The 64,195-nt window shown below is 30.8% G+C and overlaps 4 protein-coding genes and 1 pseudogene across 4 annotated transcripts; 2 read left to right on the top strand and 3 right to left on the bottom strand.

Moving 5' to 3' along the window:
* The first annotated feature begins 167 nt into the window (after positions 1-167).
* On the top strand, positions 168-2,018 carry LOC118045460 (putative disease resistance protein At1g58400). The gene has a single exon (XM_073411732.1). The coding sequence runs from the start codon at positions 372-374 to the stop codon at positions 2,016-2,018; it is 1,647 nt and encodes a 548-aa protein (XP_073267833.1). The 5' UTR covers positions 168-371.
* A 9,683-nt stretch (positions 2,019-11,701) lies between these two features.
* Positions 11,702-12,978, top strand: LOC118045461 (probable disease resistance RPP8-like protein 4; annotated as a pseudogene).
* A 3,028-nt stretch (positions 12,979-16,006) lies between these two features.
* On the bottom strand, positions 16,007-19,193 carry LOC118045457 (L-tryptophan--pyruvate aminotransferase 1). Its single transcript, XM_035054104.2, has 5 exons — positions 19,033-19,193; positions 18,517-18,820; positions 16,895-17,175; positions 16,443-16,735; positions 16,007-16,326 (listed from the first exon to the last, which is right to left on the bottom strand). The coding sequence occupies exons 1-5, from the start codon at positions 19,137-19,139 to the stop codon at positions 16,121-16,123; spliced, it is 1,191 nt and encodes a 396-aa protein (XP_034909995.1). The 5' UTR covers positions 19,140-19,193; the 3' UTR covers positions 16,007-16,120.
* A 6,761-nt stretch (positions 19,194-25,954) lies between these two features.
* Positions 25,955-29,496, bottom strand: LOC118045456 (uncharacterized). Its single transcript, XM_035054103.2, has 8 exons — positions 28,902-29,496; positions 28,694-28,788; positions 28,482-28,585; positions 28,246-28,346; positions 28,053-28,156; positions 27,316-27,753; positions 26,799-26,930; positions 25,955-26,337 (listed from the first exon to the last, which is right to left on the bottom strand). Exons 1-8 carry the CDS (start codon positions 29,169-29,171, stop codon positions 26,178-26,180), a joined length of 1,404 nt encoding a protein of 467 aa, XP_034909994.1. The 5' UTR covers positions 29,172-29,496; the 3' UTR covers positions 25,955-26,177.
* Positions 29,497-51,830: 22,334 nt separating this feature from the next.
* Positions 51,831-56,158, bottom strand: LOC118045455 (protein neprosin). The gene is made up of 7 exons (XM_035054102.2): positions 55,379-56,158; positions 55,177-55,263; positions 54,858-55,070; positions 53,856-54,020; positions 53,515-53,568; positions 53,251-53,397; positions 51,831-52,480 (listed from the first exon to the last, which is right to left on the bottom strand). The coding sequence occupies exons 1-7, from the start codon at positions 55,763-55,765 to the stop codon at positions 52,103-52,105; spliced, it is 1,431 nt and encodes a 476-aa protein (XP_034909993.1). The 5' UTR covers positions 55,766-56,158; the 3' UTR covers positions 51,831-52,102.
* Positions 56,159-64,195: the final 8,037 nt, after the last annotated feature.

Raw genomic sequence — 64,195 nt, 5'->3', positions numbered from 1 at the left:
TCATATAGTCATGTAAAAATTACCAAAGCATTTGTTTGTTTATTTACTATATCTTGTTTTTCAAATCTATAGGCAACTAGATAAGCAAATTAAAATCTACAGCAACCATCCTTTGACAAATGTTATGAATTTAGGCTATGGGGTAGGTGGGAGGGTCGGATTTTTTAATAACCAGGCATTATATACCTTATCTTTGGCCTCCCCACAAACACAGGAAGCACCTCGGCTGGTTCGTTGCCATCGCTGACGTTGACTTCAAATATTACTAGATACAAAATAAATAATCTTACAATATAAATTCTGTTCTGAGATGCACAGCAGATGCAAATCAGGACTTCATTAGGGTTTGTTTGAGCTTGTAATATCCAACCATGCCTTATTTCAACTTCACTCAAGAGATAGGCGAACCTGACTTGGTTACCAGGGAAATTCGGGGGATTAAATCTGAAGCTAGGTTTTTTCTAAGCACATCAGCAGCAGAAGGATTACGCTCATCAAGAGTCGCTGACATCACAGGTGAGAGTTCTTCTTCAGAATCTTTCAAATTCAAGTATGCAAAGCTTCCTGAGTACCTTAAGTCATGCCTAGACTACTCTGCCATTGTTTGTGAGAGATATCCTGTAGAGATAGGAAAACTAGTTCGGCTTTTGTTGGCTGAAGGTCTTATAGAAGACAGACCAGGGGATATCATGGAGGATGTAGCAGGAAATGTTCTCAAGGAATTGATTGACCTAGGAATGCTTCAAAAAGAAGAACAAGGGACTCAAGTAAAAGTCCCTGCATCGTATCTCCGGTTATGTATTCTTAAATTGGAGAAACAAGATTTTGTTTCTAAACCTGCAAACTCACCTGTGCGTTTAGGGATCAGAGATGATGGAAGGGATATCTATCCTAACGTTGAAGGCCTTCTAATTCAATCTCTATTTATTTTCGGTGTATACCGCCGTCATTATTCTATTGATTCTTACCGAGGCCTTTCACGGGCCTATATGAGAAATGTTTGTGGTATGCACTTTCTGTTGGTGTTGGATTTGCGTGGCGAGATAGAGTGCTTACCTGATGAATTGGGAGACTTGATTCACCTGAGGTACTTAGGCTTGTTTACCTCAAATCTAGATGAGCTTCCAGGGACTTTAGGGAATCTTAAAAGACTGCAAACTTTGGATATAAGGTGGTGTCGACAACTACGCAAACTACCAAAACAAATTCTGCATATCCAGCAGTTGAGACACCTTCTAATGTCCGACAGCATTTTTTATCGTGAAATTAGAGTTCCGAAGGGCATTGGAACATTGGTAAATCTTCACACTTTGTCTGGTATTTATGGTGGAGATGATATTGCCATGGAATTGATTGCCTTAAACCAGCTACGAGAGCTCGGCGTTAAGCGTGTGCGTGCCGATCATGCCAGTGAGCTGTTTGCAGCTATAAAGAAGATGGAAAACCTCACATCCCTATGGCTAGAAGCAGAGGGAGACTACTTTGAAGATCCACGTTTCTCTATTTTTCCTGAATTGGATGCGTTTTCTCCCCCGCCACGTCTTCAAGAGTTTTTATTAGATGGGGTATTAATTGAGATGCCCGTTTGGTTTGCCTCCATGGAAAACCTCACCAGCCTATCATTAATCAATTCTTATCTATCCGAGAATCCAACTTCAGTCCTTCAGTTTCTTCCCAAATTGAAGCATCTTAAACTCTGCCATGCCTACAAGGCAAGGCACATTGGTAAGGAATTTTGCGATGCAGGTGGTTTCCCTGTGCTGGAAACTCTCACAATTGCTTCTGAGTTCCTGGCGGAATGGACTGAAATTGAAACTGGAGCTTTTCCACGTTTGAGATATCTTTGTTTTCATGACTGTCGAAACTTGATTTTTCTTCCTGAAGGGTTGCAGAACATTTCCACACTTCAAGATCTGCGTTTCCGCCGCTGGAATCCAGACCTTAGAAGGCGATTGATGGGTGAAGAGAATTACAAGATCAAGCATGTCCCAAATATTTGCCCGAGTTGGGATTGTTGATTTTCCAACCAAGAAATGGAAAAACATTAACCACGATAGTTTCCACAGGAAGTCTTTCAAGGATGAAATGCTTTTGCTTTACTCCTCAAATATCATCTCCTGCTTTCTGTTCATTTACTTCAATATTCCTCAAACATTAACCACGATAGTGTGCTATCCTCTACTGTCTTGTATACCTAAATGTGTGCAATCTCCAGCGGAGAAACCAGTGTACTAGACTCCAAAAAATCTATCTTGATGATGAACGATGTGTTTATCTATTTGCATTTCGTTAATATCTGGATTATTATCTAATTATTCTATAGAATTGCTCTTCTTGTAGATTTCTCTCTAAGGATTGAATCATTAGAAAATCGAGGAGACAGTTATATTGTTGGTTTTTTATTCTTGATTTTTTTCGCTTGGAAGTGGACTTGCTAGATAAGAAACACGTCTATTATATTGGCAACAGTTCATATAAATTATTAAAAAACTCTAAAACGCGTGGGATATTTCTTATAGCAGTTTTCTTATTTTGTTTTTTTTTTTTTTTTTGTTTCCTCTCTCTTTTTTTTTTTTTTTTTCTGTGGCAGGTTTTTTTTTCTTTTGTTTTTTTTTTCCATTTTGTTTCTTCTTTTTTTTTACATGTTTTTTTGTCCTTTTTTTTTTTTTACCAAAATTGAATTCTCTTCTTGTTTTTTTTTTAGTTTTTTTTAATTTTTTTTTTCAAAATTATCTTTGCTTATTTTTTAAAATATTGAGCTGGTTGAAAATTTAACTACGTAGTCTTTTTATTTAAAATATTATGGATTGCTATAATATTTTCATACATTCTTTTTTTTTTCTTTTTATGATTTATTTATTTTTTCAATAATATTAACACTTATTTTATAAATAATTATGTACAAAAACTCAAATTATTTAATTTTTTATACCATTACATAAAAAATAAGATATTAATTTCTCATTACAAGCCATGATCAGGTTTTATACGAAGAAACAAGCTTCTAATAAAAAAAAAAGCGTTGTTCAAAAAAATAAAAAAGAAATGAATGAATAACAAAAAGGGATTTGTCTAAAGAAATAATTTTTTTTCTCCTAAAATTTAAATCATTTCAATTATTAGGAATTTTTATTGAATCTCTTTAAGTTTGTATTGAAAAAACCATGTTGTTGATAAAAACAAATCATGGCAATGTCAAATTATTGAAATGATTTCAAGCATTTATTTTAATAGTCATAAAATAAAATAAAAGCAGGTTTTAAAATGACCCTGCAACATCTTGTGGATGAAAAACTAGTAAAATAAACTAAAAGATTTTTGTAGATACTAGTCGTTCCCTAGACATAAGACAACCGTGAATTGCACTATAGGATAGCGATGCATTTTTTGTTTTTATATTGTTCAACAAGAACAAAAAAGTTTATTTTGGTACCTAAATTTTTGAAGTTTTACATATTTTGTCTGGTAATGCATTTTTTACATACTTTAGGTGCACCCGGGCTTTATTTTTTATGCCCATTACCTTTTTCTTCTCTTTTCAATCAATTTTTTGTCTTAAAAAAACAGAATAAAATTATATTCTAAATAAAATTATTGAGATGATATTAAAACCATTATCATGTTGTGATATAATTTTTAAATAAAATTATAGCTTTTATGGTAATATTAATAATTATTTTATAAATGATAGACATCAATAACTGCGAATTAAATTAATTTTGCCTTAACAACAAATTTTTAAAACTCATAAAATTGTAGCTAATGGAGTGATTGTTGGAGAGGTTTATATTTTTCATTACAAAACTAATAAATCTAGAAAAGATGAATTATTTTGTGTAAGAATTTTTAGGCCTATAAAAAAGGGATTTGTGCTTGTGATAATTATCTAGTATTGGAGATGAAAAGAAATAACCAAAATTTTAAAGGAATAAATATAATGATAATTTGATTGTCAGTGCGGTAATAAATAGGAGCAACATGGGATCATTCCTTTCAAAACCAGAAAGAAGAATTTATTAAAGGGGAAATAAGAAATATTTTGTTATTCCTAAGAGGGGATTCTTTCTAATTGTTGGTGTTCCTATGATTTCTTATATTTAGATGTGATTTGTTAACAATAATAAATAAAAATAATAAAAAATAGAAAGAAATTCATGTCTGGATCAGTGTTTTAAAACTTGGACCAGTCCGGCGGGTCGACCCGAGACCCGGCCGACCCAGGCATGGGACCGGTCCGGGTGGAGGCCAAAACCCGCTTGGGAATTGGCCCGGTCAGACCTGGTCGACCCGGGATCCGGTCCACCCGGCCAGATCCGGGTGAAACCCGGTGAACTTTTTTTTTGTTTTCCCTGTCATTAAACGACGTAGTTTAATGACATCTGAAGACTAAAATCCTAAAACCAGTGCTAAGAGATGACAATACCAATAACCAAACACGACACATTGAACACAAACTCCAAAAGATTCCTGCAACAACAGTACACTTTTGTCATACGTGTGGGCTTTTAATTATATCATATCATCTTCTCTACTTTTATTATTTCTATGCCTGTCCTGTTTTTCTATGTGTGTGTCCTTTCCTGTTATCAAGAGAGAGATAATTTGTTTTTATATTTTAAAAATAATTAATTTTTTTTATTTTTTTTAATGTTTTTACATATACTAATATTAAGAATAATTTTATAAAAATAAATATATATATTATTTTAATATATTTTTAAATAAAAAATAATTTAAAAAAACAATCACTCCTATTTTTTCATTACATCTAAAGGCCCTGCGAGTAAAATAGCAAGAGGAGAGGGTAAGAAAAGAAGCAGAACTTTGTACTTCTGTTTTTTAACAGTAAAAGGTATTTTCCAACCAGTTTTTAAACGTTATTGTAATTTTCTTTTATTGCATCGGTTTTGTTTAGTTCATCAGTGGGGTGAGTTACCGTCTAAAAATTACGTTGTTTTAAAAAATATTTTTAAAAAAAATTGAATTGAAATTCGATAAGATCATGGGTTTATTTATTGAATTGACTGGATGACAAGAAAATAATTTTTACATAATTTAATTTAAAATATAATTAAAACAGTGTTTTCTAAATATTTAAAATATTATTTTATCTTGTTTAGTAGGATTATTAATACTTATATTGTGTTTACCTTCACTTTTAATATGTAGGAATTATTGGAAAGGATGAAATTATAATCCAATTAATGTTGAGACAATTTTTGACATTGAAAATTGGATGGTCGAAGATGACCCATCAATCTTGACAACGAAAGAAGTAGAGAGTTTTCACCAAGCTCTATCAACTATGACCTTACAAGATACTTTAGATGATGGTAATTAATGATTAATTATTTAATGATAAATATTATTTAAAATAAAGTTTTGTTTAACACATAATATTTATGTCTTAATTATGTTTGAAATGTAGATGTCATAAATGTTAATGATATTGAAGATGATTGTGACGATGAAGTTTCAAAGGAGCATGCTGATGATTGATTAGGTGTTGACGAGATTGGCTCCATTCTATCGACATTTGATCCAAATTTTTCTTCCATGAAGACAAAAGAACCTAATCATTAGTGAATGTGTTAATTCAACATAAGTGAATGTGTTGTTGTTTTAAATATTTTAGAATTTATGTTGTTGGATGTTTTGTTTTAAATATTTTAGAATTTATGTGGTTGGATGTTTTGTTTTAAATATTTTATAATTAATATTTGGTTTATGTTGTTGGTTTATAATTTATATTTGGTTTGTGTTTTGGATATTGAATTAAATTTATGTTGTTGGTTTATAATTTAAATTTGGCTTATGTAAGTGTTGCATTGTAATTAGTTATGTGTTTTTTTTTATATAGTTTTTTTGGGTTGACCCGGGTCAACCCATCTGACCCGTGACCCGTTCACTTAACCGGGTTAATGACCAGGTCGGATTTCAAAACTATGGTCCGGATCGTATATCAGCATCCAATTATAAAAAAAAATGAAAAAAGAAAAGGTTCCATCATAACTCATATAGATACAAATAGTAGAAGCAAGAATATCTGAAATATTTCATTTCTGAGCAGAAACTTGATTTTTCTTCCTGAAGGGTTGTAGAACATTTCCACACTTCAAGATCTGTGTTTCTGCCCCTGGAATCCAGAACTTAAAAGGAGATTGATGGGTGAAGAGAATTACAAGATCAAGCTGTTAAACTAATTGAGATCAAACACAAAGCGGAGGCTAGAATTCTGAATAATGTGTTTATTATGAATGCTTAGCCTTAACCTAAATACAAATAAAGTATATATAGGTTAAACTGAAAGTACTATTCTACCCTTAATAAATAAGACAACATAAATATTATTTAACATCTCCCCTCAAACTCATGATGCGGCAGCTACAAGCATCGAGAGTTTGCCAACTAGAAAACGAAAACGAGATATGGAATGCGCCTTGGTAAAGAAATCTGCAATCTGCAATGAAGAAGGAACAAAAGGCAAAGTAATGGTTCCATGCTTGAGATGATGACGAGTAAGATGACAATCGATTTCAATGTGCTTAGTCCACTCATGAAAAACCGAGTTGTGAGCAATCTGAATAGAACTCTGGTTGTCACAATACATAGGAGTAGGATGAGAAAAGGAAACTCCCATATCAGCAAGTAACCAACGTAACCAAATAATCTCTTTGGTAGTAGATGTCATGGCACGATATTCTGCTTCGGTGGATGATTGAGAAACAATAGATTGTTTCTTGCTCTTCCAAGAAATAAGAGAATCACCTAAAAAGATACAAAACCCGGTAACAGACTTGCGATCTGTGGGATCACTACCATGATCAGCATCAGAGTATGCACGCAACTCCAAGGAAGAGGTGGATGAAAGTAAAAGACTTTGAAAAACTGTACCCCGAAGATATCGTAAAATACGAAGAACAGCTGCCCAGTGAACAGTAGTAGGAGAAGCAACAAACTGACTAACAACATGAACAACATATGCAATATCTGGACGAGTAATGGTGAGATATACCAAACTCCCAACAATAGTGCGGTATAAAGTAAGATCTATCAAAGGTAAACCATCAGAAGAAGAGTACCTTGCGTTAACCTCAATAGGAGTATCCACAGTCTTGTTATCAGTAAGTCTAACCCGCTCAAGAATATCTGCAACATATTTCGACTGAGAAAGAAGGTAACCTCTAGGTGAGTATGCTACCTCAATACCCAGGAAATATCTAAGATAACCCAAATCCTTCATCTCAAATCGTCTAGCCAATTTTGTCTTTAAAACTGAAATACCATCAATGTCATCACCAGTAATAATCATGTCATCAACATATAAAGACAGAATGATACGACCTGCATCAGTGCACTTAATAAAAAGAGCAGAATCATGACTGCTAGAAACAAAGCCAAGTGACGAGATCATAATAGAGAATTTCTCAAACCAAGCACGGGGTGCTTGTTTGAGACCATATAATGCTTTCTTAAGCTTACAAACATATCCAGAGTCAACTGAAATACCAGGAGGAGGTGCCATATAAACTTCTTCTTGAAGATCTCCATTCAAGAAGGCATTTTTAACATCAAGTTGAGAAATATGCCATTGACGAATCGAAGCTACAGCAATAAGAGTACGAATAGTAGTCATTTTTGCAACCGAAGCAAATGTCTCCTTATAGTCCATATCATACTGTTGAGAGTATCCTTTGGCAACCAACCGAGCTTTATATCGCTCAATAGACCCATCAGAATTAGTCTTGATCTTATACACCCAACGACAACCAACAACACTCTTACCAGGAGGTAGAGGAACCAAATCCCAAGTATCTGTCTTATGCAAAGCAGAAAGTTCCTCATCCATAGCTTGCTGCCAAAGCGGATCAAGAATTGCCTCTTTATAGGAAGAGGGCTCAACAAGACAATGAATAGAGGCTAAAAAGGAAGTAAATGATGAAGAATAACAAGAATAAGCAAAATCTGGTAGTTTTGTGGACTTACGAATACGGATGGACTGACGTGGAGGTGGATCCACAATCTCAGATGAAGTTTGAGGGGCTGTAGATGAGAATGGAGCTTCAGGTGTGCCAGAGAGTAAAGTACCAGTACCTGCAGAGTTATGAGTACAAATTGATCGAACATGGGGAGAGCTATCATCACCAGAATCCTCAGAAAATGGATCTATACTAATAAGATCAGATTTAGTCAGGCTATGAGTAGTGGATGGAATAGAAAAGAAAGGTATATGCTCAAGGAAGACAACATGACGAGACATATAAAGTTTCTGAGTTATTGGATCAAAACAACGATAACCCTTTTTACCTTCACCATAGCCCAAAAAGACACAAATAGCGGATCGAGAGGATAGCTTACTTCGTTCTACATGAGGACGAAGAACGAAACAAGTACAACCAAAGACTCTAAATGAGGAATAATCAGGGACATACCCATATAACTTTTCAAAAGGAGATAGACCCGAACTATGAGAAGATGGAATTGTATTAATCAAGCTTACAGCAATAAGAACAGCTTCTCCCCAAAACTCACTAGGAACAAAAGCAGACAACAAGAGAGAACGAGCAGTTTCGACAATGTGCCTATGTTTTCTTTCAGCAACACCATTTTGCTCAGGAGTATCTGTACATGAAGTTTGGTGGATGGTTCCATCTAGGGCAAGCAATTGGCAAAATTTATTAGAAGTGTATTCCCCACCCAAATCACACTTAAAGCATTTGATCACAGTAGAATATTGAGTTTAAATAAGAGCTCGAAAAGCTGCATATATCTCAAAGAATTCAAAACGATTTTTCATTAAAGAACACACACACACACACATATATATAAATCCTTCCCACAACAAAGTACAAGTGAAATAGCTATTAAAAACTAGCCAGTGTAGGTTTGATAGAGAGGATATTGGGCTGGTATATCATATTATTAATGTTATCAACTATTGCCACTATATACTAAAAAATAACAACAGTGCATTATTGTGCTCAATTTGGATGGGACTTTTCAAGAATAATGTTGTTTTCTTTTATTTTGGTCATCGATGATGATGATGATGATGCATATTCTTGCAAGTTAAATTTGAATTTGCTTCTCTTTGTATGTTGATTGTTCTAAAGATAAAGAATTTGAATTTATAATTAAAAAAAATTAAAAAAACAAGGACCAAAATAAATAATAAAAATATTATCTATTGTCCGAAAGACACGTAAAAATCTAGTTTCATCCTTAAAGTTTAATTTATGCATATTTGATCTCTATAGTCTTAGAATTATATGTTTCAATCTTGAACTTCTTTTTTTATTTATTTATTTTAGTCTTTGAGTGTTGAGAGATGTTAGAAAAAAAGAAAAGAAAAGAAAAGGTCGGCCAGTTAGTCACATTCTTGTTATGAAAAAAATCAATTTTGATATTAATAAGTTTGTCTTATAAAAATAAGTTCTATGAAGATGATTTAGAACTTTTATCTAATCGAAAACACAGATTGAGGCTTAGAAAGTTTATTTATTTATTTATTTGGTTTGATTTTAGATGTTTAAATAGATTTGAGGGTGTTTTGGGGTTAAAATGAGTTTGATGAGGTTCTTAAAATGTTTTCAAGTAAAAATAAATTAAAAAATAGTTTTTGAAGTTGTAAAACTCATACTTTAAATTCAAATCATCATAGATGGTCAAAATTCAAACTAGAATGTGGTGCCTATTGTTTCTTAATAAAAAACAATTATTAGAAAAAATAAAGCATGGAATAAAAGATTTTTTATGGTAAAATGAACCATTACTTTGTGAATTATGATATAAGAAGGTAATATGCAATTTTTTTTCAAATGTTCATAAATATTAAATGAGAATAAAACTATTTGTTATTTTTTATTATATATACTTTTTTACATAATTTTGATGATTAATTATTCTTTTATGTTTTTCTTCTATTGTGTACAAATTATTGATTCATGATTTTTATATTTTTTTAATGAAAATTTCTTTTCAAAATCATAATAAATCTTTATTTAAAAAAACAATACTTCTATTAAAAAACATGTTTTCTGGAAACAAAAAAGAAATGCATGAATAATAAAAGCAATTTTTAATTGAAAATGATACATTTTTTTTTCTTTTATAATTCAAATCATTAATATTTTTATGAATATTTATTTTAATTATTTTTAGTTTTTATTCAAAAACATGCTACCAATTAAAAAAAAAACATGTTCTTTGTCAAACAAAAATACATGAATAAAAAATGAAAAACTCACCTAACAAAATATTTTTTTTTCTGTTAGTTTTGGTCTTCAAATTTCATTTTTATAATATTTCATACCCTATTAAGAGAGGAGAGAAAAAAAATTCTCACTAATTCATATTTATTGCACAAAACAATCAATGAGTTCGTCTTCTTAGAGAGAAAATGTGAAATGAAGGTGACTTTTCTCTTTAACTATACTAAAAAGTAGATCAAAACATTGTATTATAGCTTTGGTATTGTTCAAGCATTGATAAAACCTATGAAATCTCTATTGTTCGGTAAGAAACAAAACACTATTCATTTCATACTTTGATCATTGTAGTTTTTAAATTTTTTTTCATCATATTCAATCCATGTAATTTTTGTTTTGTTTATTTTAGTTTTCAAACTTTATTTTCACACATTTTTATTATAATTTCAAAATATTTTTGTTCCTAAATTTTAAGAGAGGAGAAAGAAAGTTGTTGAAAAAAAAAAAGATAGATATTTTAGCTAGCCATGAAAGAGACTAATCTTGGTGTTAAAAACTTCATTTCAATTATAATTTCAATTATTAGAAATTTTTATTGAATTTCTTTAAGTTTTTATTGAAAAAAACCATGTTGTTGATAAAAAAAAAATCATGGCTATGTAAAATTATTGAAATTATTTCAAGTATTTATTTTAATAGTCATAAAATCAAATAAAAGTAGGTCTTAAAATGACCTTACGACATCATGTGGATAACAAACTAGTAAACTAAACTAAAATTGAGAATAAAATTGTATTTTCATCGCATTTTATTTGCGTGTTACTTTTTTTCTTCTTTTCAATCAGTTTTTTGTCTTAAAAGATAGAGAATAAAATTGTATTCTAAATAAAATTATTGAGATGATATTAAAAACATTATCATGCCGTGCTACAATTTTTAAATAAAATTATAGTTTTTTATAGTAATATTAATAGTTGTTTTATAAATGATAAACATCAACAACTGCAAATTAAATTAATTTTTTTTTTAATGATAATTTTTTAAATTCATAAAATCAAAGCTGATGAAGTGATTGTTGGAGAGGTTTCAAAACTCTATACTTTTTATTACAAAACTAATAAATCTAAAAAAGATGAATTATTTTATGTAAGAATTTTTAGGCCTATAAAAATAGGATTTGTGCTTCTATAATTATTTTGTATTGGAGATGAAAAGAAAGAACCAAAAATTTTTTAAAAAATAAAAATAATGGTAATTTGATTTCCAGCGTGGTAATAAATAGGAGCAACATGGGATCACTCCTTTTAAAACCAAAAAGAAGAATTTATTGAAGGGGAAATAAGAAATATTTTGTTATTCCTAAGAGTGGATTTTTTTTTTTTTAATTGTTGGTGGTCCTATAATTTTTTATATTTAGACGTGATTTGTTAATAATGATAAATAAAGATAATAAGGAATAGAAAAAAATTAATCACCTGGATTTTTAATAAGGAATGCTTCAAGAAGAAGAACAAGGGACTAGAGTAGAAGTCCCTGCCTCGTATCTCCAGTTATGTATTCTTAAATTGGAGAAACAAGAATTTGTTTCTAAAACTGCAAACTCACCTGTGCGTTTAGGGATCAGAGATGATGGAAGGGATATCTATCCTAACGTTGAAGGCCTTTCACGGGCCTATATGAGAAATGTTTGTGCTATGCTCTGCTCCAATGATAGAGTGCTTACCTGATGAATTGGGAGACTTGATTCACCTGAGGTACTAAGGCTTGGTTGGCTCAAATCTAAATGAGCTTTCAGGGACTTTAGGGAATCTTAAAAGACTGCAAACTTTGGATATAAGGTGGTGTCGACAACTACGCAAACTACCAATAGAAATTCTGCATATCCAACAGTTGAGACACCTTCTAATGTCCGACAGAGTTTTTGGTGGTGAAATTAGAGTTCCGAAGGGCATTGGAACATTGGTAAATCTTCACACTTTGTCTGGTATTTATGGTGGAGATGATATTGCCATGGAATTGATTGCCTTAACCCAGCTACGAGAGCTCGGCGTTAAGCGTGTGAGTGCCGATCATGCCAGTGAGCTGTTTGCAGCTATAAAGAAGATGGAGAACCTCACATCCCTATCGCTAGAAGCAGAGGAAAACTACTTTGATTAATTGAGATGCTTCCCAAATTGAAGCATCTTAAACTCTGCCATGCCTACAAGGCAAGGCACATTGGTAAAGAATTTTGCAATGCAGGTGGTTTCCCTGTGCTGGAAACTCTCACAATTGCTTCTGAGTTCCTGGCGGAATGGACTGAAATTGAAACCGGAGCTTTTCCACGTTTAAGATTTCTTTGTTTTCGTTGTAGAAACTTGATTTTTCTTCCTGAAGGGTTGCAGAACATTTCCACACTTCAAGATCTGCGTTTCCGCCCCTGGAATCCAGACCTTAGAAGGCGATTGATGGGTGAAGAGAATTACAAGATCAAGCATGTCCCAAATATTTGCCCGAGTTGGGATTGTTGATTTTCCAACCAAGAAATGGAAAAACATTAACCACGATAGTTTCCACAGGAAGTCTTTCAAGGATGAAATGCTTTTGCTTTACTCCTCAAATATCATCTCCTGCTTTCTGTTCATTTACTTCAATATTCCTCAAACATTAACCACGATAGTGTGCTATCCTCTACTGTCTTGTATACCTAAATGTGTGCAATCTCCAGCGGAGAAACCAGTGTACTAGACTCCAAAAAATCTATCTTGATGATGAACGATGTGTTTATCTATTTGCATTTCGTTAATATCTGGATTATTATCTAATTATTCTATAGAATTGCTCTTCTTGTAGATTTCTCTCTAAGGATTGAATCATTAGAAAATCGAGGAGACAGTTATATTGTTGGTTTTTTATTCTTGATTTTTTTCGCTTGGAAGTGGACTTGCTAGATAAGAAACACGTCTATTATATTGGCAACAGTTCATATAAATTATACATCCCATTCCGTGTTTACATAGAATCAAAGGCGTAGCAAATATTGTTTTTGCTTTTTATTTTATTCAATTAATTAATTTTACCTATAAGAAGGTAATATGCAATTTTAAAAAAAAAAAATGTTCATAAATATTAAATGAGAATGAAACTATTTTGTTATTTTATATTGTATAATTTTTACAGAATTTTGATGATTAATTATTCTTTTATGTTTTTCTTCTGTTGTGTACAAATTATTGATTCATGATTTTTATATTTATTTAATTAAATTTTCTTTTCAAAACATGATACATCTTTATTTAAAAAACAATACTTCTATTAAAAAACATGTTTTTTTGGAAACAATAAAGAAATACATGAATAATAAAAGCGATTTTTCATTCAAAAAGATACATTTTTACTTCATTTAATTCAAATCATTAATATTTTTATGTATATTTATTTTAATTTTTTTTAGTATTTATTCAAAAACATGCTACTAATTAAAAAAAAAACCTGTTCTTTTCAAACAAAAATGCATGAATAAGAAATGAAATACTCACCTAACAAAATATTTTTTTCTCCACAGTATAAGTCATTGTATTTTTTTTATATATAAATATCAATTTTAATTACCAAAAAACTAAATGGAAAAAGATTTTGAAAACCGCCACACAATGGAAAAAATTAGTAAATATATTAAAAGAGCTAGATTTTTTATTGCAACTCTGATATTGTTCAAATAGAAATAAAACATTGTAGATTACACGGTAAAAAAACAATGTAATCTTTATTGTTCACCTACAAATAAAACAATATTGATTGTATGCTCTAGTCTCTAAAGTTTTTAATTTTTGATCCGTTTAGTTTAAAATGATAGTTTTGGTCTTCAAACTTCATTTTTATGATATATAAGTCGTTATGTTTCGAGAGAAAGGAAAAAAAAACATTAAAAAAATAAAAAGGAGAGAGAAAGTCCTCACTCATTTATTTTTATCCCACAAAAAAAATTACTATTAATGTTAATGAGTTTGTCTTAAAAAAAAAAAGATTAATGAATATGCTTTTAGCTTTTAATTATCCCAAAAAGTAGATCAAAGCATTTTATTATAATTTTGGTATTGTTCAAGCACCGATATAACATGCGAAATCTCTATTGTTTATGAAACAAAACATTGTTTATTTTACACTTTGATTATAGGAGTTTTCAATTATTTTTTCTTATTCAATTCATGTAGTTCATTTTAGTCTTTTCATCACATTTTTGTTCCTAGATTCCGAGAGAGGAGAAAAATGTATTTTAAAGAGAAAATTCAATAAAGGTTGTATTTTTCCTCTATCTATGATGGAAAATGAAGATTGAGGCATGCAAAGCTTTTTTTTTAGGCTTGATTTATGATTTTTTTAAGTGATCAAAGAATATTTAGAATTGTAAATGAAGTTATTGAGGTTCCTAATATATTTTTTTAAGTAAAAAAAGTTAAGGTTTTGATTTTAGGAGTCCAAAAAACTCAAACTCTTCTAGTACTTGGAAATTATACTAAGGCTCCATTTGTTTGCAGGAAAGTGATTTCCTTTTGGAAAGTGAATTCCGAGGAAAGTGAATTCCAGGAAAGTATTTTCCAATGTTTGGCAGTGTTATGAAAAATGAACTGAAAAATAATTTATCAATGAATTAATTTTTTTTTCATGTTTATCTAATATATATATATATAATATTTAATATAAAATATTTAATCACTTACAATAAAAAAAATGATATCTAAAAATTATTTATAATGATGAATTTTTTTTTATTATATCCTATATTCATACATAGCTTATTAAAATAATGAGGAACAAATCTTACAAATTAAAAAGTTGAATGAGAATGAAATTGAAAAAAAATATATATAATTTCATAAATTATCTCAAATAAAAATAAATAATAATCAAAATAATAGAGATCAAATCTAAATTTTTTTAAAAAAAATGAAAGAGGAAGAAATTAAAATAATAATAATCAACATTTCATAAATTATTTCAAATAAAATAAGTAACAATCAAAAGAATGAGGACCAAATTTGATAGATAAAATTTTTTAATAAAAATATGATAAGGAAAAAGCAAATAGCAATTATAAAAATAAGGACCAAAGTTAATATAAAAATAAAATTTTAAGAGATGAAATTGAAAAATAAATATTCAAAACAAAATATATATACCAATCAAAAGTTTGAGGATTAAATTTAATATAATCAGCAAATAATGACATTTCTAAATTTTTCACAACTTCCAGAAAGTATTTTCCCCCTAAATTTTTCAGGAAAACACTTTCCTGAAAACCAAGCCAAATTTTCCTTTTACTGGAAAGTGTTTTCCATTGACTAACTTTCCTACTTGCAAACAAACACAAGAAAGTTTGGAAAGTGATTTCCCGAAAACCACTTTTTGGAAAACAAACACAGCTAAAGGGAAAACACTTTCATGAAAATCAAGTCAAATTTTTCTTTGTTTGAAATTGACTGGAAAGTGTTTTCCGTTGACCGGGAAGTATTTTCCGTTGACTAGAAAGTGTTTTCCGTTGACCGAAAAGTGTTTTCCGTTGACCAACTTTCCTAATGACAAACAAACACAGGAAAGTTTGGAAAATGATTTCCCGGAAACTACTTTCCGGAAAACAAACATGGCCTAATAGATAATATGTAGTATGTCTAAGCAGATAATGTGTTGTTTATTTATTTGATAGATTATATGTTTAAATTATACATCCCATTCCGTGTTTACATAGAATCAAAGACGTAGCAGATATTGTGTCTACATCGCATTAAAATTTGAATAAACCATCGGATGTACGAGTATGAACTACCCTGTATCCCTAGTTAGCCTAGATCCTACTGTGTCCTCTTAATGTTCTCTAATACAGGCGTGATAAGAACATTTTATTTGATGATAGAGCTTTCTTCTCGTCCCATGTATCAAGTCACTACATTTCCATTGGTATTGTCGATGATTGCTGATAACCTCTCCAAGAAAAGGTTAAAGGCTTCTGGTGGACTGAACATGCTTATTCTGACATGCTTTGGACTAGCCCCAAACCGCTCCCCACTTCTTGCTATTATCTGATGCTCTCTTAAACGACTCTCCCAGTCTATATCCTCCTTGCTGTGCAACCATGCAAAAGCTGTTTGCAGAAAAGCAAAATATGTTAGAAGAGCTTTTCAAATGAGCCTGCAATAAAGTTGGGGTGTCCTATTTCAAAAGTAACAAAAATAATATTGATCTAATTATGAGCATTACCAGGATTTGAATCCATGTACTTTCCGGTGAAGTTGCAGTAATCTCGTGGGTACTTTGGCAGACTGAAGACCCTGCTGTTCTTGACAACATTTCGCAATCTCTCCCACCTTTCTTTCAGAATGCTATGGCTATACTCAAAGAAGTTCTCTGAATCAGCAGTCCTACAACCTTCGCCAAGCACTCCAAGAATCTTCGCAGCTCGAATCTGAGATTCTTTAGATACACCGATGGAACTGATCTGCATGTATTCAGTCATCTTTCTAGCTACCTCTTTATCCTTAACAAGTGCCCAGCTTCAATTTGGAAACAAAATAATTAGCAGAAAGGAACAAGAATGAACTACAAATTAAACACAGGCAAAGAAGAATGATATATTGTTGCGATCTTCTTATTCCAACAACAAGTCATGCATTGCGACATTAATCTCTTTAACTAAAGAATGTCCTGCTCACCCAATCCGGGAACCAGCATGTCCGGTGCATTTGGAAAATGTGAACAGCATAATATCATGATCCAAGGGTTGAGTAATAGGCGTGTATTGTGGCCAGTAGTAGGCAAGGTCATAGACAAGCTTCCCTTCCCCACGGTTCACCACAGCTTCTCGGACAGCACCGTCAGGATTATTCGGCGAGGTTACGACCTCAATATAAGGTCCATCCTTATCAAAGGTGTGCGCATCTCCCTCCCATTTATAGAGTCCTGAACGCAGGAATTCTGCCTGATCTTTATATCCCTGCAGGCAATGAATATCACAGGCACATAAATGAATTAATCTTCCACGACGAATGAAGGGCGCCGGAGAATTGACCTGTCCTCTTTTTTTTCTTTTTTCTTTTCACCATAGACGCACCATGAGGTAAGAAACCAATACATGTCTTGAATTAGTATTTTGTCGGTCAAGTAACATGAACAGGAAATTAAGAAAACTTGCAATCACATTATGGATTAATTAATCACATATGCGTAAATAAATGCATGTGAATAAGCATGCAAGCAGTCAAGCATTTGCAACTCTGTTGATGCCCAATTGCATATGATATAATTAAATAAACTCAAGAACTTAGTGTTATAATATTAAGCAAGTGCACGAGGTTCTGCAGCAAAGTTTGTGGAAAATGTGGGTAACATGCAAAGTTGTCTGCTCCAAGGACCGCAACAGGGAGATGGATTTGCTATTTTCTAAGATGAAACATCTTTGTTCCTGCTCGCGTAGCAAACGCCAGGCGCAAGTTCTCCCAAGTTTTGACACAAACTAGACATGGTCATGTTACCTAAATCTTAGTTTCTCTTTAAGAAACATGTTTGTCGCCATGTCTTTTGTTACAAACAGCACTCCTTTTTATTTATTGATTAATGAGTTATTTTATTTGTAAGAAATACCATTAACGTGATGTTCTTATTAAATTAAGCACTTTCTTTTTCAGAAATAATCTTAATGATCTCGTACGTACGACTTTTTCACTCATGGCTGCCGGCCAAGCTTAATTTCCTTAACCAGGCAAAGATGGTTCTCTAAATAAATAAATACATGAGAAATTAAAAAAAAAAACTAAATTTAAGCAGTTCTGTTTTATGCAAGACAAATAAACAAAAAAAAAAAATTATATTAGATACTCTTGTTGGTTTGACTTTGACTTATCAAAACTGTCTTGGCTGGTTTCAGATCTCCTAGGTATACATCCTTAGAGAATCTGACTCCTCTAATGTCAGAGGTGACCCGCCTCATCATGTCAAAAAACTAAAATTAGAACGTTGATTTTGAAATTTATAATTTGAATTTTCTCAAATAAAAAAATAACTATTAATTTTAAAAATAAAAAAAGTTCTGCCCACCAAGTAAAATAAATCTCAAATACTGTGATTTAGATTAATATATAGATTTTCTTAATATAACGGATCATGCTATCCCTAACTTAAAGGGAGAGCTCATTCCAATCGTTTGAAGATCGTCATCGAGTTATTAAGCCAGTATTGAGTCTGGTTTTACGCCGTCAGATCAAGTGAAAGCATGTAAAGACTTGCACCGAATTATGTAAACTGAAAGAAGTTTGATGAGGAAGGGAGCGGTGGCTACCGAGTAAAAAGGAGCGGCAGCTACAAGACTGACGGGGTGGCGATCAGCCGGAGAAGAGAGAGCATACAGAGCAGCCATTAAGAGCTGTGTTGAACCTGTCCCAACCACGATGTGGCGATCCTCTGTTACTGCGTTTCCAACAACACGATGCAGTCGCTTTATGGCATCACCAAGTTGTGGCTGCAAAAACCAGCAAATGTTGCTAATATCACTGAAATAGCTCATCAAATCACACCCTTCAATCACCAACGTACACTTGTCTCCCATTTTCCTCCAGTATGGCTCGAACAACGTTGGATCTCCCCTGCATTTCCGCATAACACATCACTTCCTCGTACGTTAAGAAAAACTCTATCCCAGATAACAACACTACGTGATAATTATATCAAACTAAAACTGTTAAACCGTAAATGACTATAGCCAGGCCATTGCACCGGCGCAATGTAGCCACAACGAGGTGGTGTATGCTTTTAATTTCCGATAGAAAACAAAAGAATTTAATAAACGTGAACTTACTGATCTAGATTGATCATGGAATCCGGTGAGAGACTTGTCTTTGTGGGCTTAGTTGTCGTCGGAGAAGAGTTTTGGTTATTGGTTGCTCCATTCTCTAAACCTCCCATTTTTCTCTTCTCTTTTCTTCTCTTCTTTTGGTTTCCTCAACTACAGTCAGTGCTCGTGGTTTCTCGTATACGTGCTTTGATGGGCTATGCAAATACCTGTATTTATACTAAATTAATGAAGCGTCAGAAACTCTTTTTTTTTTTTTTTATTTCAATTCTGTATATGAGAGTACATGTTATATTATACGTGGGAGTGTTTTTATTCTTGCTTTGCTTTGCTTTTTTATTTTTATTATGTTACCAAGCATCTAGACTTTTGTAGTTATATTATTCTATATTTTCTCAAGAAAAGTTGCAAGATTATCTGTCAAATGCAATTTTGCTTGTTTCCATTCCATAATTATTCCTAACCCATATTAACATATTATCATTGATGGAAAGATACAATGAATTCAAAACATCATATGTGTTGTCTTAAAAAATTAGTTTGTTGTCAAAAATATTTTTTTAAAAAAATATTATTTTAATATATTTATAAGTAAAAAGCATTTTAAAAACAAAAATAACTATATTCTCAAACAGACCCTAAATTGTGATGATAACATTTAAGAATTTATTAGTTTTTTTTAACATACTAAACCGATATAAGGGGCGTATTTTTAATTTATCTAGAAAAAAAAATTCAATCTCAATACCCTCATTGTTGAAAAAAAAAAACTAACAACATATATAACGTTATTCACGGGCTCCAAAACCTGTCAAAACAGAATCTGATCACACACACATATACACACATGATATTTAAAATACACATAGCATAAATCATGAGAGATATTGTAGAAAATGAAGTTCCTAAATGAGAAATAAATGAGAAACAGGCAATATATCAACCAATGAATTCAGAGTGTATTTAAGAATGTGATCGAATCTTGCTTCTAATTAAGGGTTTTTAAAATTTTTATGTTTTTTAATTATTTTAATGTGTTGATATAAAAAATAAATTAAAAAAATTTATTTTAGAAAAGTTCAATTCCCAATCAATTTAATATTGAAGGATAAAATCATAAAAAATAATCAATTTAGAAAATAAGCCAAATAAAATTCAAGAAAGAACGGAAAAAAAAAAAAAAAAAAAAAAAACCTCGAGATAACCAAGGATATTTTTAAAATCAGTGAAAAATCAACAAAAAAAATAAATAAAAATAATAGAGCCTAGTTTCCAATTGAATAAATGATGAAGGACAAAATTAAAAAGAAAAATCAAGTAAACACAGACGAACCTTTTATATTTGGGTTGAACTCTAAATTCACAACCTTTAAAATCCTGGATATAGACTCAATATAGAAGCTAAATCCCTGACCAATTTAATATTGAAGGGTGAATCCAAAAGAAACTTGGGTATTTATTACTTGGACCATATTCGTGATTTATTTCCATACTTTAACAAATAAGAATTGGAAGGTTTAAATTCTCCAATTGTCACTTTTATCAGTTTTCTTAAATAGGAAAAACAAAACAGTTTAAAACACTTGTCAAAGTAAAAAAAAAAAAAAAAAAACAATAACAGTCAAAAGAATTAGAATCAAATTTTATAGGAAAAAGAGTTAAGGAAGATGAAATTATAAAAAAGTTAATTTAAAAAAACCATTTCAAACAAATCAAATAGAAATCAAAAGAATGAAAATCAAATTTCAAAGATTTAAAAAGTAAAAGGGGATGAAATTAAAAAAGAATTCTGATTTTATAAATTATTCAAAAAACATTATTACAAATATTGAAGGATGAATAAAAAAAATAACAATTTTAAAACTCACCCAAAGAAAATTCAACAAAGAACAAAAAAAAAAAAAAAACTTGAGATAAGTTGAGTCATTTAAAAAATAAGTGAAAAACTCTATAGAAAGCTAATAAATAACAGAGCTTAGTCTCCAATTGAATAACTATTAAATGATAAAATTAAAAAAACATGAGCTTAAAGAAATAATAAAAAAAACAAGCAAACATGAGTGAACCACTTAAAGTCAAGCTAATATCTAAAACTTGCAACCTATTTGATCCTAAACCCGAACACAATCAAGAAACTTAATTCATAACTAATTTGATATTGAAGGAAGAAATCGAAAAAAAATACAAATTTAAAAACTTTTTCAAAGTAAGAAAAATAGCAATCAAAAGAATGATAATTAAATTTGATAGGAAAATAAACTTAAGGAGAATGAAATAGTAAAAAAAATATTAAAAATAATCTCAAATAAAACAAATAGCAATCAATAAAATGAGATTCAAATTTGAAAGATAAAAAAAGTGGAAGAGGGGGATGAGACTGAAAAGGAATTCTAATTTTTATTATTATTCAAAATAAAATAAATAATAATTAAAAGGACAATGACCAAATGTTAAGAGAAAAAATTAAAGGGATTGGTCTGAAATTTTGAATAATTTGACTCAAAATTTGAGGTGGAGAGAGGAGGAGGAAAAACAAGAAATGGTTGTTAGTATCAAATACGAGGTGTGTTTAATGCATGTGTCATCCCGTCGTTGAGAGGATGCGAAGACCTTTTTAAAGCGTCATTAAATGTCGTGTTTGGTGACCAGACAAATTAGCAAGCACCAATTGAAAGGTATTGGGATCGTCCACTTGCTTGTGAGTGCCATACACGTGCTTAAAGGTTTTTTTAAAAATAATATTTAATAATAATCATATATAAAAAATGCCATGATTCTCCTTGATATTGAAAAACAAAAATGCCACAATAAAAGGACCAAAAGGCTCCTAAAAGAGAGTTTAGTGGAATATGTCATTTAACTATTTTTTAAAAAAATAAAAAAGACTAAAATGACCCTAAATATATATTAAATTTTTTTTAATTTGAGGGATAACTATATAATTTTATTGTGCATAAATAATAAGAAGATTAATACGCCCTTACATAATTAAAAATAAACAATTGTACCATGGTGAAAACATTACATTGCCCCTAATGTCTAAGATAAAGGTTTTATTGTTTAAGAAATTTTTTGATATTATGTTATTATAATAAACAGTGTTTAGATTCTTGATTTTAATTTTTTAAATTTAATTTGTTAGACTTTCCCTTTATTAATATTCAATATAAGTGTGCGTTTAGATTAGTATTATTAAGACAATTGATCTTTTTATTATTTTCATGCAGTTGATTCTCTCAATTTTACCTAAATTATTTTTTAAAATATTTTTTTTCTATTGCGTATGTTTTTTTCATTAGAAAAAGGCGTATAGCACATTCGAAAGTCCACCAACACATGATTTGCTTTGTGCAAGAAAACAGAAATCCATGACTGATGGTCGGTCGGCTTGAATATCATGTGCCATCAATGATGATGATGCATGTGCTATTCAATGATAAAACATGGGGCTTTTCAAACTTTCTTTGTATTTAGACTTGTTATTGTTAACAAAACAATTAAAAAATAAATAAATTAAAATATTGTTTCGGTCTCACGAGTGAGATGAAAGTTAAACAGCTGGCTTTCTTTTTTTCATTTTCATTTTTATTTTATTTTATCATACCTTTTTATATAGCCTATTTAGAAAACAATTAGGCTTGGAATTATAATAAAAATATAAAATTTAAAGATAAGAGATTAACAAGTAAAATATAAATAAAATATATAGCTAACCACACAATAGAAAAGTTCTATTTCATTTGTAATTATAAATTCAATACAATATTGATTAAGACTGTGTTTGTTTTTCACCTACTTTTGTGTTTGTAGTGAAATAAATATAGTAAGATATTTGATAACAAATTAAATTGTGTTTTGTAATGCGGGACCCACTAAAAAATTGAGTTTGAAAGGTAGTATTTATAAAGTAGTTTTTACATTTTTTTTTAACTGAGTTTCATAAAACCCTGTTTGTTTTTGCGTTTCAAAAGTGTTTTTTTTTAATTATTATTTATTTATTTTTTATTTGCTTCAAATTGATATATTTTTTGTGTTTTTAGATCATTTTAAAGTATTGATATCAAAAATAATTTTTTAAAAATAAAACATTAATTATTTTGATACATTTTCAAATAAAAAGCACTTTGAAAAACAACTGCAATCACATTTCTACCAAACATTTTATACATGTTTTTTACTACACATAAAATTCAACCATAATTTTTACTAAACACGTATCTAAATCTAACTAACCACAGCAAACTGTATTTTTTTTAAACAAACACTAGAATATGTTTGTTTTTGGTAGACCGTAAAATAAATAGTAAAAGTGAAAAAAGAAAAACATTTTCTTTTTCTATTTGATGAAAAATGGTATCTTTAAGTTAGCTTACATGTAAATTAAAACTAAGTCTATTCTTGAACAATTTAAAAAATTAATGTACTATTTCTTTTAAAATAAAATTTCCTTAGTGTTGATTTTAAGGTTTGAGTTTAGGAAGCACATAAGTGGAGCTAGTTTCCTAACCACTAAGTACATTTATTGCAATTATTATTTTCATAACTATGTGAACATTATAAAATCATTAAAATTAATTTTAACGATACTAAAATACAAATTAAATATATGAAATTGAATTATATTTTAGTATTAAAATGTTAGTGGCTAGTATATAGTTATTTGACCTACACTTTGCCACGGGTTGAATAATTTTTTTAAGAAAAATAAATAAATATTCAAGCTTTTCAAATGTCTTTTTTTTAATTGTAATTATAAATAAAAAATTCTATGTATGCATTTAATTAAATATATCAAGAACCATCGGTGCTAATAAATACAAAAAAATAAAGTATTAGTGTGTCTATTCAACTCATCTCGCTATAAGTTGAATATTTTTTTTTCTAACGCAAAATAATTGATGTGTAGGTGTTATTAGTATATTTTTTTAATCAGGTAAAAAATATAACTATAAACCAAAAGGTCGATACATATATATAATAAAATATAGTTAAGATTTTATGTGTTAATAAAAAAATATAAAATCTCAAGCTAATTTTTAATATGGCAGAAGAATAGAACAATGTTGCAATTACTATAATGAAACATCGTTTTTTTAATTTTTATATACTAATTTTTCAAAAAACTAAGTGTAAAGATCATTTATTAATACCCCTATATGTTCAAAATGATATCAAAAACTTATTAAATTTCCAAATATATCGATATTATTCATCCTAGTATCCTTAAGCTCTCTATAATCCCAGTAATGTTGATACCAATATAATCCCACTAATATTATTAGCCTCCATAACTTGAAATAGTTAATCATACTATAGTTAAATGAAAAGGTAGAAAAAGGAAAAACTAAAAAAATATTATAAAAAAAATGAAGATAAGAAAACAAAATTGTGATAAATAGGCTAAATATAGAAACAATATATATAAGAAAAGTTGTTTTCTAAAAAAAACCCATAAAATTACAACTTTTCCACCGCTGTAGAAAAAAATCACAAAATTTACAATTATGCCATTTCTACAAGAAACACACCATTTATTTAAAGAATTAATATGTTGGTGTTATTAACATATTTGTTTTTTAACATCAAGTAAAAAAAATAATCATGAATCAAAATTTATTAAAGATTATATACGTTAATAAAAAAAATAAAAAATCTAAAGCTATTTTTTAACGTAGTAGATGATTGGAACAATGTTGCAATTGATATAATAAAATACTGTTTTCTTGGTCTTTGTATACTATTTTTTCAAAAACAAAAGTGTAAAGAAATTTTTTTAAAAAATACAAAAGAATAAAGATAAGAACAAAAATAATTATATAAATAGACCAAGTGCAGAGTGATAAATATTCAAAGCTTAAAAAATAAAAAATAATAATATTTTTTTCCAAAAACAATTGTAAAGAAAAAAAGGAAAATCTAAAAAGATATTATAGAAAAATGAAGATAAGAAAACAATAATGATAAATAGACCAAGTGAAAAATAATAAAAATATAAAATATAAAACAAAAAAAAAAAAAATATATATATATATATAAGAAAAACTTGTTTCGTAAAAATACATAAAAATTATAATTTTTTCATCGCTACAATACTATTATAGTAAAAACAATTAGCAAAATTTATAATTATGTCTTTTCTACTGGAGAACACCATATGTATAATGTTTTATGAAATCTCTTAGAAATAGTAATTGTTAAGAAATTTTACTAATTTATTTAAAAGTAATTAGAACTCGAAATCATATTTTTGGCATCATGATATTGTAAGAAAGCTCAACCGCTTTCTTTAACAAATAAAATAATTTAATTCCTTATTATAAATATTATATTTACATTTTAATTTTAAAATTTAAGTTAATTTTATTGTATGATTTATCAAATATTAAAATTTGATATACTGAATCGTTTTAATCATTAAAAAATAAATTTGATATGGTGGAAGTTATATAGATGATCATATGACTATAGCACCGGTAAATATTATAAGTATATTATTAAAAAAATATATCACAGTAAAGGAATTATGAGTTATAAGTTGATGTCATAAAAAAACACCATTATTATTTAATAAAAATAAAAAAATACAAGATCATCACTCCCTATAACGATTTTAATTATTTTGTTAGTTTTTTATATATTATTTTTTTTTAATTATTTTGTTAGTTTTTTATATTATTCTTTTTTAATTTGTGGCCGTCATGGTTTTGGATGGTTGCGTGGGTCAGCACGTGCTTTTGGGGTCAGGATGTCCTGAGTTTGGATGGATGGACTCTGTTCATCATCTAATTTGCGGCGAAAGGTGTCACTCCTTTTGTTTTTGTTTTTTTTGTTTTTTTTTTATGAGTCTATTCAACTTTTCAAATGAATTTTTTTAAAGTATATTTAGATCCAATGGCTACATTCGATTCTCAGAGAATGTGGGATGGAATTCACATAAAAATCATTTTTGAAAATGGATTTACTGATGATAAATTCCTGATACAACCAAAAAAGCCAGATATACATATATATCGCTCAACCAGCTTTAACATTGCTGAAGATGGCAACTCCTTGCAGAAACGTGCATTTACAGAGACAAGAGAGGGAGGGAGGCAAAGAATTGTCCTATGATAGGTTTTGTTTCCTAGTTGTGTAGAGTAACAGACAACGAACTATTGCTGGATTTCGTATGGTAAAGTTTGCTGACTCTTCCTAAAGACGTGTTTTCTACAACGCTCGAAAATACTGTCATATATCATATCAAATTGAACTCCTGCTCTATCCCTATTCACAATGAACAATATGTGATCGCCTTCAACAATCTTGTAGTACCTGCATTAAACCAGATGCACCTCCATGTTAGCTCAGGAAGGGGCAAGAATGATGCTGAAAGAGAATTCAACTTCTTAATAGAAACTACAAGGCGACTCAACTTATGACTTCAATTCAATAGATTTCAGATATCTAGTAATTACTACTATTCAAATGCTTTTATGAAAGTTCCCCAATAAACTGCGTGTAAGCTGCCTTAACAAAATATCAATTTTTTTCTCTTTTCTTGAAACAAGCAGCAAAAAGTTGAAGTGCAGAGGTTGACACACCAAGTAATTTGTAATAAGATGGCTTGGTTGTTCCTAAAAGGTAGCATTTGTTGTGTGTTTTGATAGAAGACTATGGAAAAAATGCCTGGCATTATTAAACACAATTAAAATTTGTCCTCAATGCATGTGACTGACTATGTTGGAAGAGGAGGCTCTATCCAAGACAAAGAGATTGAAAGTGTTATAACTAACCATATTCCCGGTTGCAAGGGTTGACACTCCGAATCACGTCCAACAAATTGGCTTGGGTGTTCGACTGGAATGTGAGGGTGGGTCATAGATATGGTGTTGAGTGCTCCATCATTGTCCTGCCAATCCTCATCCCTGTTCACACATTCACTAAAGGTATAAGCAATCATACAAATTAATTATGCTTCAATTGAGGTTTCATTACGATTGAAAATCAGTACAATGTTCCTTGTACTGAATTCTGGGTGGAATCCAAGCATATCACAGAGGACAATTGAGATTTTGGAATTCTACAATCTAAAGACTTAAGTGAAATAGCCTTCACAAGATAAATAATGTTACAGGTAAAATTTAATTAACTAAAAATATTTCTCATTGATGATATGAAAATCTGAAAAATGAAGTCAAAGTCATTAAAATGACCATAATATGAAAAGATTGAGCAATTACAGGAAAGCGTTTGCATTATCCTATTCTAAATCAGCTCAACTGCACATGATATGTTGATAAAAGAACACACCTGTATCCCTTATAAGGGGGAGAGACATCTGGAGGATGACGCCACTGGCTCATCTGCAACACTCTTATAAAAAGCAATGGGTGGATTCCAAAGATGCTTGAAGGAACATTGATACCGCAGATTCTCCTAGTACGTTTGGTAGCATAACTGAAATAATATGTATCAGGAAAGGTTTGTAGATGGCAGTTTAGTTGCATAGACCCTTGAATTGTAAGATCAGGAAGTATCCAATCTCCAGAAGCAAAGGGTCCTGCATTCCCCAACAGGCAGTGAATAAGACCAAAAATCCCAATTTTTTTCCAGGACATGTTGAAGTGATCAAATCCAAAATTGTAGTAAGCCTTCAGCCAATGAATGTCAAGCCAGTCATAAATTATTGTTCCTATGCGACAGAACTGAAGCAGACATATTGGTTTCATGTTTCTCCAATCTTCTGGCCTGGATATTGAAAATGCAGTTCCAAATTTAGATGCAAATATACAGAGTTCTATTCCAGAGTAACTAATAATGAAAAAGGAGAGTTAACTAAATACAAAGCAGCATTTTGCTAAAAAAAAAGGAAAGAAAAATCTTTAAACAAGGAAGTGAATATCAGTATTTGATTATTTTCATACTGAGTGCCAAAGAAAAAAAATTAAGATAAATTTCAAATTACGATCATTATTGAGTCTGATATCTAGATGCAATTTATAGAGTGAAGTTTCGAATAGCAGAACAAGTTTGGAAAGAACACTCACTGCATCCCATCTAAGTAGGTCCTTGTAGTCCCATTGAATGCTCCAGAGAGGGAAGTGATACTTAACACCCATTTATCAGAAGTGCTCTCATACCCATTAAATGCCTACAAAATCATCACGAACAAGCATTCAATCTAAACATCAAATTTTAAGAGATTATTTGCTGACTTTTTATACAATAAACTAGACTAACCTTATCAGCAAGCATTTGCTGCAACACCCGAACAACCTGCGCTCCAGCAGAATGCCCAACAAAGTGAATAGGGTGATCCTCATCCCATTCAGGATAATGCCCTACATTCCAATCACAACAAACAAGGACATTTCAAACTTAAACACAGATAATAACCAAATAGAAAAAACAAAAATAGAGATATGGCTCAAAAATCCGAACTTTAAAAATAAAAACAGAAGGGAAGATCTTCTGACCTTGTTCATAAGTCCGTCCAAATTGCGAGTGGCCATAAGCATTGCTGTGTTCTTCTCCATAATCAACTTGCCCACCTTTCAAATAATAAAATAACTCGCGTGCCCTGAAACCCAGAAAGAAGAACTCAAATTCAAACCAAATCAAAGAGATTATATTGCCAAAATGAAACCTTTAACAACCCCTAAATCACAAGCATTTGGTAACTAATTACCTATCATATATGCTAGTTAGAGACCCCAAATCGGGCACCAGGACCCTCTCATCTTTCTCCTCTGCTCCTGCAAAGTACGATAAACCTCCCAATTTCTGGAACCAAATAGAACATCAAAACAAGAACGATATTGATTTTGAGGCACAAAATGCAGTTTAAAACCCATTTAAGGTATTATGACAGTAAAAGAAAAGAGGAAACACGTTACCCCTTTGCCAAATCCAAAGATTCCATGAACCAACACAATAGGAGGCAAGTCATCAACGCTGGTTTCTGTTGCTGTTGTTGTTAATATCTCTTTGGTCTCCTCCTCTTTAACAACACCATTCACATTAGCCTTGAAAAACCATTCATTCATTACCTGTGAAAGATCACCAGCCAAAGCTGTGCTAAATATGTAAAGCCCATATAGCAAATGCACTACCGTGCTTACAAACAGCTCTGTTAATTGCAGAGCAGATGTCCACCACCTTATCATTGTTTTCCTTTCCAGCCTACAAAAATGAAGAAAAGTAATTCAAAGCAGAAAGAGCCTTCTTCAAAGGAGTAAAAAAAACCCTCCACACACACACAAAAGAAGGCCCCTCCTCCTCCTCCTCTTTCAAGATCAAAACTCTCTCATCAAACCCTTCTTTGATTCATAAAAAAACCATAGAAAGAAAGAAGTTGATGTTGTTGTCTTGTATTTGGAAATATGACAAGTACTAGTTTCCCACAATTTTCTCATTTCCTACCTCACCAACAAAAAGTCTAAACCTATCCCACAACTTTACCCCTCACACATCCATAAACATTTAAAAACTTTGGTTTGGGTTGGTGCCATGTGTCTTGGTCATAACATCCACCACAAAAACACACCAAATCTAGGGTAGGTCCCACTTTATATGGCACGAAAGTAATTCCAAAAATTTAGCCTCTGTGTTAGTGCTAACACTCTTTTGTTATTGGCGATGAAGCTCTGAAACGGGGATTTCAGGGGATACTTTATTATTATAATTATCATCTTGTTTTATTGAGGATTTGATGTGTATTTTTCTAGGGCTGTTGCTGTGCTGTATCAGAGCTGGAAGGTTCCCTATGAAAAGAAATAAAAAATACTTAAAAAAAAAAAAACCAACCCATACTTATATCTTAACCTTATCCTTGCTTGTGTTCCAAATTATTTTTAATATATTGATATTAAAAATAAAAAAATATTATTTTAATATATTTTTTAAATAAAAAATTTTAAAAAATAATTATTACCGTATTATTTTATGAAATACAATGCTAGTATTATACTATTTCATAGCGTTTGGATAGGTTTTTGTCACATGGGAACATATGGTTGGTGAAAGGCACATTCACAGCGCTTTTCTGATGATTTCAAATCACCCTTGCCTTGCCTTGCCTGCCCGTCCTTGGGTGTTTGTTCAAATACTACTTGACTGTTTTCCCTAAGAAAAAGATACGTGAGTGGTTCATCAACTTCTTTAATTTCTGTTTGATTTGGTTTGGTTGGGAGCATCGATCTTTGATAGAAGTTTGATGTCTTGTAACTAGCAATACGATTGTGCCTCTTGAAACGACGTCGTGATAGTGATTGCCGAGGATTTGCTCGGGTGCCATCTCCTAATCTCATTTCACCTCCCTTCAATAATTCTTATTTTAAGCATTAATTTATTGATATTATACTCTAAATTATTTTAGAGAACGTTTGGGTTCAAATTTTGTTTTTTTGCTAATTTTTTTATTTGTTTTGATGGACTGATTTTAAACATATTTTTTTAAAAATAAAAAAAAAATATCATTTTAATTCATTTCAATATGAAAATCATTTTAAAAAACAATCAAAACTACATTTTCAAATATACTCTTATGCATTAGAGCTTGTTTGATAGTGTAGTTGTGATTGTCTTTTAAATAATTTTTAGTGTCAAAACGCATGCCAATAATATTTTTTTTATTTTTTAAAAAATTATTGTTAACATTAGCATATCAAAATGGTTTGAAAACACTAAAAATATATTAATTTAAAATTAATAAAAATATTCAGATTTAAAAAAAAATTAAATACAAAAATAATTCATCTACAAAAAGCATCATTAGAATTTTAAGTTCCTTCCTTTCTTTTCTAATAATAATTGTGTCCACCTCGAGAAGAACATAAAGTAAAAAGGAAAAAAAAGTAAAGTCATCGATTGGTCTCTCAAGTTCTGCACTTTCGGTAATGACAGCCCTCAGATCATAGTGGCGTGTGGTCTTTGTACAAATTATGTTCCCTAGATGTTGGCCACGTGTTACCTTCTTGTAACATCTAAAGTGGATGGACTGGCCGCATATGAGCCACAAATTGAAATTATGAGGGTTGGAATGTACAAACTTAAAAATATATGTGCTGATTTGACTAATTCTCAAAACTTAGGGACCATGCTAATGACAGGGACAAAAGTCTTGATTTAACTAGACATGATGTTTCAAATTCAAAGTCTAAATGCCGCGTTTGAAAAAAAAAAATCAACATACGACATCAGCCAATGGAATGAAAGCAAATTTTAGTACGCTGGAAGTTTCTGGACAGTAATAAAAAGATAAAGATACTGTTTAGTCTCGTGATATGGCGGTTGTTTCTGGACAGTTATAAAAAAGATAAAGATAATGGAAGTTTCTAGAATAAAATATTTTTTTTATTTAGAAATTTATTAAAATCATACATATATATATATATATATATATATATATCATTACATAAAAAAAAAATCTTAAAATACAAAAAAAAAATTAATTAAAAAAAATTAATTTTTTTTGTAAATACTTTGCAAAAAACAAAAAACTCTAAATAAAAATATTCCATCATCATTCAAAGTTTTAGGGCAAACCACGTGATTTAAGTTGGCATTACACAATTAAGTTGGCATTACATGATTTAGTAATGCCACTAGAAAATTCCACACAGAAGAAACATGTTTTAAATACAAACTGTTAATTTTTTAAAAATACTCCAATGATAAAAAAAAATGTTTTATTCTTTAATTTCTTGAGATCAAATCTGAGAGTTAGGATATAATCTATGTTGTTATATAAATTAATAAAAAATATCGTTTCATTGAAAAAAATTCACAAATTGCTAGTACTAAATGTTGTGGTATTGTTATGTTCTAGCCAAGGGAAATTGTTAGTATCTCATGCCCTTAAACCAATTTTTCCCTTAAAATGGATTGTACATACCTTTTTTTTTATATTATTATTTTGCTCCCTTTTTTAAGCATGTAGATATCAGTGTTATAAGACCTGATACAAACGTTTACTTCGTGAGTGTTTAGTGTTGCGGTTGCAACTGCAAGCAAACATTATGAAAAAGTGTTTGATTGAATATTAACTACATTTTTATTTCATGTGCGTCCCACCCGAAACTAAGGATAGACCTCAGTTTGTGAAAAGCAATTTCAAATTGCTTTTCTCGTGGCCGTGTTCTCATCTCTCTCACCGATACTATAATTAATTAACATTGCAAAACTTTCACAACCCCAGAGCTCGTCTCCATTGATATGGAAAAATCCTGTCATTTCCCTCTGTTCCCTTCTCTCGTCTCTTGCCAAAAGACAACGAAACCATTGCAAAAATTTTCAAAAACAACCTGAGAGGCTCCATTGTTCACATCTGTAAAAATCCTGCCTTTATTTCCCAAAGTTAGACGCCAGAGAGAGTGTACATCCTTGTTCCCCTTTGTTCCCTTCTCTCTTCTCCTTGTAAACGACAACAAAAAAAGGTGTCTTCTTTCAAGCAATTGTCATTTGCCCTGCTCCCCTCTGTCCCTTCTTCTTTCAAACAAAGATCTGTCACCTTGACCGATATAAATTGTGCCAAGAGGTCTCCATTGTTTCGGTTTATAGAAAAAAGCAATAAATTCGTGCTGAGAAAACTTACACAAGAGAGAGAATCGTAAGTTCCTGTCTTATCTCCATCTTTATTTTTTTTTATTTAACACTAAATTTAATTTATGTGTTGCTTCATAAATCTATTTACTATGCATAATTATATGTTGTTCTGCATTGAAATTGGTTTCCTAGTTGTTCGTCTACTACTTTACACTACTGCTGCTTGATTTTTTATTTGTTTACTGGAAACAATGTGATTCATCCATGCTGATTATTGTTGAATCAGCTAAACGGTAGAGTTCTTTACAAGCATTTTTTTATAAATTTTTTTTATCCTAGTAGTTGTGTGATTAACTGAGAGGAAAAGTTATTTCATTTGTGCTTTGCTTGACCCGTTTACGTTAATGAGTAAAGTAGTATCTATCATCCTTTGTTTGCGCAAAAATCCCCATGCAATGCTGAACTTTAGATTTACAGTATCACTTCTTACAACCATTTTCAACATAAAATGTTTCGATTTTTGCCTTGCCATAAGCTTCCCTGGGAAATTTTAATTCTAGATAACTATAGTTTACTTCGATCTGCGATGCAAGGATAAAATATTGCAATAAAATTAATTGTGACCTATTTCAATTTTGTTGCCTTATAAGCCTTTTTGTTTGTCCTGCAAAAGCTTTTTTATGTATTTGTTGCCTTGAATTAAAAAGCAAAGAATATATGTTTCATGTGCTTCGGTTTCTGTTGTTAGAGATGAACTCAATCTCACTTGTTTAAGATAACCATAATAAGATAAAAAAAGATATTACATTGAATATGGATTTGAACTACAAAATTGAAATACATCTTCCAAAACATAAAGCTTAAACTGACAGATATGTCTAAAATAATTATTAACTTGAGCAATTTCACCTAAAAAGAGGAATCACCAACAAGCAAGCATGATGAAAAAAAAAATATAGATTATTTTGTTGTATTGGTTAAATCCACAGTTATATTTGTCCCTCCAAGTAATTGATATCATTGATTGTTTTCTTTTGTTAAATGTTTTAAAAGATACCATAAAAGGTCTTGAATCTTTGGATAAGGTTGCTTGGATAAAGGAAATGTTGCATATATTTTTTGATATATGCATTAAGGCCATTGATATAAGAATGAGACCTAATACTCATTTCGATAAAACATGGTGGAAATTTCATATAACATCATTAAAAGAACAAACTGGTCATGCATTCATTAAAACACAACAGAAAAACAAATGGGATGGATGCAAAAAGGATTGGAGGATATGGACAAAACTGATTTCTAAAACTAGTGTCGGCTAGAGTAGAGAATTGGCAACAATTTCAGCTAGTGATGAGTAGTGGAAAGCAAAAAATTCAGGTCAATTCCTCATCATCCTAACAATTTCATTTCTTGTTGTCAAATTTCAAAAACATGTTTATTTCATGATCCTTCATTAGTTGTACTTATTATATGTAGGAAATTAGAAGAGCCAAAAAATTCAGACAAAACGGTAATGAATCATCTTTGAAGATTAAATTTGACAGAATGTATTCTAACATTGTCACAACTGGAGAGTTTGCATGGGCTCCTTCATCAGGAGCACTTGGTGGCAATGATATGAATCCTGGCACAAACAAAGCCAACATTGATGGTGCTGATTTCAAAAAAGAAAGCGGTGATCAGAGGAGGACGAGATTCCAAATTTGGACATTGACATGTCTTGAATGGTTGGTGGGGTGAATATGTTAAGCATCAACGACACAAAGACCAGTGGTAAAAAAAAAGAACGAGATCCTTCCGAGGTTTGAGGTAGAAAAAAAAACGTCTTGAATTGGTGTTAAGCTACTGTCAATGTGGAATCAACTACTTGAGAGTATGTCGACTAAGAGTGATTTAACTTCTTTGAATATGGATCGAGAAGGCTGTAGTATTCCTAAGGTGATTGCCAAGCTCCACTTAATTCTTGGAGTTTCAATTAATGATGATTTTCACAACTTTGCTTCGGAGTATCTTAGTTTAAGAAGTAAAAGAGAAATGTGGTATAATATGGGTGATCTTGAACAGAAGTTGAAATGGTATGATTTCATTTTACTTCGTGCAGCGAATGCATGCACGAAGTAAACGTGCTTAGCTGACATGATATGATTTCATTTTTTTAAAATGTTAATCAATTAACTATAGTCAAGTGCTAGCTAAATGTATTGTATGATGTTATTTGACATGATCAATAATTTATTTATCATGTTTATTTTATTTTTATAGAAAAATGTGATGACAGTTTTGAAAAGAGTAGTTTCCAGTTGCCAAAGTTTGTTTGAGTCATTGTATTGTTTCACATTTCGTGTTGAGAGATATGACATATCCATTGCAGTTAGTTTTTTACTGTTGTTGTATTTATGGACTTTTTACGTGAGATATCAGATTGTTGAGTTGTGTGTATTTTTTTTATTCAAATTCATATTTCAGAGATTAGTTGTTGTATTTTTGGACTTTTTATGTTAGGTGTCGGACTGTTGAGTTGCATGTATTTTGTTCGAATTCATATTTCAGAGATTAGTAGTTGTTTCAAAACCTAACATTTTTTTTATTTTATGTATGTGTTATTGCATTGATTAGCTCGATGTTATTTAAGTCAATGTAAACAGGTAATATTAATTGAGAGTATAACTATTTACGATAGAAGAAAATAAATGGTACAAAAGTTAAAGATAAAGCTGCAAATGAAAATGATGCATGTGATGGTTTCAAAGTACATAAATTCAAAACATAATAGGACAAAAATGTAGAGTAATGGAAACAAAACAGTAGGGTGAAAGCATCTTGAATAATTGAAGGAGGAAAATAATTTTATTGGATTCACGTGAAAGTATCAGCATTCTGCCTATAAAATCTATATGTTCATTTTACAGCTCATACATGTCAGAACACAATTATTTTAAAAGTAAAATATTTCAAAATATTTTAAATTTTCTATATAAGGAGGGATGTGTGTTTCATGTTTTCCAATGACATAACTTCCTTCAGAACAAACCTCTCAATTGCATTTGATACAAGCAAGTGGAACACCTTCTTTTCTGGCTTTATAGGTATATAATAAATGATTGCTCACCAACTCTTTGATTATTTTTTTTAACTTAATGATATTTAATTACTTATAATATTTTATTAACAACATGCCAATTTTATTTTTTTTACATGTAATTGAAGATGTGGATAATCCACGGTTTAATGCCATATTTAACGAAGATTTTGATGACGATTATGATAATGTAATGAACCACATTGTAGACCATATTAATTATCCTAGTTGTGAAGGTAGTGGTGCCTCAGTTACTAATACTGGAGATGATAGTGATGGACAACAGTAATGATGATGACGATGATGACGACGACGACAATAACGACGATGATAAAAGTAATGATATGATGAATTTATTTTAAAAAGGTAGTTTGATATGAATAAATTAATTATATGCATGATTGAAGCTTTAAACATGTATTATATTAATTATATGCACAAAAAAACCATGTATGGTTTCATACAACACGGGAATGTGTTGGTTGAATGAGGTTTTAATAGGTCATTTAAAACAATGTGCTAACATGTTTAGGATGGACATAACCACTTTGTTGAGTCTATACAATGATATAGAAGCGCATCATGGCTTAAAACCTTCAAGAAAAATTAGCATTATTAAAAATATGGCAATGTTTCTATTTATAATAGCAGTAAGGGCGTCAAATAGATGTTTCTATTTACTGTAGGAGAGATTTCAATATTCAGGTGAAACTGTTAGTAAGTTTTAAAGAAGTCTTGAAATCATTATGTTTTTTTGATGTAGAAGTCATAAAACCAGTATATCCACAATTTACGAGCACACCAAGAGAAAATGTAATGAATCCAAGATATATGCCACATTTTTAAGTAAGATAAATTTCTTTTTAACTAAGTTGTTTAAATGAATATGAAATATTTTATTAATGATTATGATTACTTAATTTTTTTTTGCCTGTAGAATTGTGTCGGTGCAATTGATGGCACACATATTCATGCCTGCATATCATCTGATAATTAAATTCCATTAATTGGAAGAAAATTGTATCAACATAAAAGGTCATGGTTGCTTGTATTTTCAATAAGCAATTCATGTTTGTGTGGGCAGGATGGGAAGACAACGCACATAATAATGTTATTGATAATAGTAGTATAAAATTTCCAAAACCATAAGAAGGGTGTGATTTGAAATAAATTGAAGACTCGGTAGATGAAGGCATATAATTTATTTATTTTAGTTTTGTAAAAACTTAACATGTTCTTATTTGCAGGGAAATACTATTTAGTTGATGTTGGGTATCCTAATGAGTATGGGTATTTGGGTCCCTATAAAGACGAGAGGTATGACTTATAAGAATTTAGGCGTCGTGGACAACCAAGTGGCCGAGAAGAAGTGTTTAACCGTGCACACTCATCACTATGTAACGTGATAGAATGTTCTTCCGGGGTATGGAAACAGAGGTGGAGAATTTGCAAAACATGCATGCTTATCCATATAAAATGCAAGTTGAGATTGTAGTTGCATCAATGACACTACATAACTATATTAGAAAGAGATCGCAAGATGATGAGGTTTTTTCTGATTATGATCACAATTTTAATTTCATTCTAGATGACTTTTTACCTGATATTGTACCTTGCTGAGCTATTGAAAGATTACAGAGGTCTTCACGTATGGATTTTGTACGCGATGGAATTGTAAATAGTTTAATGGGACAATGAAATTTTTTTTATTAATGTACAAGGATAATTCATTTCATTATGGTATCATAATTATAAAACAACAATATTTTGTCATTATATATATAGACACACTGTGATATCCCACATCGGAAGCGAGTGTCCAGAGCTAGGGCCTTATAAGTGGTGCTGGTTGCTAACTTGTTATACGCGTTTTGGGGCGTCAGGCACAGAAGTGGGCTCGCGTCACCGGGAACAAAACCGTGAGGGCGGTAAGGCCCAAAGCGGACAATATATGGCAAGTTCGGTCGGGCCGTTACATTTGGTATCAGAGTCGAGGACGACTCATCTTAAGGTGGGGGGATTGTGATATCCCACATCGGAAGCGAGTGTCCAGAGCCAGGACCTTATAAGTGGTGTTAGTTGCTAACTTGTTATACGCGTTTTGGGGCGTCAGGCTCAGAAGTGGGCTCGCGTCACCAGGAACAAAACCGTGAGGGCGGTAAGGCCCAAAGCGGACAATATATGGCAAGTTGGGCCGGGCCGTTACACACACACACACACACACACATGTTCTTTTAAGTAATTTTACAATCGAACCTCATACAAAAAACATATTAACCAAACACAAGAAACTATTTTTTTTTTTCAACCACAACTTTAACCAAACACATTAAACTTTAAAACGAACCTCACAAAAAACACTTTTAATTAAACTGCTTTTTTAAAACCACAACCATAAAAGCAACCAAAATACCAGACAGACTCTTCAGTTTTTTATCTTATCTTTGTTACTGTAACTAATTGTTTTAGCTTTCTTTTTTTATATTTAATTTCAATTATTTTTATGAAAAATTTAATGTCAGTATCTAAAAATAAAAGACTTGTTGATTTTCTTATTCTTAAAATTAATTAAAATCTTGACATCGGTTCCATTTTAAAATAAAACTTGTCATTTTAGCTATTAAAAAAATTTATTAATGATCTCTTAAAAGTGAGGCTTGTTTTTTCATAAGATTTTGACATTAGTACTAGAAAATATTTTTGTGATTTAATCCGCTTCTAGAATGGGTATCAAATCCATAATAAAGATAAAGATTGGATTGAATCAACATAAATGACAAAAATAAACTTTGATATTTTTTCATAGCATCTTATAAGTTGGAAATTTTTATCATTGTTTATTTATTTATTTTTTAAGAAACATGATTTTTTGATTTTTTTTTTTTTTTTTGCTTGTAAGCCTAATGAGCCATTTGATTTTGACCAAGTTTTAATAGACTTAATACACTTGTCATTAAATTCAAATATATATATATATATATATATATATATATATATATATATAATATTTTTTGTTTTTTTATGAATATGTTAAGTCAAATATTTTTTTTCAAATACTAAAATGTGAAAAATACTTTTTGTCCTTTTTTCTATAATAAAAAAACAAATGAAAAAGACAAATGCTCTTTTTTATTGTACTAGAATATGTAATTTATTTTAAAGACATGTCCATAATACAATATGAATATAAAAACAAAAAAAAACTATATTACTTCTAAATTTTTCATTTTCAAGTTATATCACGATCTGGACCACCAATATTGTTTAATTGTTCTGATACGCAATCTATAGTTATGAGAAGAGATCTCACCAACTTGGACATAAAGACTGGGGTTTTGTTTTTTTTTACCATGCATGTTTTTAGTTTTCACTGGGTGTTTGGTGTTATGCTATAGCCCAACTTTTATTTTGGTATAAAAAATATCAAAACAAAATATTTTTAAAAAAATAAAAAAATATAATATTAAGGTAATTGATTCAAATGAATTTAATAAACTCTATTAATTTAATAACATCATTATAAAATAAAATATCAACAACAAACAAAACAGAAAACAAAAACAATTCAATACAAAAGATGAACGCTTACCAATATTATAGAAATATATATTCATAATATTCCAAAAAACATGTCAATGATCTTATTTGTTAACAAACTAAAAATTAAATGAGAATATGATAATTTTATAGAAAGAAAAATAAAAAAATAAGATAAAAAAAGTCAATTATTGTTAAATTTTTAAACCATGACCCGAGTTATAAGACCGAAAAAACTATATATGAAAAAATCATGAGGGTTAAAATCATAAAAAAAAATACAATAAAACAAAAATTAAAAATACAATAAAAAATAATGAATGTTAAAATTGAAATAAGAAATAAATCAAAAGTCAACAAACAAATTTTAAATTTGAGAGTTAAATTGAAAAGAATAAAAACATTAACAAAAAAACAAAAAACCAAAAGAACAAAGACAAAATGCATGCATATATATATATATATATATATATGAAAATACTGAAGCACCATGTATTTTATTTTCTTTAACCAATATATGATTTTATTTTGATTTTTTAGACTTGATCGTATGCAATTAAAAAAATTTAATTCTTTTTTTCCTTTTGGTTTTAAACATTAAAAAACATATAAGAAAATACAAACACACACACCCATCTTTTTTACTAATTAACCCACACACCCATATAATCACAAATATTTACACAACATTGTAATTAAACTCAAATAAAAAAAAAAAATTCTTTTGAATCCTAAAATAAACCTTCTGGAGGCTGAGCTTTGAGAGACTGTTATAAGGTGCTAAAAATAGAGAAACAATGGAGGTGCATGGGTTCAACGCATTACCGTTACTGTCAGCACGTGGTTTTATGTGCCATTGTTGGTGAAATGGAAAACATGGTGGATCTAAAAGAATTTCTCATTTCCTCCCTTTTTGTGCCGACGACAAGGATTAACAACACATGTAAAGCCAAGAAAAAATCAATAAAATAGTCATTTTATTTTTCTTTCTTCTCTTTAAATCTGCCTCTCTCTATTGATCTTCTCTTCTTCATAGGTTTAACGCCACCATTGCTTACTACTGTATTAATGGTCGAAGATGAGAGGAGAATAAATTTCCATTATTGTTGTGGGTTAAAGGAGCCACCGTCGTACGAGCTACTAGCTGTAGGTGTCATGTTTAAAGATGAAGGTTGTTGTGATTCTTGGCTAGAAGGGGATTTGTTGGTGGTGGTAAAACAAAAAGAAAATTCAAGGGGGTGATTGGTATAGTGGTTGAGTGGATGGATGTTAATGGATGACAGTGTTGCTGGAGTGTTAATGGCTAGTTGATAGTGGTGGCCGGGAGTGGGTAAAAGGTGGTTAACAATTTGAAAAAGATAAAAAGTTATTGTTGGTTAACGGTAGTGAGCTGGATCAGTGTTTAGTGGTTTCCATCTATGGTATTTTTCAGATTCTATTATTGGTAGGCGCTCATAGTGGAGAGTTGTTAAGCGTGAGGAAGGAGGTAGTATGTTTCATGGGCTATTGAAAAGTTTTGGGTAAGGTAAAAGAGGGTTTATGTTGGCTAATTTTGAAAAATTTGGTGAGGGGTTGTTTGGATGACAATGATGATTTGGCTAGAGGACAATAGATAAGATGTTTTATTTCGGGTGGTGCTGAGTGGAAAGAAAGGTGGCGGGTTGGTTGGTGAAGTATATAATGAAGGCCTGCCATGAATAATGAAGAAGATTATGATATTTGGTTTTTTAATTGTTGTTAGATAGGTCTATGATGAAATATGAGGGTCATGGGTTTATGACTTCTTTTGATTTGTTTTTGGGAAAGAGAGTGTTTGGTGGAAATCTAACTAATTGTGTATGATTTTTTTAAGTAGCTAATGCTCAAACTAATTTCCCCTTTGAAATTCTCTCCCTCCTTTTATGTGTGTGTGTAACCATTTATTTGTAGGTGTAGTTTTTTTTGCTTGAAGGCAAAGCAAACCAAGATCAACAATTGAATTTCAAGAATAAATCTTTATCACTAATTTGATAACTTGAAGGCAAAGCAATAAATAAATAAATAAATAAAACCCTTGGATTAAGAGAATTGATTGTAAACCATATGATTAAAAATTGAGTTGCTTGGCGAGAGAGTTTTCAATTTTAGAATTAATCATCTCCCTTCCCACAATTATAAATAGGTTACTAAAATAATAAACATATTTTTTATCTTGTTTAAAAAAAAAATTCTTTGAAAAAGATGCTGAAAATAACATAAATACATCAAGAACATAATTTTTGGGCTTTTTTGTTGTTTTTTAGAAATTGTTTTTAAAAATAGAATAAAAAATTGGATAGCAACAAAAAAGAATCATGAAAATCCTTTAAGGATGTTCAATTTTTTTTTTTTCTGACTCCCTATTGCATATCTATTCTTAATATTATTCTCTAAAATATGATTATATTTTCTCTTAAATAATATTTATTTAAGCATTTTAGAATTCTCAAGTTCAACAAATAAAACGTTTTAAAGGAATTAGGCTCTAGCCATCAACCGCTTTAACTATAAAAAAACAATTAAATTATCAAAACTAAGAGATACATTAATTATCCAAGATATTAACTTGGCCTACAAGTCTATTAGATAATTTCTAACCTATCATAAATATAATAGTTTTGCTCTTAGGAGACCAATTCTATTTGAAGATAAAGATGGTTTTATGAGAGATTTTTTTTTTTTTGTTAATCCTACTCATGTCAAAAACATGTTGACTCCCCCATAAAAAATAAAAACAAAAATTAGGATTATATCTTGTCGCAGCCTTGGCATTTTGATTTACGTGACGAATGTAGAAAGGGAACATATGGTTTCGTGGGGGGAATTTTTTTATCCTTTGCATGTTAAGAGATTTTAGCTCTAACTTTCAAAATTAAAATATTAATTTGAGACTCTCTCTCGTTAAGCTATTACTTAGAACTATCAGGTCTCACGACAATTGGGTTCAATTACTAATGGTTAGCCCAGAAATATGCAAAGGGCAAACCCATTACGTGTAGCTTGGCCTTCTCATCTTAACTCCCATTCTTCAAATCATCGACCCTTCTTCTTTGGTAAGAGTCTTCGTCAGTCTGCTGGGTTTGATGTCTTTTTTTTCTTTTCTTTTTCCTTCTGGGTTTATATATATATATATATATATATATATATATATATATATATATATATATTGCCAGTTAATTAGCCCGACAGTGAATTTGTTTAACTGTTCTAGTAATGTTGAGGATGCATTTAGTTTCGTGTGGATTAGGAGAAAAGTTCTTATGAATGTCAAAATTTTGAGCCAACTCTTTTGCCAAAACGTTAATGTTTAGAGAGTAGCTAGTTTGGTGTCCAAATTGGGGGACAAGTGGCGATAGGCTGGATGCATTGTCCAGACCAAGTCACACTAAGTTATCATAACTTGGAGATTTTTAATTCTATCCATCATCAGCTGGTTGACTTTTTTCGGGCTAGACAGACCATTAGGCAATACAGGATTTAGTTAAGTTTCAGATGCGGAGCCACGTGATATGACCGCATCCATTTATGAAACAGAAGTTCAGACAACTGTACTGTCTCTCTTTGTTTCTCGATTTTTTTTTAAATTATCATATTAATTTAAAAAATTTAGCAGAATAATATTTTTTGAAAAAAATTCAGCAAATCAGTGCATTTTTATATCTTGTAACGTTTTTGAAGTGTAATATTTATTAAATATTGCTGTTTTCAAGCTCGGAGAAAATTTTCATTCATCAGAGAAGCAACAATTAAACATGTTATGATTCAGAAACAGATAACTTGACATTTAATATGATTCGTGAAAAATAAGTGCAAAGTAACTGAGTCTTCTTCGATCTCACATACCAGATAAAAGGAGAGAAAGCCCCGTCTAACTCTTCTTTTCAAGACTTTCATAAATACACCTGACTGGCTTCGAGCCCCTTAGAGCTACGAGAAAGCTATTTTGTCTTCCAGGTAAGATCTTCCATGATATGAGGATCTTACGTGATCACAGGTTGCAAAGCTTAAACGCTCCAAGGAGCTGGTTGTGGCAGCGTGTCTTTCAGTTCATTGGCAATTACCTTAGTCATTCTCTTATACAGTGTAGTCCCCATAGCAATGGGCCTCGGTCTAGTGGGGTTTTGTTTGTTTAGGAATCATTGCCGGAAAGAAGGAATGAATTGCATCTGGTTTGCTCCTGTTCGACTTCAAATATCATATGGAGATGGAGGTCGTCCTTAATTATTTTCCAGCACTAACCCTGAATCTATGAACCAGGTAGAAGTTGAAGTTCAGTTGGAAACCATCAAATATAGTAGATTTTGACTGTGAGCAGCCCCTTTGTTCGTGATAGATAGCTTAAAAGATTGAATTGAATCTTTTTTTCTTGTGCCTTGGGTGTCAAAGAACCATCTCAGCTTAATAACTAAAGTTATTAGGTAAGATTTCAATATATGATTTATATTATTCTCTAACACACCCCCTCAAGTGAAAGTCTTTTGGGCTTGAAACTTGCACAGGTCCACATTATCTTATGCTTAATTTTTATCAAATAAATAGGGATGGTGAGATTCGAACTCGTGATCACTTGGTTATCTAGGTTATGATATTATATAAGGTTTTGTAAACCAATAGTTATCAACCACTTGACTGCGCCAAAGAAGAAAGTTGGTAGAGGATAATTTGATAGTAACCATGTGAACCATGGTGTTGAAAGAGAGAGTAGAAGAAGAATTTTCTGAGGCTATAGGATCGGATGGAGGTTAATTTTATGGTTCTAATACCGTATCAAAGAACCATCTCAAATCAATAACTTAAATTATTAAGTGAGGTTCCAGAATATGATTTTTATTATTTTCTAACAGTGAGGGTTGTTTACCCTATTTTCTTATCATCTCAAGGAGATGATCCTATGAAGAAGAACATATGAAACTCTATCTCTCGGAATGAATACCCCTTCCTTAGTTATCTGAACATGCAAAGAAAGACTTCAAAGAAGTTTGGAACTTAGAGTGTGTTTGGTATTGCGGTAGCGGTTGCGGTTGTGGTTTAAAAAAAGTTGTTTTATAAAAAGTACTTTTAGTTGAGGTTGGTTTGAAAAAATAGGTGTTTGGTTAAAACTGTGGTTGAAATTGAGATTTAAAAAAAGTAGTTTTAATGTGTTTTGGTTAAGAATGCTTTTGAAATTGAGGTTATAAAATAATTTTAAAAAATATATATTAATATTAATGGTTTTTAATTTAAATATTATGGATTTAACTATTGCTATTACATCATGAAATAAATTACACTTTATATATAAAAAAATTATTTTAATAAAAAACTATCTACAATTTCATTACGTACAAAATTCATCCGACAAGAACTACAAAATTAGGTAAAATATTATCAAGAATAAAATTAAGATTACATTACGAGTAAATTTAATTCACCTTAAACTAATTAAAAAAAAATAAAAAAAAATTATTGTTCACGTGAACATTACGAGTGAAATTAATTACTTACATAGGTAAAAAAAAAAAAAAAAGTTCTGCAAACAGTGGATGCATGCCTTCACTGTAATAAATAAATATATTAAAAAAAAAAAACTGTTTTGTGAACAGTGGATCGTGATCCACTGTTCACAACAGTAGCATAACTTTGGACGCGCAAAAAGCAGGCAGGAGCTGCTTCTTCTTTTCTCGCGTTTTAAACGCAGCTGCACGTGGGACCCAGTGAATAGTAATATGCGTTTATTAATTACCAAACGGTTTATTGTTTGAAATCACAGGAAACATGGAAGCCACCACGTTACCAAATGGGCTCTTACTCCTCTTCCCCTTCGATGCGTGCTTGCTACTGCATCAGCTATAGAGGCACAGATTCAAACATCGGAGCATTAGGAAGATTGTTTCTATCATATGTAATTCACTCGTTAAATGAAAGTGTTGTTCAGCATTGGTTCTACTACACTTTTGTAATTTTAAATATTTTAATGTAATATTAATAATAAATTTAAAACATAAAAAAATATTATTGCAATATAAAAAATATTTTAAAAATTTTATTACTGTAAAACAGGTAAATAAAGCCTTGTTTGTTTTTGCGTTTTGAAAGTATATTTTTTTAAAAAAATTTAAATTAATATATTTTTTGGTGTTTTTAAAGCATTTTGATGTGCTGATCTCAAAAATATTTTTTTAAAAAATATATTATTTTAATAACTTTCTAAATAAAAAACACTTTAAAAAATAATTTTAATCACATTCTCAAACAGATTTTTTAAATAGTGACTTACTTGCTTTTTGAGATGATAAGTTATTTATATAAAAAGAAAATAGACACGTCAATTTAATTTAATTGATGTTACAATTCTAAAATATAATATTAATTAATTATTACAGTTTAAAAACATAATATAAATTAAATGTTATAGTTTTGAATCGTATTATTTTCTCAACCAATTTTGTTGATGCGTTAATTCTCCATTTCTTTTTTAATTTCCATGCTAATTGCCGAATTTGCAGTTATTTTTCCACCCTCCCTCCCTTGACTTTTAATGTATGAGCTATCTTTCATGCAGCCAGACTTGACTACTTGAGGCATAAGGCAATCAATTCACCTGCCTTTACCAATCCTGGGTGTTCGCTTGTCGTCGAATTTTACCCATCGCTCAAAGTCAAGCATATCGCCCTGATGACAAAGAATCCCAACAAGGCGCCGGAGGGACACAATACCGTGCTTCTAGCACTGCCATTTTGCACCAAAGTGTGGTGGATTCAGATGCTTATTCCTCTTCTGAATAACACCGGCCACTTGTTGACTCAGTGGGTCAATGTCAGCCACCATTTTTGTTGGTCGGTGAATTCCATTAAGAGGATGCAGAGAGTGGCTGTTCGTTCTAATTTCAAACCCACTCTTGAAAACTATGCTTGGCGCTACCTGTTGTTTTCTGGTTGGTGAATATGTTTCTCTTTCTTATCCTTTTGGCATGAATTGGCGTTTTGTTCAAGTATAGAAGTGCTCCACAGCTCGATATATATATATATATATATATATATATATATATATATATATATATATATATATAACAAATCATAAATACTTTCATGCCACCGACTAGCATTTTAAAAAAATTATTTATTTTTAAATTAATATAATTTTAATATTTTTCAAATTATTTTGATGTGTTAATATTAAAAATAATATTTTTAAAAAAATTAATATATTTTAAAATAAAAAATATTTTAAAAAACAATTATTACCATACTTTTAAATACTCTGAATATAAGCTTTCGGTAAGACTGACACTGAGGACGAACATAATCTAAAATTGGTCCAAGGAAAGTGGCCAAGCTAGGTAAAGGGGGGAGGAGGGCAATTGGCCCCACTTTATTTTTCATACTTTCCACTTTAGTTCTTATACATCTCATTTTCTCAAGCATTTCCAAATACAAATTCGTCAATTGCTCTCCATGATTTAATTTCATATTTCTTACCTATCCAAGAATTTGCCTCCCTTATTTTAAATTTCTCTAGCTTTATCACTAAGTAGGATGTCCTGAATGTTGAAAAAGTCGTGAAACTTCATTACTGAAATTGAAATGAAACAAGATCTTTAAATGAGTTTATTGATTGATACATAACAGTAAGTTTAGTCACCTATTAGTTGGAGTTATAATGGTACCAAGCACCCAAGAAAATACACACTGTTGTGAGAGAGAATTGACATGCGCCCAAACAAATACACACGATTAATTGTGAGAGAGAGAGCAAAAAAGAACAAAAATATCACCCCATCTCTTCAATTCGAATTCAAGAATTTCAAAGTGAAGAGTAAATTCATTCACCGCTTGATCCAAACTTAGATATGGTAATCCAAGTTATTGCGGAAAACATTGATTCAATTTGATTGGTTTTCTACTTATAAGTATTAAAAAACCATCTTAATTTAAAATTTTAAACTTCTACTTCCAAAATATAATTTGATTATATTATTACAACTATCCATTATGCGAGGGAGTGTAGGAGTAGAATGACGACAAAAACAATTGTGTGATTGGAAAAACATAAGTCGGCTTTTTGAATAATAATTTATTAGTCGAATGTGAGATAAAAGTTGTAAGAGCATGGTTGAAATTATAGCTTATGTACTATATAAGAAATTAATTATATTTCCCCAAGCACATCTTTATAGACTACAAATTGATAGAATCCACCGGTCCCATATCGGCCGGCAGACCTCTATGTGATCTGTGGAGTTAAAGAAAGATTCAGTCCCGGAAATCTTACACGAAGCCAAGGAAGAAAGCATGGAGTAAAGCAAGACTGAAATTGATTATAGTGCACTTGGCTTCTCAAGAGGAAACATCATGTCCGATGAGCCTTGATCCTTGAGAAAAGAATACCGAAAGTATAAGACGATCTAGTTCCACATGCATAAGTATAATGACAGAATCTTCAAATAGCCTGATAGTGTTGATATCTGTAAACAATAGGGTTTCTGTAATATTACTTCTCTTTGTTATATTCTTCTCCACAGGAGGCAATATATATAGTTACACTTCAGAGACAATAGGAAAAATACAGAGTAGATAAGCAGGAAAGTTATTTGTTCCTATATATATACAACTACAAATCAATCTAGGATTCCTATATGTATACAAATACGAATCAATCTAGGATTTAATACAGCTCATGCGCACACCCCCCCTCAAGTTGGTGCATAGATGTTTATCATGCCCAACTTGTTAATTATATCATAAAATGCCTTTCCTAAAACTGTCTTTGTGAATACATCAGCCAGTTGACTCTTAGATTGTATAAATGAAAACTGTATGATTCTTCCATCGAGATTCTCCTTGATGAAATGACGATCAACCTCAACATGTTTGGTGCGATCATGTTGAACAGGGTTCTGTGCGATTGTTATAGCTGCTTTATTATCACATAAGAGATTTATAGGTTCAGTATATTCAATCCCTAAATCCCTTAATATATTCCTTATCCATATCAATTCACATACACCATGAGCCATCACTCGAAATTCAGCTTCAGCATTTGATCTTGCTACTACTTTTTGTTTCTTGCTTTTCCAAGTGACAAGATTACCTTCTACAAACGTAAAATAACCAGAAGTAGATTTTCTGGTCGTCTGATCTCCTGCCCAATTAGAGTCTGTATATCCTTCAATGCTAGAAATACTGTTTTTTTGTGAACAACAATCCTCTTCCTGGAGAACCTTTTAAGTACCGTAAGATTCGATATACTGCTTCCATATGTTCTTTACTTGATGCATGCATGAACTGATGCACCACGCTTACTGCATATGCTATATCAGGTTTGGTATGGGATAAGTAGATTAGCCTTCCAACTAATCTCTAGTAACGATCCTTGTCTGTTGGATCCTGTTCTGGAAAAATTCCAAGCTTATGGTTCATATCCATGGGCATTTCTACTGGTTTGCAACTAAGCATTACAGTTTCAGTTAGCAGGTTTATCACATATTTTTGCTGTAAAAGAGATATTCCCTGCCTTGACCTTGCCACCTCAATTCCCAAAAAATATTTAAGGTGTCCAAGATCCTTCTTTTCAAATTTAGTAGCTAGATATCTCTGTAATGCTTTCATTTCACGTGGATCATCTCCTGTCATGACCATATCATCCACATATACAATTAAAGCGGTTACTCTTCCTTTGTTATGTTTTATAAACAAAGTATGGTCAGAGTTACTTTGTTTATAGCCAAACTCCTTCATTATAGCAGAGAATCTCCCAAACCATGCTCTAGGTGACTGTTTTAGTCCATACAATGACTTCTTCAGTCTACAAACTTCACATTTGCCTAAGTTGTTGTTAACTCTAAGTGGCAGTTCCATGTAGACTTCTTCTTCTAGATCACCATTGAGAAATGCATTCTTAACATCAAACTGTTGCAGAGGCCAGTCTCGATTTGTTGCTATAGATATAAAAATACAAATAGTATTGATCTTGGCTACTGGTGCAAAAGTATCCTGATAGTCTACCCCATACCTTTATGTATTTCTTTTTGCGACTAGTCGAGCTTTATACCTGTCAATATTATCATCTGGGTTGAGTTTCACAGTGAACACCCATCTGCATCCAACTGTCCTCATTCCTTTTAGGCAGCGGAACTAGTTCCCACGTAGCATTTTCTGTAGAGCCTCCATCTCTTCATTCATTGCCTTTCTCCATCTTTGATTAGCCAATGCATCCTGCACATTACTAGGAATAGAAACTGTGGAAAGTTAATTAACAGTAAGTGCATATGAACGAGTCAATCTATCAGAGGACACAGTTATTAATTGGATATTTGGTTTTGACTGTAAGATCAGGTTCATATTGTTTTTTTGGAATTCTCTTATTCATTCTTTATGGATATCTAGAAGTGGGGTTAATTTTCTGTAGGATAATATGTTTCATTAGACTCTCAGATCCCGTGACTTACCTGAGGAGGAACATTCGTGGGATTCCTATATGTATTCATTTAGGATTTAATACAGCTCATGCGCACAATATCTTTGATCGCTAGCTTTCTTGCTTTCTTCCTCAGGGACACAATACCATGATTCAGATGCTTATTCCTGTTCTGAATAACACCGGCCACTTGTTGACTCAGTGGGTCAATGCCAGCCACCATTTTTGTTGGTCGGTGAATTCCATTAAGAGGATGCAGAGAGTGGCTGTTCGATCTAATTTCAAACCCACTCTTGAAAACTATGCTGGGCGCTACCTGTTGTTTTCTGGTTGGTGAATATGTTTCTCTGTTTGATCCCCGTGGCATGAACAAAAATATCACCCCATCTCTTCAATTCGAATTCAAGAATTTCAAAGTGAAGAGTAAATTCATTCACCGTTTGATCCAAACTTAGATATGATAATTCAAGTTATTATGGAAAACCTTGATTAAATTTGGTTGGTTTTCTACTTATATGTATCAAAAAATTATCTTATTTAAAAATCTAAATTTTTATGTAAAGTTTTAAAATATAATTTATATTGTTCTTTGAGTATAAATTTATTTTATCTTGTATTTAATTTTTATTAAATTAAATAAAAATATTGAGATTTGAATTTATAATTATTTGATTATTATGGTTCTAAAACAATTTCAATCTAAAATCTTAAAATGTTAAATGAGATTATATATGATTTACTCGTCCTGAACTGTGAAGTTCAGCAAATTTATCTTCCTCGTGGTTATTTGATGTTGACTACAGATACAGGCCTTGAATATGAGCTTGTGCCAGTTTGATTACTATTATGGATTATTACTACTATCCAAGGGAGTGTAGGAGTAGAATGACGACAAAAACAATTGTGTGATTGTAAAAACATAAGTCAGCTTTTTGAATAATAATTTATTAGTCGAATGTGAGATAAAAGTTGTAAGAGCATGGTTGAAATTATAGCTTATGTACTATATAAGAAATTAATTATATTTCCCCAAGCACATCTTTATAGACTACAAATTGATAGAATCCACCGGTCCCATATCGGCCGGCAGACCTCTATGTGATCTGTGGAGTTAAAGAAAGATTCAGTCCCGGAAATCTTACACGAAGCCAAGGAAGAAAGCATGGAGTAAAGCAAGTACTGAAATTGATTACAGTGCACTTGCCTTCTCAAGAGGAAACATCATGCACGATGAGCCTTGATCCTTGAGAAAAGAATACCGAAAGTATAAGACGATCTAGTTCCACATGCATAAGTATAATGACAGAATCTTCAAATAGCCTGATAGTGTTGATATCTTTGATCGATAGCTTTCTTGCTTTCTTCTTCTTCTTTTTCTTTTACACGAAGTGATAACAGAATAGAGGGTGTTTGGGAGTGTGGTTGCTGTTGCTTTTCAAAGTGTTTTTCACTTAGAAAAGCATGCCAATAATATTTTTTTATTTTTTAAAAATCATTTTTGAGATCAGCACATCAAAATAATTTGAAAACATCAAAAACATATTACTTCCAAGCCAAAACAAAAAAAAAATTTCAAATTTTATGAAAAGCGCTTTTCAAACGCAATCCCAAATTAGCATCGAGAGGTCAGGTAGCGTAAACTTCAAGAGAAAGATTGTTGACAAATCATACATGCAAGTAATTATGTATGTGCATCAAATAAATCAAGTGTTCTTGTGGGAGCATGATACACAAGAAATAATGGATGAATGGGTGGACAAATCGCTATTAATTGTTAGCTGGCGTGAGCTTTAAGTAGGAGAAATTATTTTTCTTCCATAAAAGAAAGCTGGAGATATATTTTATGCACTGAATGTCAAGGAATTTGACCCTCGTTAGATTATTATCTCTACCAGGGTAAGAGCAGCAGAAACAGAAGATGTAGATTTCAAGATTCCAAGCATAGCCCATCAAAATGATTAGTTTCGAGGAAGGTAGCGATAACATGTGTGCCTGAAAGAAGCAATCTCTCGGTTTCCACTTATGAAGCCCCACCGAACAAGAAAGGTTAATGTTATTTTCAGAGGACCCATGATCTCATGTGCAGGATTTATGAACCTGTTGAGGCAGTGGTTAGCTATCTCCATTTGAGAGTGGTCCAGTTGTTGAATTGAATGCTCCTACTTCATGTTACAGACAAGTACAAAGGTGCTACTCTCTACATTCTTGATCAAAATCTTGAGTACAGTGACACCAGAGGGGACTAAAATTGATCACAAACCATAGTATATTCACTAATATTTCTTGTTCTTTTGTTTTTTTCCCCACATTTACATCAGTACCTAGAGGAGGTATACTTGATAAATCGCCTAATGACTGTTAGCTGAGAAGAAAGGCAAAACAATTTGGATTAACAAGGAGATAAATATAAGAATAGCCCAAACCGACTGAGTGATCTCGAGATGAAACCCATATCACCCAACAAGAAAAAATAGGAAAAAAAAAAAGAAGAAAAAAATCCCACCCTATACCATTAATCCCTTAGGGACATCGCACATTTCTTCCGGGTCCTCCATAGTAAAAATAATTACCCCAAACTCTATTAATACCTCCTTGTATATCATAGCAATTCGGATGATCAGCCAACACCCTTAGATTTGACAATGGAATTAAGTTATTGTCCCAATCAACAACCTGCAAATTTCTAAAATACGAGGCTTTTCCAAAACCTTCTCCCGCAAAGTGGCCACTTCCCATTTGTGTAGAAGTGTGGAATCCTGATGGCCTAGAGTTAACAATCTCTCCACCAAATTGTACCATGCTTGCGTGATCCCTTAGGTGAGTGAACAAAAACGATGGCCAATACCCTACTAGAACCCCATTTCCGAATTCTAGCCACCAATTTCCATGCTTTGGATCCTACACAAAAGTGAATTTAAATCGTTGTTAATGTTTCTTTGATATCACACAAGAGTTACAAAAATGCAGCTCCTTGTAAAAAATAGGGTGTAAAAGAAGGAAATCCAGTTTCTGCTAGGGACCCAAAACATGATGATTTTCTTCTATTTTTCTTACTCGCTAAGCCAGGTTGTTAAACAATTATGTGAGAAATTATAAGAAGAAAAAAAAGGTAAAAATACTGATGATAAAGTATAAAAAGAGAGCGTGTAGAGGGGGTCATGCGTCAGGAAGCTCCTTTACTAAGGAAAAGAAGAGAATCTAATAAAGCAGAAAAGCAGCAGAAGGGAATTACAGACACTGTTTGAAGCTACGAGTGCACGCCAATTTTGGCCCATGTATGTTAGAGCTGCATTATGTTATAAAGTCAGTGGTATTTGATAATATTGTCTCCTAGTAGCTAGGGTCCATCATTGACCATCCGATCGGAGACCAAGGGAGTTTCTTTTGCAAAACCTTTTTACATCTAAGTTAAAAGTAATCGCACTGGATGGTTTAAAATCTAAGATCACCCATCACTGAATTTTTCTGATTTTTTTTTAATAAATTGAGGGTCTAAAATTATCTTGGCAGCAGATGCTAGATTACAATCCACGCATCACATAAACAGTACGCTAATCTTTATTCTCTTGTAAGAATTTTATTCTTTTTCACTCTAATCTCTCTATATAAGGGTACAAGTGACTAGTTTCATATCTGGAAGGGGAAAAAAACAAAGAATTTAATTTTACCTTCCAAACCAATAAGCTAATATCGAACTGTCCTCCACTGTAGGAAGATGTTGGAGAGATAGCGGCCCCAATAGCAATTCTACTGTTGGTTTGAACAAAGCCTGAGCATAGCAAGTTGTAGCATCCAGTCGCTTGATAAGCGTCAGTCTGTGGTTAGAAATGAAGCTATTAGTTACAAAGTCGCCATGATTAATGTTACAGTTGAAGGTAGGAGTAATTAAATGGAGAGAGGAGGAGAAGCCAAGTTTTATAGCATATACTCACAGTCCAGTATGTAAAGAAACGTGGATAGTTGTCCCCGTACAGTTCTGGGCTAACCTGCAGATAAATATTTAATGCAAGGAGCCATCAAGAAAAGAATAATGGAGTTGAGAGGTGGTTGAGTTCTGAGAACTGCTTTGAATGTGAATTCAAGATGTTAACCAGTCTGTTTCAAAATCTATGGTGTTTCCATAATTCATAAGTCATGTGTGTGATGAACATATGCAAAGGTAAAGACTTGGTTGTTGAAGAAAAAATGAAAATAATTAAGAAAAAGAGTAATTTATTACTAGTAGATTTCTTGAAAAATTAAGCACTTGTGGGAGATGAGTTCTTTATTATACCTGCCAGCCAGCTTCAATGGTATTGAGATCATCGCCAAATGAACCAGAAATGACCCACATTTGTGACAAGCTGAATTCATATTGGTTAGAAACCCTGGGTGCCCACACATTTATGCTGGCTTTTGCTCCATAATACTGATCGCCGGTCACATATCCAACCGCATGCTGTAACCCAACAGTTTGAAAGCAAAGGACAATAAATATACGCTGGAAACTTCAAGTGTTAAGCCTACAGTCCTCTTCAAGATAATAATATCAGAGGCCCTTGAGGATTAACAACCTTGTATTCCTGATGGCACCATGCATGAATCTGAATAGGTAGATTATATGTGTTCTCTTTTCTTTTTCTTTGAATTTGGTGGGTCTGTCAGGTTAATTCACAGCGCTTGATCTTGCTGGCAATATTAGTTCATAGTTCGTACATGGAGTCAAAAGAGAGCTCATTGACCAAAAACGATTTAGTTCAAAAAAAGTGAAGAAAAATGGTGAAAGTCTGAATTCTATGGATAGAAATCTGATTCTGTTTTTTCTTTACTTTTATGGTAGAATAAAAGAACAGCCAGCAGCCAGAATTCCTTTTTTTCTCATGATGGGAAACGCATGCAGATTACATATAATTGGATATTATATATCAAATCTTACATCAAATCAAATTGCATATCACCATTTAAACATGAAAAGGAAAAGGAACGATAAGGGAGGAATTCCCTTTGTTTTAATAAATCTGATGAAGGCTTTAAGAATTCCAAAAGGCAGTTTTTTTGTTTCTCTCAAGCTCTTAATCTTTCTTTGTGTTTCTAATACGATGGTTGCCTTCAGAAAAAGCAACATGAAAAAAGAAGAGACAGACAGCAGGTCTATCGGACCTTCACCATTTTGTTTGACCACTTTGTTTTGTGTTGTTGAGTTCATCAAGGCTTAACCAACAGGAAAAGAAAAGAAAGAAAATACATGATTTGTTTCTTATCTTCTAATGTGAATAATTCTTATTTGGATACTAACCTCATGACCATTGCTGTTAGTGTCTCTTCTAACATGCCTTCTTAGTTTTCTGCCAAATCTTTGAACGGAGCTTGCTCTTAGCATGTCTTGTTCGGTTGTTCTTCTGATAGGAACTGTCCCTTCTGGGCATGATTCACCAGACAAACCCCACGATTGAAAATTCTCGGTTACCATGCCTGATGGATCATGACCTTTAGGTCTCTCTGGAGGCTCCTGCAAAAAATTAAATAAAAAACATCATGTATTAGTTCAGCTTGAAAGCAAGAATTTCACAAGAATAATTCGAAATGTATGAAGTAGCACGCTACAATTCAAGTACCAAAGGTTTTTGTCCTTTCAGTTGAGGGTGATCAAAAGCTGGTTGCAGATGGGACAAAACACAGTCTATAATATCACCATCAGGACTCTGCAGTGACAAACAAGAACCAAACAACTACCTGTTAAACCTCCAAGAACAGAACAGAAACAGGGGAAATGAAGTCAAATGGGGTTATATAGTATTAGGGACAAAGGTCGAATGCCTGAATTGACTTGACAGCAGGCTTGTTAATCTTATCAAGACGCTCTCTTATAATCTTCAACTTTTGTAACTCTTCTTGGGGTCGGAAAGTTTGGTTGGTTGCATGGCCACTGCGGGTTTCCGAGGAGAAAACAGGACGGATATTTGAAGAAGCAAGAAGAAGAAAGCATAAGAGAACTGAAACGATTGGTGACATCTTCTTATAACACCAACTAGAAGCCATGTTTGAGAAATTTCCCTGTCTTGTTTCTTTTGCCAAATCTGCAGTCGTTGTAGTATTTGTTTGTTGTGTACATTGATGCTGTCTTCTTCTGTGATCAAAATAACCCCTTCTATTCCTAGTTCTTGTATCCATCCAGCACATAATCACCATTCTAAGCAACCGCATTCAATTCCTCACCATTTCCAAAGCTCTTGAACCCCCAAAAATAACAAAACTAAGGCTTCTCTCCTCTCTTTATCTGTGTTTCTTATCTCCCTCTCCCTCTCCCTCTCCCTCTCCCTCTCTCTCTCTCTCTCTATCCTCTCGTACTCGCAGCTTCTAAAACTCCACCTTGGTTTTATGTGTCTGACACCTTGAGTTTCTAAGCACGAGCTGATTAAAATAACAACACACTGTTGGGATGGGTTTTCTTAAAAATTTGCGCATCTGGTCGTTGGGTTATAAATACTGGGCAGTGATGAAATCACGCTTAGTTTTTTCTTTTTCTTTTTCTTTTTTTTAAAAAAAATATAGCAGTACTAAATTGGAAAGGAGAGAGGGGGAGGGTATGTTTCCAGCCTCCCATACAAGTACTGAAACTTTAGCTTTTGTGTTAATTTTATAGGGGTTACTGAGTTCTGTTATTCTTTACTTTGGTTTTGAGGATAGATCCTTCCCTTTCTCACTTCAAATTATAAAAATTACACTTGATTCTGCGTTTCCAAGGTTCTTTGCTTTGATGTGTTTCTCTTTCTCACTTCCCTAGATGTTCTTTGTGTCAGCAACTCTGTTTTTACGATACTCCAATTTAATTCATTTCCGTTACTTAACAGACTAGAAAATTTAAAAATATAAAATATATTTATGATAGTTCTTACTTTCTAAATTGTTTTCCGTCTAAAAGAATATTAATTGATAATTTTTAATAATTTTAATATACTGATATTAATCATTTAAAAATAAATTAAAAAATATCATTTTAATATATTTTTAATTAAAAAAATATAATACACCATTTTATCAAATCGCATGCTTAAATTTACTCAAACCTCGTGAATAAAATCTCACCTTGAATAAATTTTCCTACAACCCGAATCATCCTTTCGATGGTAATCAAAAAGATGAAACCCTAGCTAAATACACAACTAGGCATGATTTAGTGGTTGTGACCTAGCAGCTTCCTTTCATGAAATAGATTGAGTTTTAGTGAATTCACTTTATTCGACTTTCTTTAGCTTAAGAATCTGTTTGGAAACACTTGGTTGCAAATTGTATTTTTAAAAAATTTAAATTTTTTTATTAAAAATAAATTTTATATATATATATATTTTAAGATTATTTTGATGCGCTAATTTTAAAAGTAAATTTTTAAAAAATAAAAAATATATATATTATTTTAATATATTTCAGCATGAAAATTATTTTAAAAAACAATCAAGCATGTCATAAATCTCACACTAAATAGTTCTAAATTTTATTTCAACTATTAACAACTTATTACAAACATTATAATAGATTAAAAACATGTCACCAATTTTCTCTGTTCCGATCGAGGGATGCCTTCAATGCCAAGTAACATGAAGTAGGGCGTGTGTTCATGCATATGTGTACTATATAAACAGTTCTACATAATTTATCTAATCACTTCATACTTTATCTTCCTTAATTAAATTATCACATTTACTTCATTTTAATTAATTATAACAATCTATCTATATAACGTTTAAATTGTGAGAGCCTTAGAAGTTCTAGAGACATTCTCAGAGTTTTCAACTCCAATTAACTTTGTTAATCCTTAAATGACTTATCAAGTTTCTCCAACTCCAATTAACTTTGTTAATCCTTATTTGTTTATGCAATCATACCAATTAATTTTTACATCAACACTTTTCAATTTCAAAAGCAAACAGAATTTTAATATCATTCAGTTGTTAGTGGGGATAGTTAACTTAGAAAGTTATTTGAAAGACTCAAATCAATTTATTTCAACAAATAGTAAAATATATTAAAATAATATATATTTTTATTTTTTTAAAATTTATTTTTCATATTAATACATAAAATAATCTAAAAACATAAAAAAAAAAAAATTTTTAAAAAAATAATGAGCATCTTCTGGAAAGCAAATAAAAACATGGCAGAACAACAGTGCCGAACGAGGGATATCGATATTGGATTTGAAAGCTGTGAACAGAGCATCTTATAATGAGTGTGGCTTGTGATGTTCGAGTGGTAGTGGATTATTAATTATACTTGAATTAAGCCAAGACGTACTACCGGAGACAAGAATTTGGAGATTAGGACGTAGTTCTATATGAAAGATAATTAGTGATTTATTTTAAGACTGAAACCGAATCATTGCGACCTATTGGTGCTTAGTCCCACCAATTTATTTATTTATTTTCTCGTAAACCTCAATCTTTCCTCTTTCTAATGATTTTTTTAGCTGTCATTAGGGGCGGATTTAGGATTTATAGGGTAGAATTATTACTCTACTAAATAATATTTTATTTAAACAAATTATTATATCAAAATTGATGTAAGACAGTCGTAAAATAGTCCATACTCTTATTTAATCTCACTCTTCATTGTAGATCATGTAATACATTTTGAAAACAAAAATCAAATATGTTTGTTATAATAAAATTTATAATTATAAATAAAAAGGTTTATATATATTTAATTAAATTAAATTAAGAACTATTTATGTTGATAAATACAAATAAATATTAACACATTTATTTGACTCACCTAGTTATAGATCAAATAATTTTTTTTTTCTAACACAAATAAATTAATATGTAGGATGTTATTGATATTTTTTTTAACAGCGAGTAAAAAATATAATTGTGAATAAAAAAAAATTATGTTTACAAATAAAATATAATAAAGATTATATACGCTAATAAATATATGTAACATCTCAAGTTTATTTTTTACATGTAGTACATAGAAAAATAGAATAATGTTACAATTGTTATATTGAAATACTATTTTCTTTGTCTTTGTATAAAGAATTTAAAAAAAAAAACAAAAAGTGTAAGGAAAAAAAAGAAAAAATTACAAGAGAATGAAGATAAAAACAAAAAAGAATTGTATAAATATGTTAAGTGTAGAGTGATAAATATTTTCAAGTGTAAAGAATAAAAAATAACATTTTTTTTTTCCAAAAAAACAATGTGAAGAAAAAAAAGGGAAAAACTAAAGAAATATTACAAAACAATAAAGATAAGAAAAAAAATAATGATGAATAGGTCAAGTGTAAAATGATAAAATTACAAAGTATAAAGAGAAAAAATAATATAACAAAAACTTGTTTTTTTTTTTAGAAAAAAAAAAACAAAAACCAGATTTGCCACCGCTATGGTGAAAAAATTAGAGAATTTTTCAATTATGCTATTTCTACAGTAAAAGTGTGTTTCCTTTTAGTATATACTGTATACTGGAACTCACGCTACGCCGCGAGCTAATAATGTTTTGAAATAATAAAAAAGAACTCGATGCTTGAGTCATTAACTTGACTATATCTAATAAGATCAATTAATTTAATAATCTGATTTAAATCAAAGGTAACAATAGAAAAAGAATCGTAAAAAAAACACTTGGCAATGATAAAAAATAAATCATCAATATCATACCATGTAAGGAGAAGAAAGAAAAGATCGTAGGAGACCCACCGCTACTTGACCGTGGACATCGCTTGCAACAAAAAGAGCTTATTGAGTTGGTTTAAACTCCACTGCAAAAAGATACAAAACGACATCAAAAGAGACTTCATGGTTTGCTAGAGTAATGCCCTGTAAAAAAAATTTGAACAAAACACGGTGAAGTGAGTATTTATCTATATCCAATCGATTAATTCTATTTAATTAAAAAAATATTTTGAAAAAAATATATATCTAACAAAGAACAAAACATAAAAGACCACTAGATAACCCAACCAAATGAAAAAAAAAAAAAAAATGTAGAAAACATATATAAAAATAACACAGGGCTTAATCTCAATAAACTAAATATCAAATAATAAAATCTTAAAAAAAAAAAATTAGCTTAAAAGAATAATAAAAAGAAAAGGTCAACCCCCATAGTGAACTTCCTTAAGTTTGGTTAATTTTCCAACTAGAATATGTGAAATTCTAAAATAAGGTTAACAAGAAGCTTAAATCTAAATCAACTCAACGTTGAAGAATGAAATAAGTGTAAAAAAAACACAACAAAATTTTTTAACAAAGCAAAAAAAAAAACAAAAAAATAAAAATGAAATTGATAGGGAAAAAAAAATGATTGAGGGTGAAATCGTCAAAAAGTTACACTATATAAATTATCTCATTTGACATAAATAACAATTAAAAAATAAAGACTAAATAAGACAAATTTATAAAATCAAATGAGGAAGAAATTTTTTTAAAAAATTAAGTTTTATAAGTTATCTCAAATAAAAGAAATATCTACCAAAAGATCAAGGACTAAATAATAAACAAATAGAAGTAAAAAAAAAAACAAATGAGGATGAAATTGAAACAAATTTAGATTTTCATAAGTTATTTAAAATAAAACAAATATCAACCTAAAGATTAGAGACAAAATGAAAAACAAAGACAATCTAAGGTGCTGATTTGAGAAATTGTAGGGTAGGGAGAAACAATCGAGGGAGAGAGAGGGAAAAAAAAAGAAAAAAATAAAAACGGCTACGAAATGTCAAATCAGAGCTTTGTTTTCTACATACGCTATTTTTACATGGATGAGACATCAAGATAAATATAATGACGTCTTAAGAATGACATTTTTGGTCGTCGAAATCAACTAGCACACGCCGTCCAAAGATAATAGAGAGACTACCGCATGCCTAGAATGTACCATCCTTTTAATTTATTTAAAGAAAAAACTAACCCTCTTGTTACCCAATAACAAAAAAAATCAATAAAAAAAAAGTACAATAACCAAAATACCCTTAGATCCAAGGAATAAAAAATTAAAACTCATTGCAAAGAAATATTTTTACCATGCAAATAAAAATGTTAAGATTAAAAACACCCCTCCAGCAAAGTACTTTTGCATATAAGGTTAAATTAGTTAATTTTATTGTGCACTTTATAAGTAAAAATAGTAGTTTTCTAAGGTAACATTTGATTATTGTTCTAGATAGAATGGACAGAGACAAAGACACTAAAGACATAAAATATACTTGGTTAAAGATATAAAAATAGAGATATAAAAATAAATTTGTCTCTAAAATAATTTTGGAGTGAATTTCAATACTTTCAAAACATGAGATGTAGAGAGGATATGTTTTTAGAGATAATATTTTTTATTTTTTATTCCTAAAATATCATTGTAAAAAACTATTAATTTCAAAATTGTTCAATTAAACATGTAAAAATAAAAAATTATTATTATTATAGTTTTAAAATCTAACTTCAGGCTGATTTGGGCAAATCTTGAGTCATTAGTCGAGCTCTAATTGACCCGAGTTAATGTAAAAATAAAAATATTTATTATTATATAATTTTAAAATCCAATTTGGGGTTCGACCTCGAGCAAGCCCCAGGTCAAGAGTAAGGCTGACTGTTAACCCAAATCAATGTAAGAATAAAATGTTATTATCATAGTTTTAAAAACTCGAATTGGGGGTCGATCTCAGGTAAAGCCTGGGTCATATGTTAGAAATGTCAACCTGGGTTAACATAAAATAAAATATGGTTATCATCATAGTTTTAAACTTGATTTAGGGTCAAAACTAGGACAAAGCTCGAGTCAGTATTAGAAGGAGAATCAACTCAGAGTGAATGTAAGGATAAAAAATGTTATTATCATAGTATTAAAACCCAACTCAAGGGTCAACACAAGTTGATTTAAGTCAATGTATGGATACAAATAATTATTATTATAGTTTTAAAACCCCACTAGGATAGTCAATTTGCTTTTAAAATAATCATAACAATCTTATTTTGAATTTTTTTTTCCATAAAAAAATCAATGGGATGTCTTTGACCACGTTTTATCCTGGGTTGACCTAGGTTTTTGACTAGGTCAAGTCGAGTCAATCCTTTCTTTATTCCTTTTTTAAACTCGGATAAATCTAGATCCGAGGTTAACCCGTCGAGTTAGTCTTGATTTTATAATTAGGGTTATTACAATATCATTAATTTAACACTCAATATAAATTAAAATAAAAAAAAATATATAATTATTTTTTAATATATGAGTTTGATAGTAAAATAAACTTTTTTATATTTTATTTTATCTTATACTAAAATAACCAAATATAATATAGATAGTCATTTTATCTTATATATCACCTTCAAACATAGTTTTGTTTTTTTTTTTTTTTTATTATTCTTATCTCTTTTTTTTTTTTCCTCTATCCCAAAACATTAACCGCGTAGTACTTAAAAGCATTCGTTAACTTCTTACTGTGTAAAAAAAAAAAAGAAAAAGAGATGGTCTCAAAATCGCTAATATACCCGGAGCAGATGGAGTATAACTAGGACAGGCATGGTCCCCTGATGCATAAGAAATGTCGGTGATCCCCTACAAGCTTGCCACATCATTAGCAGCTGTCATCCTGTCGCTCCATTGATGGTCAACCCAACACTAAAGCAGCGGCATCAGACGGTGGTCTCCAAATGACTGGAGAGACAACTCTCTTCTTTTGACAAAACTTGGTAAATATAATCTTCCGAAAAAGGCAGAGTGATTCTCGACTTAACATGGACAGCGAAAGATTGAAAGTTGTATTTTACTATTCAGAGCATTTTTGATATTATGAAAGCAATTATAATTTTAAAAAAAATTTATTTAAAAATATATTAAAATAATATTTATTTTTATTTTTTAATAATTATTTTTAAGACCAGAAAATTAAAATTAATTTTAATTTTAAAAAATATGATTCAACTGTGTTTCTAAACAAAGACTTAGAAATTTTAAATTTTAAAAGGAAAAACCTTAATCTAATCTTAAACATGTTATATATCTCGTTATTAATTAAATATCAAATATTTTCATTTAATTAATTTATTATGATAATCAAATCACATGTTAGAGGTTCGAATGAGATTTCTCTTTTAAAAAATAGTTTTTATCTGTTTTGATTTATTTTTCAGCATTGGGATTTTTGTTTTTTTTTTTAAAAGAATTAATTTTACTCATAAGAGTTTAGTTTAATATATAGTTATGTGCAAATTAACACATAAATTTCTTCAATGAAGTAGAAGGGCTATCCTTGTTATATATAGTTCAAAATCCTTCAGATCATCATCGATAAAATCCAAAACAAAACAGTTTTTCTTTGATGTGATCATTCAAGCTGATAATTATGCAATTTCCTTTATGAGGGGAACTCGAAGCAAGGGAAGTTTTACAGAGAACCAAAAAAAAAGTTTTGGTGTTCATAATTAGATGACCGGCCTGCAATGTAATGTGTATAGTTTTGAAATTCAGCTCAGTCAGATGGATTGATCTAGAATTTGATTGATCCGGAGTTGGAAATCAAGCCTGAGTTCAAAAAAAAAATAGAGGAAAAAAGAATTTAGTGTGACCCAATCAAAAGTTTGATTGTAACCTTTGACTTTTAATTTTTTTTATACTAAAATAATATTGTTTTGATTAAAAAAATAATTCTGATAATCCAAGCATTAGACCGGACAGGTCTGAAAACTATGTTAACGTGAACAAAAATTTTCAAACCCCCCCTCCACACACACATATATATATATATATATATATATATATATATATATATATAGAGAGAGAGAGAGAGAGAGAGAGAGAGAGAGAGAGGCACAAGCTTAGCTAGTCATCAAATGACCAGGCCATGCGTGTGGTGTGCAGTTGAGCTTGCATAATGCGCTTACACCGAACATATATAAAAGCATGTTGTTATAATAATCAAACCCTACCTACCTGGTCGGGTCGGATAGGTAGATTGAGTTAAAATATTAAATGAAAATTAACGTAATTAAACCTACGTGACTTGATAGATAAAATCTCTATCCGTTCAAAATTTAATTTAACTTTTAATTTTTTCATCTTATGAAAGTACTTAACTTTGAATTTCCAACCACGGACCAGGATACGATCTCCAAGCACATGACGTTGTTTGGCTTGACAACGTAATTTTAAGGTTTAGATTGTATTTTATGTTGATTATTGTTTACTATGAAATTTATATATTAAAAATATATATTCCTTTGAAAAATGAACTAAAATTTATAGATTGACTATAGAATGTTATACAATTATGAAATTTTATAGATTAAAAATATATTTTTTATAAAATATTTTATACAAAACAAACACCCTCTTGATAATTTATTTCTTTAAACTTGCCCCTCGATTCTTAAAAATGTTTACGTAGACTAGAGACAAGAAAATAAAATTAAAAACTATATTTTTTATAAAATATTTTATACAAAACAAACACCCTCTTGATAATTTATCTCTTTAAACTTGCCCCCCGATTCTTAACCAGGCGTGATATTGTTAATTTGCATGGGCAAGTTAATTTTAAAGCGAGAGACTGGTAAATATAACAGTAAAGACTGCTATAACAAGTACAGCCACCGAAGGCTTTTCACATGCCAAAGCACTTAAAACATTTTTTTTTTTCCTTTT

This window comes from Populus alba, chromosome 10, assembly GCF_005239225.2.
Source record: "Populus alba chromosome 10, ASM523922v2, whole genome shotgun sequence".
Classification (NCBI taxonomy): domain Eukaryota; kingdom Viridiplantae; phylum Streptophyta; class Magnoliopsida; order Malpighiales; family Salicaceae; genus Populus; species Populus alba.
Note: the sequence above shows the minus strand (reverse complement) of the source record. Positions and strands in the feature narration are given on the sequence as shown.

Bases quoted from the DNA above. Each gene is read 5' to 3' on its own strand.
- LOC118045455 (XM_035054102.2), bottom strand. From the start codon at position 55,765: ATGCGGTTGCTTAGAATGGTGATTATGTGCTGGATGGATACAAGAACT. The intron at 55,071-55,176 runs GTACTTGAATTG...AATTTTTTGCAG, and splicing joins TGAAAGGACAAAAACCTTTG to GAGCCTCCAGAGAGACCTAA. The intron at 53,569-53,855 runs GTATAATAAAGA...ATTTATCTGCAG, and splicing joins CCATTGAAGCTGGCTGGCAG to GTTAGCCCAGAACTGTACGG.
- LOC118045460 (XM_073411732.1), top strand. From the start codon at position 372: ATGCCTTATTTCAACTTCACTCAAGAGATAGGCGAACCTGACTTGGTT.
- LOC118045456 (XM_035054103.2), bottom strand. From the start codon at position 29,171: ATGATAAGGTGGTGGACATCTGCTCTGCAATTAACAGAGCTGTTTGTA. The intron at 28,789-28,901 runs GTAACGTGTTTC...ATTTGGTTCCAG, and splicing joins TCTTTGGATTTGGCAAAGGG to AAATTGGGAGGTTTATCGTA. The intron at 28,157-28,245 runs GTTAGTCTAGTT...ATGATTTTGTAG, and splicing joins AGCAAATGCTTGCTGATAAG to GCATTTAATGGGTATGAGAG.
- LOC118045457 (XM_035054104.2), bottom strand. From the start codon at position 19,139: ATGGGAGGTTTAGAGAATGGAGCAACCAATAACCAAAACTCTTCTCCG. The intron at 18,821-19,032 runs GTAAGTTCACGT...GCGGAAATGCAG, and splicing joins TCCATGATCAATCTAGATCA to GGGAGATCCAACGTTGTTCG. The intron at 17,176-18,516 runs GTAGCCACCGCT...CATTGCCTGCAG, and splicing joins CTGCCGCTCCTTTTTACTCG to GGATATAAAGATCAGGCAGA.